Below are 60,948 nucleotides of genomic sequence, written 5' to 3'. Positions count from 1 at the left end.
TTATACACTGACCCCTTTTTGCAAATGCTCCAAGGTTTATCAAGATTTCATTACAGGTAGTCCTCAAATTACGGCAAGCATTGATGGCCCACAAACCAATTCTGCCCATTGTAAAATGTTGCCCCCTCTCTCCCTGTGACCACATTATGAGCACTTGGCCACCGGCTGGCTTGTATGTGATGTACCCGTGGTTCGCTCATGAGGCCAATGTTGAGAAAAGACACGGACACGAGCTTTCTCGGGATGGGGCAACCAAGATTGGGGTCTGGAAGCCCCTTTTATTGAGATAGGACAAAGGCAGGAGGAGCAATCAGCATGTGGTTTAAGACAGCCTGTCTAAACTACAATTGCTAATCTACTGCTCAGGGAAGTTCTGTCTATATATGGTCAAATCCTGGGTGTCGTTGGGTAGGGCACATCTAGAGTGAACTATCGGGATGTTATGTTATGAACTATCAGGATGTTATGGAGTTTGTCTTTTCCTGTGTGGTTCAGCGTGGCTGCGCATGCCCTGTTATGCACTGGGCCATGGGTGACCGCCACACCTACACAAGGAGTTATATGACAACACTTGTAGGAGAAAGTTTTGCTTTTATACTTAGGAATCCTTTTTACTTACTGACGACAAAGAATGTCATAAAATGGGATGCGGTCATATGGGTGCCAGAAGTACAACTGTTATCAACCTGTGACTGGGAATCTGTTCCTAATTGTGATTCTAACTGGAGGACTAGCTGTGCCCTGGAACATTTACAGGATTCTGGATTCTCAAGATTATATTTAAGGTGACTTGAGTAGGACAAACATTTTTCCCACACCAAACAATTGTAGGGTTTCCCTTCTCTCACCGTCTGAGGTTCTTGGTAAAAATAGAACAGAGTAGAGTAGAGTTAGAGTAGAACAGAACAGAACAGAATAGTTTATTGGCCAAGTGTGATTAGACACACAAGGAATTTGTCTTTGGTGCATATGCTCTCAATGTACTTAAAGAAAAATGAAATAGAATACATTCACCAAGAACCATAAGATCTAACAGTGATAGTCGTAGGTTACTAATAAGCAATAAGATGTGACTTTTGGGGAAAAAAATATTTCCTGCATTGTTCACAATGGAAGAGATTTATCTCTGCTATGGACTTTCTGATGCCTTTTTAGCTTTGATTTACAGTGAGGTTTCTCACACTCTGTGAGAAAGGCAATTGTGTGTGCGATCTCAGGTGTGCCTGCAAAATACTGAATGGTGGGTGGAGCATTTCTCACAATCTTTTTTCTACACTGTCCTGTATCTTGCTGAGGTGTCACAAGAGTACTTTTTTCAGAAAAGGTTTTGCACTCAGGCAGAGAATAAGTTCAGCAGCTCTGCTTTCTCTCTGCTGCCTGTTACTTCTTTGCAATTTTCTTTCTTTAGTGGACCGACTGTTGCCTTGATTTGGGGTACCCCCAATTCCGAAGTTCCAGGTGAACGCTCCCTTCCCCTCCCCCCCCCATCCAGACCCACAGATGCCGCCTCTAGGGCTGGGAGCATCTGTGTATTTCTCATCTCTCTTTGGGGGCGCTTGTGGGGCAGCATCCATGGGATGGAAACTGTGCACGGAGAGACTCAACCTGGGAATAAGGACGAACTTTCTGACAGTGAGAGCAATCAACCAATAGAACAGCTTTTGCCATCGGAGGTTGTGGGAGCTTCATCACTGGAGGCTTTCAAGAAGAGACCAGACTGCCATCTGTCAGAAATGGTGCAGGGTCTCCTGCTTGGGTGGGGGTTGGGCTAGATGATCTACAAGATCCCTTTCAAGTCTGTTAATCTGCATCTGTATATGGCTCTGGTGGGATCCTCCCCCCCATGCTGCTGGTGGGGGCACTAGCCCGGATCCCTGGAAGCGAAGGGGGGAAGGAGACCCCCAGTAAGGAGGGGGATCCTCTGGGGAAGAGGCGGAGCAGGGAGGGGCCCTCATTGCTCCTGGGGTAAGGAGGGGGGAGAAAGGGAATGGTATGTCAGTAGTGGGGAATAGGGTGGGGGGGGTAAGAGGTGGGAACCTGCAGGAGCCTCCCTCTTGCCCAATTTTCCCCGGCTGGACAACTTCCCTAGTAGCCTGGATGGGGAGGGGGTAGTGGAAAGGCAGCTGATGTGAGATAAGATGACCACACAAACACGCACACCAGTGGCTGTGAGCCCAAAGTTTCTTGCATCAAGAGAGGAAGGAGACGGAAAGGAAGAGGGAAAGAGGGAAACGCAGGCATTTTCTGGCCTGAATCCACAAATTGCACCAAAAGTATATATATTAAAAAAAGGATGGTTTTTTGGCAAGAGTGTTTCTGCAACTTCAGTTTTCCTTCTGAATCTCCATTTATTTCAGTGCGAGAAGCGCTGAGCTTTTATTCCCTTCTTGGGGGAAGAGCCTGAAATTGAGGAAGAGACCCAGAACCCCCCACCACATCATCCCCCATTGGTGATTCAGAACCTGGATGGGAAGTGGGAACTCAGGGAGAAAAATATTGGGGGGGGGTTGCTCCCCTAAATTGACTCCCCAAAACTATCCCTTTTGTGGAACTATCCCTTTGAGATGGCCCTGGGGGGGGGGGGCTGCAGGGGACAGAGAAGAGAGCTGAACCCCAAATTCATGCAAGGGCAGATAGTAACACTTTGGTTGTGGGGAGAAGAAAAGTTGGGTATAACCAGGGAATCTGGGGGTCCCCTTCTCCTCAGAACCCCCAGGACGCCCCTTCAGATATAGCAACCCCCCCCCCCCAGATAATCTTCCAGGCAGTCTCTGCCTCCCCCCCCCCCTTGGTTAACTTCTAAGAAAAGCTCAGGACCAGCTACTGCTGGGAACTTCCTCCCCCCCCCCCCCGACTGAGATGGAAGGAGCCCCAAAACTCTGCTTCTCTTCCCAAAGGTTCATTTCCCCCCAAAAGGCAAACTGGACTTTTTGGGGACCTGAAAATGTTTCGCTTCTCACCTAAGAAGCTTCTTCAGTTCTGGCTGACTGGGAGAGGGGGAGAAAGGAAGGATTTGTATGGCGTCTCAAAGGAGAAGCCCATCAGGAGGAGAGGTCCATCTGCTCCTGAAAAGCCCTGGGTGGCTCTTTCTGGGACAGCCACGTCCACCTTCTGGATGGAGAGGAGCCCTGGATGGAGAGAGGGGCCAAAGCGGCCATCTTTGCCAAAATGAGGAGCCCCCCCACAACAGAGGGAGGGTGGAAAGGAGCCCCCCCTCTCCTACGGTCTACAACAGGGTCCTTTCAGCAGCCTCAGGAAGGCTCCGCACCCCTTTGCACCCTGATTCAGAACCAAAGGACTGCAAGGAATATCAATTCTTCCATCCTCCACCACTCAGTCAGAACTGGAGAAGCTTCTGGGATGCAAAGGGAAATGTTTTTTTTTGGGGGGGGGGGAACCAAGAAAGTTTCCTTTTGGAAAAGCATCTTAGGGACAACCATGACCTGGAGGATGGAGGTTCTCCATAGAGACCCCTGACTCCACTTTCCCCTTCTGAAATCTCAGCACACACAGCCTGGACTGGTGGAGACCCTAAAAGACCTTAAGGGGCCATCTAGTCCACCCCTCCAGACACACAGAGAAAGGGAGATTCCAGTTGAGTCATTGGGGGGGGCACAAAAGGAAGCTCACACTGCCCTCTGGTTCTGGCATGAAGCAGCCCCCTGAATACCCCCCTGAAGCTGCAACCCCCTCCCAAAAAAACAGAAAACCTTCCTCTCTCACCTTCTCTGCTTGTTTTTTTTGGGAGGGGGCTCTGAGTTGTCCTTCCAAACTCCCCCTTTAGCAAAGGGTGGTAGGGTCCCTCCCTGTGAGATGGTCTTGGAGGGGGGAAGGCTATTTGGGAGGGGGACAGGAAAGAGGCCATGAAAACCATTCAAATAAAGCTAGTGGGGATGAAGATTTGGGGGGGGAGAAGTTTGGGGTATCCAGGGAAGTTGGGGACTGGGAGAGCTCAGGATTATGGGTGTAGGTATCCTTATTGTGGCCCCCTCCCCCACAAGGAAGAGGGAGAGAGAAGCAGGAATATTACTTTCCTTGCAGCCCAGAGAACTCCTAGGGGTCTCTTCCCTTCCCTCGTATTTCCTGCCACTTTTGGGGGGCAAAGAGGCCCCAGGGGGATCCAAGGTTCCCTCCAGAGCGTTAGGCGGACTGCTGGACCAGTTGAACGTCTGCCTGCCTTTTTCCACCCTGGGAAGATGGAGGAGGTCGATCAGGAAGCACCTCCCCTTCCCCTAATTTTCCTCCCCCTTCCAGACCCCCCCCCACACCAAAGGTGCACCCCTCTGGAACCGACACTTCCCCATCTCTCCTCTAGGGGGGCGTCTTCCAGTAGCCTCTTGCATCAGGTTTCTCGCCCCTCCTGAGAAGCGTGGCTCCACCTTCTAGTAGCTGCTGGGAACCATGGGCCCTGGACTCAGTGAAGGCCTTCCTCCTCCTCCTCCCTTCCGCCCATTTCCTCATCCAGTGAAGTCCGAGAAGTTCCTCAGCCCACTTTGGCTGCACAAATATCTCACAATCTGACTGCCATTTTGTGTGTTGCAACCCCTCCCAGTCCATCTCCTGAAAAAGGCCCTCTTGGTTATTTTGAACAATACTTTTATTAAGGATTATATGCACGGAAAGAAAGTTAATACAAATATTTGTGTGTGAATATAGGAAAAAGACAATGAAAAAAGCGAAAAAAATCCCTCCCAAAAAGATAATAGGAAAAAGTTTCCCTTTTCATCCTCAGCCAGCAGATTCAACAACAAAACTATTACCACTAAATAAACCACCAGATTCATTCCGCTCTTCACCCCATTTTCCCCTCTCTAAATTTTCAGTCCTCCCCATTGATCAACAAAGCCTAGTAAAAAATAATGGAAGTATCTGGTTCCTTGACTTACAACTGTAGCAACTTAAGATGTTAAGATGTGACTTAATGTTGGGGGGGAAAGTGTTCCCAACATTGTTCACAACTGAAGAGATTTATCTCTGCTATGGACTTTTTGGTGCTTTTTAAGCTTTCCTTTACTACGAAAAGCTTTCTCACACTCTGTGCACTTGTGAGGCTATTCTCTTGTGTGACTTCGGGTGTGGATGCGAAAGGTTGAAGAATGGGCAAAACATTTCCCACACTCCAGACATTTATATGGTTTTTCTCCAGTGTGGATTCGTTGATGCATCACAAGAGAATCTCTCCGAGCAAAACTATTATCACACTCTGAGCATTTGTAAGGTTTCTCTCCTGTATGGATTCGGCTATGACTTCTAAGGGAACATGAATGAGCAAATGCTTTCCCACAGTCTAAACATTTGTAGCTTTTTTCCCCTGTGTGAGTTTTCTCATGACTTTTAAGGGCTGATGAGGTACTATAAAATCTTCCACAGTCGTTGCATTGATATGGCTTCTCCCCTGTGTGGGTTTTGTGATGACCCAAAAGGCCTCGCTTCTCTGCAAAGCATTTTCCACATTCTTCACATCTGTAGGGCTTCTCTCCTGTGTGTAACCTTTGATGCGTTCCAAGGTGTTGTTTTTGAGAAAAGCATTTCCCACACTCCCCACATTTGAAGGGTTTCTCCCCCGTGTGGATTCTCTGATGAATCTGAACTTGGGATGGCGAAATAAAACTTTTCCCACACTCCCCACATTTATGGGGAAGGTCCCCTTGATGCCTCTTCTGGTGTGTCTGAAGTTGATAAGGATCCACAAATCGTTTCTCACATTCTGGGCATTCATAGGGTCTCTCTCCAGTGTGAAGTTTCTGATGTCGCTCCAGGCTTGATTTCAAGGTATAACATTTCCCACATTCGAGGCACTTTTCCTTTTTCTCCCTTCTGTGTGTTTTCACATGATTCCGAAGACCTGAACTCTGGGTGAAACCTTTTCCACAGTCAAAGCACTTGTAAGATTTTATCCCTGCGTGAGTTTTCTCATGGAGCCAAAGTTGTGAGTTCTGAGGAAAGCTCTTCCCACATTCCCAACACTTGTAAGGCTTCTCCCCTGTGTGGATTCTCTCGTGGTTTCTGAGTGTGGATTTTCTACGGAAACATTTCCCACATTCCAGACATTGATAAGCTTTCTGTCCAGTGTGGATTTCTTGATGACTCACAAGAGAATTTTTCTGTGAAAAACTTTTATCACACTCTGAGCATTTGTAAGGTTTCTCCCCTGTGTGGATTCGGCTGTGAACTCTAAGGGCAGATGACCCAGCAAATTGTCTCCCACAGTCTAAACATTTGTAGTTTTTTTCCCCTGTGTGAGTTTTCTCATGACTTCTAAGGGCTGATGAGGTAGGATAAAATCTTCCACAGTTGTTGCACTGATATGGCTTCTCCCCTGTGTGGGTTTTATGATGACTCAAAAGGCTTTTCTTGTCTGCAAAGCATTTTCCACATTCTTCGCATCTGTATGGCTTTTCTCCTGTGTGGAACATTTGATGCCTTCCAAGTGTGTTTTTTTGGGAAAAGCATTTCCCACACTCCCCACATTTGTACGGTTTCTCCCCTGTGTGGATTCTCCGATGAATCTGAACTTGGGCTGGTGAAATAAAACTTTTCCCACACTCCCCACATTTATGGGGAAGGTCCCCTTTATGCCTCTTCTGGTGTGTCTGAAGGTCATGAGAATCCACAAATCGTTTCTCACATTCTGGGCATTCATAGGATCTCTCTCCGGTGTGAAGTCTCTGATGTCGCACCAGGCTTGATTTCCAGCTAAAACACTTCCCACATTCAAGGCACTTTTCCTTTTTCTCCCCTCTGTGTGTTTTCACATGACTCCGAAGACCTGAACTCTGGATAAAACATTTTCCACACTCAAAGCACTTGTAAGACTTTATTCCTGCGTGAATCTTTTCATGGATCGTAAGATATGGCTTACGAGAAAAGCTCTTCCCACATTCCCGACACTTGTAAGGTTTCTCCCCTGTGTGGATTCTCTCTTTGGTGTCTTTTTCAGAGAAGGATTTCTCGGCCTCCAAACCTTGACTGGATCCACTTCCCACATGGACCTTCCTGTGGGTCAAAAGGAGGGACCTGCTAGCAAAGGATTCCCCACACTCTGAGCATTCATGGGTTCTTTTGGCCGTTTTTGAAGTGCTTCTTGTATCTGATGGGGGATCCAAGAGATTCCCACCCTCCATGCTTTCCTGGCGGTGGCTGCCTTGTGCTTGTTTTCTACTATCTGTTGACAGTTGTCTTGCAGGTGAAGCTTTGGTCACAGTTGTGTTCCTGCCAGTGGAACAAAAAAGAAGATGAGAACATTATTTCCTTTCGAGAAACATGGAAAATCACAAAATTGTTGAGGCTGACATTTGTAAACTGCTCAGAGACTGCTGTAAAGCACTATGTACAGTATCTAAGTCGAAGTGCCATTGCTAATAACAACCGCAACATTGAGTTTAGAATTGCAGTTCTTGAGCAAACAGTGATGTGACCTGTCAAGTAATTACTGCTTTGCTCAACCAGTGGGATTGCAATCCAGTTATAGTCATAAATCGAGGACTGCCTATAGGAAAGACAAATAATTAAGGCGAAAAACCTCACTGCCTTGTTGTTTTGTCCAATAAAAATAAAGCACAAATGAAGGTAAATATTCGTATCCCAGGATGAAATTGCAGGGTCCAATCTGGGCCGGTTGCTGGGACCAGAGGTTTTGTCTTCCGAGCTTTCGGACTCGTGCTGGAGCCCATCCTCAGGGAACTTCCCTCCGGCAGAGTGTGTGCTGTTCTGGGTGTGGTGCGGTTGTGTGTGTGGAGCACACACACACAACAGGACACACTCTGCTAGAGAGAACTTCACCGAAGATGGGCTCCAGCATGAGTCTGAAAGCTTGGAAGATAAAACCTCTGATCCTGGTGACCGACTCAAATTGGAACCATGAAAAATTGCTTATGTTCCGAAACAAGATTTAACCATGATTTTGATGAGCCAAAATGAAAAAAACAAAAACAAGCAAGATGGAAGCCCAAGAGGAACCAATGCACAGTTGCGAGTAGGAAAACTCAAAGGAAGACGAGAGAGACCAGAGGGGGAAGAGCATGAGTGAAAAAGACTGATCTCCTTCCATTCCCTCACCCCACAACTAAAGAGGTTTAGGCAAGGTCTCCAAGCAGTTTGGTATGAAGAGGGATGCCGGCTGATCTTGAAGCAGCATCTGGAGGAGATACTGCCCTTAGTTCTGTTCCTTCCCCCACCCCCAAGTATTCTGCCTCCCCCCACTCTTCATGCCAGTCCCTCAGGGAGTAGGAGGGAAGCAGAGGAGAGCACCGTTGCTTTGTAAAACATCCGCCATGAAAGGCCACATCACTGCCCCTTAGGGGCAAAAGAAGGAGAAAGTAAGGTTCTACACTTAAGCAAAAAAAACCCAAAACAAAACGCACAGGTACAGTATATGTGATCCCTTGCTCAATAGTAGTAACTGTGAGAGGGATCTTGGAATCCTAGTGGACAACCTTTCAAATATGAGCCGGCGGTGCTGCATAAAAAGAGGGATAGAATCAATTCAATTCATTTAATTCATTCCATTCTTCCCCCCGAACTTTCCCCTCCCCATTGCAATGAGGTCAATCTGTGCTAAGAGCACATTACAAACCTCAAGTTTTAAAGCTCCCTTTTCGCAACTGCACACGCGGGATTTCTTTGCTCGGAGACCTCGGACGGACCACAGAGAGACCTTCTGAAAGTAACTTACCCAAAGGTTCCTTCCCGGATCCAGCCGGAGAACCTTGGCCGGGGGAGGAGGGGGCAGATCCAGCCGAGGGAGGGAGCCCTCTTTGTCCCTCTGGAGGGAAGGAAGGGATCCGCTCCCTGCAGGCAACGCCAGATTCCGGATCTCCACGAGGAAAACCCGGCGAGCCGAAGAGCGGGATCCGCAGCTCCCTTCCTCCTGGCGGTGGGAGGATCTCCTGGGAGGAGGGGCAGCCTGGAGGCCGGAGGGCTCCCTCACTTGCCCCGAGTGGGATCCAGCGCCGATCCTCCGAGGAAGAAGCGGGAATCCCCGGAGGGAGCCGGATATGCAGCGAGGGGGAGGGGAGGGGCGTGTCCTTCCCCCTCCGCCCCTCCCCTCTAATCCCCCCTCCCTACAGGGACCACGTGCTCCGCAATCGGCTCTGTTCCTCCGGTGGGCATGGAGGGTGCCTCTGCCCATGTGAAGAGTGTCCCTCCCTGCAGGCTGGAAGCGGGGACCCCAAGACAGGAAAGAGGAATGTTTGGGGGAAGAACCCAGATCTCCTCCTTCTTCCCATGGAGGCAACGCCCTGCAAGGGGGAAACCATCAGCCAAGCCCCTGCAGAATGGAAATGCTTTTTATTTATTTATATCCACCTTTATTATTTTTACAAATAAGTCAAAGACAGTGAAGATATCCCACGGATCTTCCTTCACCTAGTTGCCTCACAACAACCCTGTGCGATGGTTTATGCTGAGAGGGAGGCTGGCCCAAGGTTGCCCATCAGCCTTTCATGGCCAAGGCAGGATTGGAACCCATGGCCTCAGGCTTTCCAACGCAGGGCCTTAACCACTAGGCTATACTGGATGTCCTGGGTGTTGGTTGGGAATGGTCATCTTTGAAGATGGGGGCACTTCAGCTCCCAGAATTCATGCTGCCTTAAAATAATTTTTATTTATTTACATCCTGCCTTCATTAGTTTTACCAATTACTCAAGGCAGCGAAGATATCTCACACACCTTCCTCTGCCTATTTTCATCACAACAACCCTGTGAGGTGGGTTAGGCTGAGAGGGTGACTGGCCTCAGGTCACCCAGGAGGCCCCCAAGGCCAAGGAGGGACTTGAATTCAGCCTCCAGCTTTCTAGCCCAGGGCTCTAACCACTAGGCCAGACTGGTTCTCCCAGATTAGATAAACGGAGTTGTTTGGGAGTAGATTTATTTATTTAAGGTTAAAAAGAGAACTGTACACAGGACAACCTCACAGTAACTGAATTTTGGGCCACACGAAACACAATGTGGTATCCATTTACAATTCACAGTAAATCGAATACTGCACAATATTGTCACATACACAATGCTGACTCTGCTAGAAACACCCAGGAGTCGAGAAGGATGTTTCTTCAAGCGTCCAGGAAACCTGCTTGCTCCCCTGTGGAAGCTTATGGAGAACGCTGGGAAAAGGAGAAGGGATTGAGCACTGCATTGTGCCCACTCTGAAGGGAACCTGGCTGAAGCCATCGTTGGCTGCCTCAGAGCTGCCACAAGCCCTGAGAGGGGGAAGGAAGGGGGGAAGTAGGTAGAGTGGCTGAGTCCTCAAAGCAAGTTTTCTTTTTATTTTCATTGGCAGATGATTCAGTATTTAGTTTAGAACCACCATTGGAAATGGGCCCCCCAAGTTAAGGGGAAAAAGAGAAGAATATGGGAAAGTTGCAGGACTGAAAAAAAAAAACAAAGACAAAACTAATATCTTAGCTAATAATCTTACAGAAAAACAGGTGAATTGACAAAGAATTTGCAGTTACAATAATGCCTTAGTTATTATGTCCACCTTTCCACTTTTTATACTTATCTTTTTTTGTCTTTCAATTTGTCAGAGAGTTCTTTATGCAGCCATGCTGGTTTCTTTTGGGAGGTGTTACTTTTCTTCTTCATTGGTATTGTGCTAGACTGGGCTTTTGTAATCTCATTTTTCAAAATTTCCACAAGCTTCTTGAGTTGTTTTCCCCTTGAGGATTCTCATCCATGGAATTTTTCCCAAGCTCTCTCTAAGTTTATTGAAATTAGCTCTCTTAAAGTCCAAGACTCTAGTTTGACTTTGTTCTACTACTTGTGTTTGCATAACGTTGAATTCCAATATTGCATGGTCACTTGCCCCCAAGGTTCCTGTGGCTTCAACACCTTCTATCATTTCCTCTCTGTTAGTGAGAATTAAGTCCAATATGGCTGATCCCCTTGCTCCCTTCTCTACTTTTTGTCTGCTAAGTTTGTTAGGAACCTGTTGGATCTTCCACTTGGTGCAGTGTTTGTTTCCCAGTTGATGTCAGGGTAGTTAAAATCCCCCACTACTATTGTGGTGTGCTTTCTACATACCTTAGTTAGCTGACTAGCAAAAAGTTCATCTACTTCCTCTGCTTGGTTGGGTGGCCTGTAGACCTATGGCAATGTCATTTCCCCCACAACCTTTAATATTGGCCCAAATTCTTTCAAGATAGTTCTCATCATTGTTGTGCTCTATTTCTGTAGAGATGTAGTTATTTCTTATATATAGTGCAACTCCACCTCCTCTTTTGTTTGGTCTATTTCTTTTAAATAATTTAAAGCCTTCTAGCTGTATGTTCCATTTGTCGGTTTCATCCCACCAAGTTTCTGTAATGGCAACAATATCGTATCTGCCCTCTTTTACTTGAATTTCTAATTCGCCCTGTTTATTCCTCATACTCTGTGCATTGGTGTATAGACATTTGAGTCCATTTTGACTGACCCTGTGTTTACTGTCTACATAACCTGTGTTATGCCTGACTGCCCCTATATTCTTGCCACTTGCATGATTCATGCACATGGTATGGCACTCACTATTAAATGCTTGGTTTTGCTTGACAGCGGGAGTGATAATCTTACCCGCACAAACATTTGTGTTACATGTACTGATAACCCTATGAATTTTAGATTGCTGGGGACAGAAATGTTCTGTATCAATTAATTCTCTGTCCCCGTTGTCCAGTTTAAATGTTTATCCAGAAAATCTGTGAATTTAATGCCAAGTAACTCAGTCTCTTTCTTGGATGGGTGCAAGCTATCTCTTTTGTACAGTTTTTCATTGGACCAGCTGCAGATATCATGACTAATAAAACCAAAGCCTTCCCTTTTACACCACTCCTTTGGCCACACTTTAAACTCTGCTACACACTGGCCCTTCCCTTTTTGTTCCTTTCAGAGGTAAAACCTCTGAAAAGATAAACCTACAACCTATATACTACTAAGTTCATACCCCAAGCTCTGGAAATCATACTTCACAGAAAGTACATCTTTTTGGGACAGATCAGAAATTAGATCTACAAATAGTTAAGAAAGTAAAATACTTGGGAATATATTTAACAGCAAGGTGTGTAACAATCAAAGAAGTTAATTGTACACGACCATTCCAACAAATCAAAGCGGACTTGGAAAAATGTAAAAATTTGCAGATATCAATGGTAGGAAGGATTGCAACTATACAAATGAAGATTTTGCCAAGGCTGCTTTTTCTATTCCAAACAATCCCCATAAAAATAGGGGGGGGGGGGGAGAAATACTTTGATGAGCTAAACACAATAATTCTGAAATATGTTTGGCAAGGGAAAAAAGCAAGAATAAGATTGAAAATGTTGCAAGAATATGATAAAAAGAAAACTCATAGCTATTTCCAAAGACATCAGATAAGAAATGCTCTGCTCCTAGTATGGGAAAAGGTGGAAGGAAACATTTACAGGGAAATACCAGTATGGCCCTCAACAATGGAAGCATTTATCCATCCAAATGTAGTAAATCTCTAACAAAAGTTAACATATAAATATATCGTGAATGTGGAAGGGAAACTTAAAAACCCAAGGAGAGCTACAGAATCAAGGTGTGGACCTACCATGGTGGCCACATATGCAAATACAATCGAGATATAAAGATATTAAGACTTATGGTTTCTATAAAGAACAAACAATATTTGACCAAATAATGTTAGCGGTAGATGAAAAGATAATAAAGAAAATATATATTTTTTGTTAAGCCTAAAATGGAAGATGAACAGATAAAAGAGACAATGATAGAATGGCAATGATAGAACTAGACAAATGGCAAAAACTGTGGGAAAGAAACTGTAAGTTGACAATGGGAACTACTTATAAGGGAAATCTATATAAAATGTTTATGTATGACTGTGTGGGAATATACAGCATGTAAGTATGTGCACATATGACAAAGACAATGTGATAAAAGGAAAAATAACCTTCCCCAAAAGATAGTAAAAAATAATCTTTTCTTCTTCATCCCGAGCCAGCATATTCAACATCAATGATTTATCACTAAATAAGACACCAGATGCATCTTCACTCCAGCCCTTACCCCATTTTCTCCTTTCTAAATCTTCAATTCTCTTCATTGATCAACAAAGGTCTAGTAAAAGATAAAAATGGGTGTCTTGATTTATGACTATTAATAACTTACAACCAGAAATCCATTTCCAGTTGTGGTCATAAGTTGGGAATTACCAGTCCTCTGCAAAACATTATATATAGACACGAACTGATAACTCTTTTGTGTAATCAATCTGGTGACTAATGCTGCTTTGTGAGCCAAATATCCTCACACTCCCCATACCTACGCCCTCTTGCCTCCTTGTGTACTCTCTAATGGGATTTGAGGTTGCTTAACTAGGAAAAACATTTACCCACACCAAAAAAAATGTAGGATTTCCCTTCTGACACTGTGTGAAGTTCCTAGTAAATGTTAAGGTGTGACTGTTGAAAAAAAGTGTTCCCAACATTGTTCACAGCTGAAGAGATTTAAATCTGCTATGGACTTTCTGATGTATTTTTAAGCTATGATCTACTAGGAAAAGATTTCTCACACATTGGACATTCGTGGGGCGGCTCTCCTCTAAGATTTCGGGTGTGCGTGCAAAGTTTCAGAGCAAAACATCCTCACATTCCCAATATTTATGGCCTTTTTCCTCATTGTGTAATTCTCAGAGAATTTGAGGTTGTTTCCCTAGCAAAAACATTTTCCCCAGGCCAAACATTCATAGGAATTTCCTTCTATCTCTGTGTGAAGTTCCGGCTGAATTATAAGATGGGCCTTTAAAAAAAAGTTTCCAACATTGTTTACTGCTGAAGAGATTTATCTGCTATGGACTTTCTAATGTATTTTTAGCTTTGATTTGCTGTGAAAAGGTTTCTCACACTTTGGACATTTGTGAGGCTGCTCTCCTCTATGATTTTGGGTGTCCGTGCAAAGTGTTGAAGGTTGGGCAAAACATTTCGCACACTCCAGACATTTATATGGTTTTTCTCCAGTGTGGATTCGCTGATGCTTTAAGAGAGTACGTTTCCGAGAAAAACATTTATCGCACTCTTGAGCATTTATAGGGCTTCTCTCCTGTATGGATTTGGCTGTGTCTTCTAAGGTGAGATAATTGAGCAAATGCTTTCCCACACTCCAAACATTTGCAGTTTTTTTCCCCCGTGTGAGTTTTCACATGACGTCTAAGGGCTGATGAGGTACGATAAAATCTTCCACAGTCATTGCATGGATGCGGCTTCTCCCCTGTGTGGGTTTTATGATGTGTCCAAAGAGTTCCCTGGTGCCTAAAATATTTTCCACATTCTATGCATCTGTAGGGCTTCTCTCCTGTGTGGAGCCTCTGATGGCTTACAAGGTTTTGTTTTTGGGAGAAGCATTTCCCACACTCCGCACATTTGTAGGGTTTCTCCCCTGTGTGGATTCTCTCATGAACCTGAAGCTCTTTTCGTGTAACAAAACTGTTCACACACTCCCCACATTGATAGGGTTTCTCCTCTTTGTGCCTCTTCTGGTGTCTCTTAAGTTCAGAAGAATACATAAATCGGATCTCACATTCTGGGCATTCATAGGGTCTCTCTCCAGTGTGACGTCTCTGATGTTGCACCAGAGTTGATTTCAAGGTAAAACATTTCCCACATTCGAGGCACTTTTCGTTTTTCTCCCCTCTGTGTGTTTTCTCATGTTTCCGAAGACCTGAACTCTGGGTGAAACATTTCCCACACTCATAGCATTTGTAGGATTTGATTCCTGCATGAATCTGCCCATGGGCCCAAAGACCTCCGATCTGAGAAAAGCTCTTCCCGCATTCCCAACACTTGTAAGGTTTTGTGTGGATTCTCTCGTGTTTTCTGAGACTGGCTTTTCCACAGCAAAATTCCCCGCATTCCAGACATTGGTAAGATTTCTCTCCAGTGTGGATTTTCTGATGAATAAGAAGGTCTGACTCTTGAGCAAAGCATAAGTCACATTCCTCACACTTATAGGGTTTTAATCTGGAGGAGCTTCTGAGTCCTTTTGTTTCTTTTCCAGACTTGGATTTCTCACCCTCCAAACCTTCATTGGATCCACTTTCCACATGGACCTTCCTGTGGGTCAAAAGGAGGGACCTGCGATCAAAGGATTTCCCACACTCTGAGCATTCACAGGTTCTTTGGGAGTTTTTCAGAGTGCTGCTTGTGTCTGTCGGGGGATCCAAGAGTTTCCCATGCTCCATGCTTTATTCCAGCTTCTGCCTTATTATCTGTTGATCGTTGGCATGCAGGTAAATCTTTGGTCACAATCTTTTATCTGCTGTTAGAAGGAGAAAGAAGTGAAGAATTATATTTCCTTTTGAGACACGCAGAGGGTAACAATATCTTAGCCTTGGCAGGGACCTTGGGGGTCTTCTAGTCTGACCCTCTGCCTAAGCTAGGATCCTCAGTGCACCTGAGTCAAAGTGAAGGAGCCTTTACACCTCTAAGAGAGATGTTGTCAGCTTCTGCTTTGCTGTCGCTTCAGCTGCCATGAAACGGGGAGGGAGGGCATGGTATTTGGGAGGGGTTACTCATTGTGCTGGAGGAAGGTTCTGGAGTTCACCGACTGATCGGGCTACCCATGCGTGGGTGTTTCCCGCCAGGACTAACGGCACCGACATTCCATCTTCGTGATGCCTTTTGAAGTTATCTCACACCTGACACTTGAAAGAATTATGATTGGACTGGGACTATGATGCCAAGGGGTGGGGAATGGGCTATTCTATATATCAATCGCTTTCGCGCCTAAATAATCAGACTTCGCTACGCTTTGCCTTTAACCATTCTTAATTAGTAAAAGTACACTTGATTTCTACACATGGAGTCTCGTGGTCTTTCTTTCCTAATTAATTAATGGAGAGGAGCTGACAGATGTCCTCAACGTATGACCATGATTGGGAGTGGAACCTCAGTCGTTCTGTGAGGCAGTGCTTAGGTGAGGGGTCGCACCAGCATTTCAGTCCACAGCCACCATCCCACACTTCTGGTTGCAATCATTAAATGATCTTGGAGGTCCTTAAGCGGGGGGAGGTGCAGGGAATGGTCGTGGGGCCTTCTGTGGAGTGGGGGAGGACAGCGACATGCCACCCATAAATTGGGAAGCTACTAAAGTGGGATGCAAAGCTGCAGCCGGCCCTGGAAGCCTGAGCCCAGCCATGCAAAGCAGCTCTGACAGGCAGCAATGGTAGGCTGGGCCTGGGCCTTAAGGGGAGGCCTGGGGCCTTCAGCACTCTCAGCCATGATCTCGCCAACAGGAGTCCGGCAGATCGCAACTTCTGAGCTCATCAGCAGCTATGCCATAAAGGACATTTCTAGAATTAGGGATCAAGAGGGGAAAACATCACTTCCAAAGTAAAACATCTTGGAAAACGTGCTGCGTTCAGCCGGGGAGGAGACACCATTTCATGGAAGATAGAGGAGGACGTTAGAATTAACCAGGGTTTAAGTTGTTAAGGGAGGTCTTGATTAGTGCCGTTAATAAATCCCCCAACAATCTCTCATTACATTCATACTATCTGAAGTGATATTTCTATGGAAAACCGAAGTAATTGGTGGAGAAATTGAGAAAAAATTGGGAAGAAGTATATTTAATATAATGTGGTATGTGACATATCAAAATAAAGAACACATATCCTTACAAGAATTTACATTTACAATTAAAACAGGTGAATTGGGTTTGGAAAAGGCAAGAAAAATGTTTAACATGATATATAAAGAATAATGAAACATCACAGTAAAGAACAAGAATATACATTTATGGTTAAAGTCACAACTGAATGCACAGTACCCTTAATTGCATACACAAGAGCCTCAGATGAATTGAATTTGGGGTCACATGAAACCCAACCTGGTGTTCACAAATTATGGTTAAACTAATATTGGTTTAGCTGAGGGGTGTGTAAGTTCTGAGCTGAAGACTGATATCGGCCTTGGATGAGTCCAGGTAGCCCTCAACTTACGGTTCCACCACAAAACCGCGGTAGACTAAAGCGCGCTCGACGAAAGCACGTACGTGATGTCATCACAGCGCGACGAAAACAGCACGCTGTGAGCGGTAAACTTAAAATTAACGCGTAAATCTAAACCTAACCCCACCAAACCTAACCTTAAACCTAACCCTAAGCCTAACCCTTAACCTAACCCTAAACCTAACCCTATTTCTAACCCTTAACCTAACCCTAAACCTAACCCTAATGCTTAACGTAACCCTAACCCTAACCCTTAACCCTAACCCTAACCCTTACCTTTATGTGAATCGGCTTGCTTTAAAAGCACTTTTTAAAGTGCCCTTTTTTCTCCACGGTCGTATTTGTCGCGCTGCTGATGACGTCAGGTACGCGCTTTAATCGGGCGTGCTTTAGTGGACCGCGGTTTTGACGGGTCACGCAACTTACAACATTTAGTAACCATTCAAAGTTACAACGGCACTGAAAAAAGTGACATGAGGGTTTTTCACCCCAACGTTTCCGCATCCCCCAATGGTTGCATGATCCAAATTCTGACGCTTGGCCACTGACTCGTATTTACGACTGTTGCAGTGTCCTGGGGTCGCGTGATCCCCTTTTTTATAGATTTTTTTAATAGATTTTATTAACATTTGTAGGCCGCCCTTTTCCCTGAGGGGACTCAGGGCAGCTCACATAAAATCAGGGAGGGGGAATACAAACAATGACGTAGACACATATAATAAAAGTAATAAGCAACATACATTCATCATTCGGGAGGGGCGGCTATCCTTGTCCCCAGGCCTGACGGGCTAGCCAGTTCTTAAGGGCTATGCGGAAGGCCTGGACGGTGGAGAGGGTACGAATCTCCACGGGGAGCTCGTTCCAAAGGGTCGGGGCTACTACTGAGAAGGCCAGAATTCCCTGACAAGGGAGGAGGAAGGCCATCCGTGGAGGAGGCCCCACCCCACAAGATCCGCCCACGCTGTTCTCTCCCAGCCCTCTTTGCTGGCGGCAACAGCAAATGTAGTGCGATGAAGGCGGAAAGCTGTTGCTGTGGAAAGGGGAGTTCAGGGGCGCTTCACTCCCGCACCAAGACTGGGACTATGCCACTGCCAAGACAAGACAATGGCTCTTCCATCCCTTTGCCAGGAGAGGGTGGCCGGGAGCCGCAACAGAGGGCCCAGAGCCGCATGTGGCTCCAGAGCCAAAGTTTGCCAACCCCCGTCCTAATGGTTGTCTTATCTCTGCTTAAGAACCTCCAGCATTGGAGAATTTTGTAACGTCTGGAGAAAGGTTGTTCCACTGATTAATTATTCTATCTGTCAGGAAATTTCTCCTTAGTTCTGGGTTGCTCCTCTCCTTGATTAGTTTCCCTCCATTGCAGTCATTTGCTTGAAAGGTCAAGGAAATGCTTGCCAGCATTATCTTGGGCTAAGCACCTGTCAGTCTGGCCGAGCAGCCCAGGCAGGTGAGGGAGGCAAGTGGGCAACAGAGGAAAACGGGTGAAGAGCATCCGTGGAGATGAAGGCGAAGGAGGCAGGCGGGCAAGGGAGAGAAACTGGCAGAGAGAAGCTGGGCCACTGGGATGAGGACGAGCACAAAAGCAGGCGAGGGAGGGAAATGGGCAGAGAGCTGAGACACGGGTGTGAGGATGAGCAGGAAGGCGGGTGAGAGAGGGAAGCAGGCGGGGGAGAACTGGGGAGGCGCAGATAGGCCTTGTGCCTGAGGATGAGCACAAAAGCAGCTGAGGCACGAAAGGGAGGGGCTGGGAGGGGAGGGGGCAGCCAGTGGGGGGATCAGCAGGTGTGCCAAACTGCCCCAAAAGTTAGCTACCTGTTAAGTCCTTTTGCCTCACTGTTTACTCTCTGATGGGATTTCAATAGAAAAAAAATATTTTTCCCAAACCAACATTTTTTAGAATTTCCCTTCTGTCACTGTGAGATGTTTCTAGTGACATAAGTGACATTGAAAAAAACATGTTTTCACATTGTCAATAACTACACAGGTTTCTCTCTGGTCTAGATTTTCTGGTGCATTTTTAATGTTGATTTGCAATGAAAAGGTTTCTCACTTTCTGTTCTTGTGAGGCCTCTCTCCTGTGTGACTTTGGGTGTGGATGCAAAATGCTGAAGGTTGGGCAAAACATTTTCCACATTCCACACATTTCTATAGTTTTTCTCCAGTGTGGATTCGCTGATGCCTCACGAGAGAATCTTTCCGTGGAAAACATTTATCACACTCTGAGCATTTATGGGGCTTTTCTCCTGTATGGATTCGGCTGTGACTTTTAAAGTGAGATGACTGAGAAAATTCTCTCCCACAGTCTAAACATTTGTAGTTTTTTTCCCCCGTGTGAATTTTCACATGACATCTAAGGGCTGATGAGGTACGATAAAATCTTCCACATTCGTTGCACTGATGTGGCTTCTCCCCCGTGTGGGTTTTATGGTGTCTCCAAAAGGCTCCCTTTACAGCAAAAGATTTCCCACATTCTACGCATCTGTATGGTTTCTCTCCGGTGTGGACCCTCTGATGGGTTCCAAGGTTTTGTCTTTGGGAGAAGCACATCCCGCACTCCCCACATTTGAATGGCTTCTCCCCTGTGTGGATTCTCTCATGAACCTGAAGGTCTCTTTGTTTAGCAAAACTTTTCCCACACTCCCCACATTCATAGGGTTTCTCCTCTTTGTGCCATTCCTGGTGTCTCTGAAGTTCAGAAGAATTTACAAATCGTTTCTCACATTCTGGGCATTCATAGGGTTTCTCTCCAGTGTGAATTCTCTGATGTATAAGGGTTGACTTGTGACCAAAGCATAAGTCACATTCCTCACATTTATGGAGTTTTAGTGTTGGGGGACTCCTGAGATCTTTGGAGTTTTTCCCAGAGAAGGATTTCTCACCCTCCAAACCTTCACTGGATCCACTTCCCACATGGACCTTCCTGTGGGTCAAAGGGAGGGAATGGAGAGCAAAGGATTTCCCACACTCGGAACATTCATGGGTTCTTTGGTGGTTTTTCAGAGTGTTGCTTGTATCTGATTGGGGATTCCAGATTTTCCCAGGCTCCATGCTTTGTGGCGGCTCCTGCCTTAGGCTGAATTTCTACTATCTGTTGCCAGTTGTCTTGCAAGTAAACATTTGGTCACAATCTTTTATCCTCTGTTAGAAGGAGAAGGAGAAAAAAGTATTTCCTTTTCAGAAATGTAGAGAGCCACAAAATCCCCAATAAAGGATCCACAATAATTGAGTTTAAATAGAGGTTTAAGGACAAGGGATAAGCACTTCAGCTTACTAAACTGTACCCTCAAGTGCATTATGGGACAAGGCACAAACAGCCTGCACGGATCATGGCTAAAAAAGTATCCCTGGAGCAAGACGCAGTTTGGGCTGAGAGAACATTTCCCCATGGAGGGACAGGATGAAGGCTGGACAGGGGAAGCCCCACCCCAAGCGTAGTCCCCAGGAAGCCTCTTTCGGCTTCAAGGGTGCATCCACCCAGCCGTTGCAACTCCCCCACTCTGTGGCCTTCCCTCCAGGGTCCACCTCCAACTAGACCAAGAGTGGCTTCTTACAACAAGTATCAATTAAAGAAATTACACCCTCAATTCACTGCATCACTCTCTTGTCAAATTAAGATTAAAATAATTAACATGCTTATTCTCCAGACCAAGATTTAGCCAAGATTTGTTTACTCACCATTAAAGTTATAACCAAGAGGTCACTTGTTACCCCTCTGAGTCAAGGCCAGGGATGACCCTCACTGCCGACCAGTTTCATTTCTCCTTAGTCGATTGGCTCTTTGTGCAGGAAGCTGCTTCTCCATCCGGGCCATGATTTCAAAATTTTCTAGAATGGAGTCCCAGCCAAAGGTTGGTGGATCCTGATCCAAGATCTTCCCTTTCTCCTCTGTGGGGTTCACAGCCAGATCCTCACTGGTCCCCTGCAAGGAGAAAGGAAAAAGGCTCAGATGCCGACAGTAATTCTGCACTTAATCTCTAAATGACCTGGAAGAGGAAGCAGAAGGTGGAATTATTTGTTAATGGTAGAAATAAAGGAGAGAGAATTGGGATTCAAGGAGATCTTGATGAGCCAAAATGGAGAGAAACTACCAAGGTGGAAGTCCAATCGGGGCCATTGCATAGTTGTGAGTAGGAAGACTCAATGGAAGAAGAGAGAGAGAGAGAGATCAGATGGGCAAAAGAGCATGTGTGAAAAGGGCTGCTCTCTTTGGAAGTTGAAGGATTCCAGGTAGGCGGTTCAAAAAAATAGAGAGAGTGTTATTGAAGTGAGCCTTCTGGCCATCAGCTTCTCCTAGGAGCTGCTCACAAGACCAGCCTCAAAACTTCCATAGAATTGGTGGGTTCCAAAACATCCACCCAGGAGGGGCTGCCCCATCCCAGCCTCTTCTGGGCAAAAGGAGGAAAATACAAAGCTTAGAAATTAAAACAAAGGATTTAATTTTTGGACTTTTAGGTGGAGCTCAAAGAAAAATGATCTTTTGTGGGTTAAGACAACATGAACTCCATTCAATTCATTTAAAGCCTTTTTTCTTTCCCCCAAACTCCCCTCCCCATTGCAATGAGGCCAATCTGTGTTAAGAGCACATTACAAACCTCAACAAGGTTTTTAAAGCTCCATTTTTGCAACTGCACGTGCGGGACATCCAGGCTCAGAGATCTCGTGCTCTGAGGGACCACACAGGGACCTTCTGAAGCAACTTCCCTAAAAGCTCCTTCCCGGATCCACCCGGAGCCCCGCGGGGAGCCTTGGCCGGGCAAGGAGGGGACAGATCCAGCCGAGGGACGGGGACCCCTTTGGCCCCCTAGAGGGAAGGGAATGATCTGCTCCCTGCAGGCAACGCCAGTGCCGGATCTCCACGAGGGAAACCCTGCGAGCCGAACAGAAAATTGCTTCCGAAATCTTTCTTTAGGATGATAGATGAAGTAAATCTAAAAGATATATGGAGAGAAAGAAATGCCAAAAAAGAACAATATACTTTCTATTCAAATAGACATTCATCATTCTCTAGAATTGATATGATATGGGCTTCAGCAGCATTGATCTGCAACGTACAAGAAGTTGAGATTGGCTCAAGCACTTGGGCGGACCCCAACCCAATCTCAATTAAATGGAAAGGCCAAAGGACAAGATCTAGATGGACATTAAATAATACTATATTGAAAGAAAAAGACTTTGTACAAAAAATGGAAAAAGAACTAGCCCTTTTCTTTAAAGAAAATAGGAAAGAAGATACATCAATGCAGAATCTTTGGGATACAATGAAGGCTGTTACTAGGGGTCTGATAAAAGACTATATAAGTGTGGGAAGTTATCATCCAGCCCTCGCCCAGAAAACTGAAATATCCTAGGAAATATTGAAAAGGCAGAATATTTCTCTGGATGTGAAAAGAAAAAAAGAGTTTTAAATTAAGACAGAATAGTTGCTGGTAGCTTCCTGCCCATCCCCACTGGGCCATTGAGAAGGCCGGCTAGTCCCTTTTACATAATAAAGACTTCTCCACTGCAGCTGCAGGGGGAAGGAATGTTGGAACTTTACTCAACTGATCACATGGCATCTGAGAACTCATCCATACTTGGGTTCAAAACACAGCCTAGAGAGTAGCCCCTGCATGGCCCCATGGGAGTCTGACAACCAATCAGAATACATTTCTTACACAGGAACAGGAAACAGAGAGGTGGGACTAAACAGGTATAAAAAGCCTAGCAAGCCTTCAGCCCTTCTCTTCTTCTCACCAACATTGAAGCATGTGATCACCTTTTCTGTTCAGGGCTCAAGCCATGTGGCCCTGTCCAACAATAAACCATCTTTCCAAGCAGCCTCCATGTCTCCAGTGTCTTTTTCCCCACTTGGAGCTGAACCCAGAAGGACATTTCTTTCAACACAAGGAAGAGAAACTTAAAGAAAAGACAAATGCATAAAGCTTTCGATAATGATTACAAACTACTTGAAAGAGAATTACAGAGATCGCCACAAAAAAAAGATGTTAAGATAAAAATGGATATAATTAAACATAAAATGGATCTACTGGAAAAGGAAGAACTGGCACAAAAAATTAAGAGGCGTTAAACAGAATTACTTTGAAAATGCAAATAAACCAGGCAGATGGTTGGCATATAAGCTGAAAAGAGAGAGAGAAGCAAAGAAAATATTTCAATTAAGAGATGAACAAGGACAAATTCAGTATGGAAATACTGAGAAAAAATATATACAAGATTACTATGCTAAGCTCTACGAACAAGAAAAGGTGGAGGAGAGAGAGGAGTCAAAAAGTATTTACGGGATGCTAATGTCCCCCAGATATCAGATGAAACTAGAACAATGCTGGAAAGTAAAATAACAATGGTGGAGCTAACGGAAGCACTTAAAAAACAAAATAATGGAAAAGCCCCAGGTCTGGATGGAATACCTGTGGAATTCTACAGAATATTTGAAGAAATCTTGATTCTCCTACTCTTACAAGTCATGAATGAAGTGATATCTGAGAGTAGAATACCGAAGTCATGGTCAGAAGCATACATTGCATTGCTACCCAAGGAGGAGACCGATTTAACACAAACTAAGAACTATAGACCAATTTCTTTATTAAATTCAGATTATAAGCTATTTGCATCTATACTAGCAGAGAGTCTTAAAATTTTTTTAAATAGCTTCATCCACTCAGACCAAAATGGTTTTTTACCTAAGAGACAAGTTAAAGACAATATGAGAATGATTTTGAATACTTTGGAATACTATGAGGCCCACCCCGAAAAACAAATGGCTTTGATGTTTCGATGCACAGAAGGCCTTTGACAACATGAACTGGCAATTTATGTTTCTACAACTGGAGCAGATGAACTTTGGTAAGAAATTTATTCAAACCATACAAATGATATATCATAAACAGCAAAGATAATGGTAAATGGAGAATTGACAGATCCTATTGAAATAAAGAGAGGTACGAGACAAGGTTGCCCATTATCACCATTACTCTTTGTCTTAACATTAGAAGTACTAAACAGAAAGATCAGAGAAGAAGAAGAAATAAGAGGAATGAAAATTAAAAAAGAAGAATATAAGCACTCAAATTGTTAGAAAGAATAGAGGAATATGGAAAAGTAGCAGGTTTGAAAAGACTGACAAAGAATATACCAACAAGACAAAAGGAAGAGTTGTCAGAAGCTTTGCAGATTCAAATTACAAGTAAGATTAAATATTTGGGGATATATTTATCACCTAGATGCAGTACTCTTAAGGAGGACAATTATACTAGACTAAAACAACAATTTTTTTTGTTTTAAAAAGGATAAGGATAACAATGATTTTATGTATACTTGATAGAGGATTGGTGATATAATGTATAACTCTAAGAATATATTACAATGATATTATATTGTTTATAAATAATTTTAATAAGGGAATAATTAAAAATTGGTATATATATATATATGTAGTGACTATTTAGAATATTTTGCTGAAAAATGAAGGAATAAGATTTCTGTTTGAATGTATGATGTACAAGGATAATAATGAACGATAGTTGATTGGTGGAATTATGCATAATTGAAAATAGTGACATACAAATATAAATGGTTGGTAATTCTTTTTTTCACATTGGGATTTTTGATTATATAAAGGTATACTGTTACCAAATAGACAACCAAGAATGTAAGGGAATTAGGTTTATTGAAAAAAAAACAATAATACTAATTGTAACTGAACATATACTGTACAATGAAACTGAGGTATTTAGTTATACTAGATGAAAAATCTGTGATGGTAAATGTTATTTGAGAATATGGATGTAAAAACACTTGTAATCAAACGACATGCTGTATGTGATGATGCTTTTTTTGGTCTTTTTTGTTGTGTGTGTGTGTTCTGTTTAATAAAAATAACAAATTATATTTAAAGAAAAACTTCCATAGAATTGGTGGGTTTTAAAACATCCACCCAGGAGGGGCTGCCCCATCCCAGCCTCTTCTGGGCAAAAGAAGGAAAATACAAAGCTTAGAAATTCTACCCATGTTTTTAAAGCAGAAGGAAAGTAAAGATTAGCCTTAGAAGAAAGGATTTCATTGTTGGCCTTTTAGGTGGAGCTCAAAGAAAAAGGATCTCTTGGGGGTTAAGACAACATGAACTCCATTCAATTCATTTAAAGCCTTTTTTCTTTCCTCCAAACTCCCCCCCCCCACATTGCAATGAGATCATCGTGCTCTGACGGATCACAGAGAGACCTTCTGAAGGTACTGACCCGAAAGCTGCTTCCCGGATCCACCCCGTGTCCCGTCCCCCCCGGGATCCTTGGCCGGGCGAGGAGGGGGAAGATCCAGTCGAGGGACGGAGCCCCCTTTGCCTCCCTGGAGGAAAGGGAGGGATCCGCTCTCTGCAGGCAACGCCAGAGCCCGGATCTCCCCGAGCCGAACAGCAGGATCCGCAGCTCCCTTCCTCCTGGCTGGGGGAAGATCTCCAGGCTGGAGGGGCGGCATGGTGGCCGGAGAGAGAGCAGCCCCACCTGTCTCGAGCGGAATCCAGGAGCCTCTCCCGGGGAATCCAGCGCCGATCATCCGAGGAAGAAGCGGAAGAGGCGGAGGGAAGCGGAGATGTAGCGGGGGTGGAGGTGTTTCTCCTCTCGGACTCCGCCCCCGCGCTGCAGCCCCGCCCCTTGGCCGCCACTCCCCCTTGGTCCCTCCGCCTTTCACCCCCAATCTCGCCTCCCAGCCAGGACCACGTGCCCCGAAGTTTCCTCTGATCCTCGCGTGGGTGTCCGTGTCCAGCGTTCCTCTGACCATGGGCAGAGTGTCCCGTTCTGCACGCTGGAAGCGGGGCTGCCTCTACTCCTTCGGTGTGTTTCTGCGTTGTTTTAATGAGCCCAAACACTTCCCTCCCCGCCCATTTTTTTCCTCTTCGGGAACTCCGCTCAAAGTCCCAGTAACTTCTAGCAGCAACACAGAGTTGGCTTTTTCCTGCCTGCCGAAAGACTTTATGGCTGTTTCCTCCTAAGTGGATAAGAAAACTTTCATTTTCCTCCCAGGAGCTTTTCATTCAGTGACCGTCACATCTTACAGTCATCTGCAACAGCCGCTGGGGCAGAGGTTACGGGGTGACCTTCCATCCTGAGAACTTAAATGGGGGAGGGGTCTCTGAGTGAGGGGGGGTTTCTGCAGAGACTCACATTCTTGGGTGGGTCAGCTGCCAATCACCAGAGTCCTGGGGGGGGGGGCAGGAAAGAGGAGAGTTTGGGGGAGCAGCCAAGGTCTCAAGCTTCTTCCCAAGGAGGCAACAGAACAGGGAAAGAAGCCTGAAAATGCTGCTCAGCCCCTGTAAAATGGGAATGGTTTTATTTATTTTTATTTATATCCGCCTTTCTTATTTTTACAAATAACTTGCTCAACTTTTGCAAGAAGCCGCTGAAGAACGGGAGACAAACCACTCTAAAAGTTATAATTAACCCAGATTGTGATGGTTACAATCTGCCAGGAAGTGGGACCCCGGAAGTGGGACTTGTCTGGAGCAGGCCCTGCCCTGGGAAGACCCTTTCCCGGGGGATCCTGCAGGCCCCCCCACCCTTCTGGCCTTCCGGGAAAGATGGAGGGCAGTGATGGCTGACCTTTTTTGGCTCGGGTGTTGAAAGCGTTCAGTGCCCCCTATGCCCCTCACGCATGGCCACCCCCGTGAATGCATGCATGACACCTGTCCCCCCATTTTGGGCCTAACAGGCCTCACTGAAGTCTCCGGAGGCCAGAAACGGCCCATAGATAGGTCTGGTAGACCCATTTTTTGCCTGGAGGCTTTCCTGGAGCTTGGGAAGGTCAAAAATGGTGTCCCCTGGCCCTTTGGAGGCCGAAAATCAGCCGGCCAGTGGACGCATGCGTGCTGGAGCTGACCTAGCGTAACAGCTCATGCGCCCACAGAGATTGCTCTACATGCCACCTATGACATGCGTGCCATCATGGCTGCAGGGGCTGTTTTGCCCTCAGTTTCTGGGACAGGGTAAAGCTGGGACTGCAGGATTAGAGACTGCGGGGTCTGTGTTTCAGGTTTTTTGCTTCTCTTAATGTTGGTTTTATTTTTGTTGTGAGCCCCCACCCACCCCACTGTGTTTCACAAGAGAGGCGGACATAGAATGAAACGGATGTCTTCTCAGGAAGGCAAATCATTCACTCTGCTGTTTGATATTGATGGTTCCTAAATGTGATAATAAATAAAAATCAATACAAACAGGTGATCCTCAACTTATGGTCGTCTGCCCATTATGGACCTCCGTCATAAAGGACCCTTTTGTGTGGGGGGGGCTCTCTTGTACTTTCAAATGGTCATAAGGTGATGGCTGCCTGTGGTGAACCCCCATGGCTGCCTCTGCCCTCCAGTTGTGCCTGATGGGCTCTGGGCTGAAAGGGGGGACCAACCCAAACTCAGCCCCTCCCACTTGAGCTGAGAAGGGAAGATGGCAGAATCCCCCCCCCTCCCCCAGAAAGGGCCACAAGTAATAAAACTCTGGCTTCTTTCCCCAAAGGTGCATTCCCCCCCTCCCCCCAAAGGCAAACTGGACTTTCTTGGGTAGTTTTTTCCCTTGAAAACATTTCGCTTCTGTTGGGGGGAAAAACTTGGAAATGAAAAATGTTTTACTTATGTTCTAGCTGAAGGAGCTAAATGATAATACAATTATGCAGTAAAATAGATTAACAACAATACAATGAAAAACAGATATATGAATTGAATACTTTATAACTTTTTGTTTTAAAATGGATAAGGATAACAATGATTTTATGTATATCTGATAAAGGATTTGGTGATATAATGTATAACCCTAAGAATATATTACAAAGATATCTTGCTGTTGATAAATAATTTTAATAAGGAAGTAATTAAAAATTGGCATATATTGAATGTATGATATACAAGGACAATAATGAACATAAGCATATCCGATAGTTGATTGGTGGAGTTATGTATAATTGAAAACAGTGATATACAAATATAAATGGTTGGTAAATCTTTTTCATATTGAGATTTGTGATTATATAAAGGTATACTGTTATTAAACAGACAATCAAGAATGTAAGGGAATGAGGTTTATTAAAAAAAGATAACAATACAAATTGTAATTGAATATACATTGTACAATGAAAGTGAGGTATTTAGTTATATTAGATGAAAAATCTGTGATTGTAAATGCTATTTGAGAATATGGATGCAAAAACACTTGTAACCAAACGACATGCTGTATGTGATTATGATTGTGTGTGTGTATGTGTGTGTGTGTTGTTTGTTTAATAAAAATAAAAATTTCTTGTAAAAAAAAACATTTCGCTTCTTACCTAAGAAGCTTCTTCAGTTCTGACTGACTGGGAGGGGGAGAAAGGAAGGATTTATATAGCGTCTCAAAGGAGAAGCCCATCAGGAGGAGAGGTCCATCTGCTCCTGAAAAGACCTGGGTGGCTCTTTCTGGGACAGCCACGTCCACCTTCTGGACGGAGAGGAGCCCTGGATGGAGAGAGGGGCCAAAGTGGCCATCTTTGCCAAAATGAGGAGCCCCCCCACAACAGAGGGGAGGGGAAAGGACCCCCCCACCTCCGGTCTACAACATGGTCCTTTCAGCAGCCTCAGAAAGGCTCTGCACCCCTCTGCACCCTGATTCAGAACTAAATGACTGCAAGGAATATCAATTCTTCCATCCTCCACCACTCAGTCAGAACTGGAGAAGCTTCTGGGATGAGAAGGGAAACGTTTTCAGGGGGAAAAAATCCCAAGGAAAAAAACAAAAACCTAAAAGCATCTTAGGGACAACCATGACCTGGAGGATGGAGGCTCTCCATACAAACTCCTGGCTCCACTTTCCCCTTTTGAAATCTCAGCAGACACAGCCTGGACTGAAGGGGACCTTAAAAGACCTTAAGTGGGCATCTAATCCACCCCTCCAGACACACAAAGAAATGGAGATTCAGGTTGAGACACATGGGGGAGGGGCTAGGCAGACTGCTGCCTTTTTCCACCATGGGAAGGTGGAGGAGGTCCATCAGGAAGCGCCTCCCCTTCCCCTCATTTTCCTCCCCCCTCCAGACCCCTTATGAAGAGTGGATCTCACAGGCACCAACAGTTCTTCATCTCTCCTTTACGGGGCGTCTTCCGGTAGCCTCTTGCATCAGGTTTCCCACCCTTCCTCTGAGAAGCGTGGCTCCACCCTCTAGTAGCTGCTGGGAACCATGGGCTCTGGACTCAGTGAAGACCTCCTCCTCCTCCTCCCCACAGCCCATTTCCTGAGCCAGCAGTGGGCAGCAGCTGCCAAAAAAGCCAACACAGTTCTAGGCTGCATAAACAGAAGGATAGAATCAAGATCACCTGAAGTGTTAATACCACTTTATAAGGCCTTGGGAAGGCCACACTTGGAATACTGCATCCAGTTTTGGTTGCCATGACGTAAAAAAAGATCTGGAGACTCTAGAGAGAGTGCAGAGAAGAGCAACAAAGATGATCAGGGGACTGGAGACTAAAACATATGAAGAACAGTTGCAGGAACTGGGTATGTCTAGTTTAATGAAATGAAGGATTAGGGGAGACATGATAGCAGTGTTCCAATATCTCAGGGGCTGCCACAAAAAAAGAGGGAGTCAAGCTATTCTCCAAAGCACCTGAGGGCAGGACAAGAAACAATGGATGGAAATTAATCAAGGAGAGAAGCAACTTAGAACTGAGGAGAAATTTCCTGACAGTTAGAACAATTAATCAGTGGAACAACTTGCCTCCAGAAGTTGTGAATGCTCCAACACTGGAAGTTTTTAAGAAGATGTTGGACAATCATTTGTCTGAAGTGGTTTAGGGTTTCCTGCCTAAGCAGGAGGTTGGACTAGAAGACCTCCAAGGTCCCTTCCAACTCTGTTGTTCTGTCCTGTCCTACCCTACTGTCCTACTATCCTATCATATTCAGACCTGGAAAAAAACCAGAAAAATTGGTGGGGGAGAAACAGGATCCCCCCCACTGTTTTTTCAAAGCTTTTCAATCCCCCCCCCTCTATCTTTTTCTCAATTTTTCCAGGCCTCCCCATCTCTAGGACTCCCTCAGCTTCTGACAGAGTCACCCCATGCTCTACCTAACAACCCACACATTCATTTAACGAATGCCTTGGGGAAAGCAGGGACAAGGAAGTCATTCGTTAGGTGCTTCATATAATGTAGTCCTTGACTTCCAACGTGTATGACTGTGGGAATATGCAGCACGGATGTGTCTGCACATATGACAAACACAATGTGATAAAGGGGGAAAAAAACCTTCTCCAAAAGATAGTAAAAAGCAACTTTTCTTCTTCGTCCTGAGCCAGCATATTCAACATCAATGATTTATCACTAAATAAGACACCAGATGCATCTTCACTCCACCCCTCACCCCATTTTCTCCTCCCTCAATCTTCAGTTCTCTTCATTGATCAACAAAGGTCTAGTAAAAGATAAAAATAATAGCTGGGTGTCTTGATTTATGACTATTAACAACTTACAACCAGAAATCTATTTCCAGTTGTGGTCATAAGCTGAGAATTACCTGTACTCTGCAAAACATTATATATAGTCATGAACTTTTGTGTAATCACTCTGGTAAATGACTAATGCTGCTTTGTGAGCCAAACATTCTCACACTCTCCGTACCTATGCCCTCTTGTCTCATTGTGTACTCTCTAATGGGATTTGAGGTTCCTTAACAACATTGTTCACAGCTGAAGGGATTTATCTCCTCTGGACTTTCTGATGTATTTTTAGCTTTGAATTGCTGTGAAAAGGTTTCTCACACTCTGCACACCTGTGAGGTGACTCTCCTGTGTGACTTTGGGTGTGTGTTCCAAGCGCTGAAGGGCTGAAGGTTGGGCAAAGCATTTCCCACATTCCAGACATTTCTATGGTTTTTCTCCAGTGTGGATTCGCTGATGCTTTAAGAGAGTACGTTTCTGAGAAAAACGTTTATCGCACTCTGAGCATTTATGGGGCTTCTCTCCTGTATAGCAATAGCAATAGCAGTAGACTTATATACCGCTTCATAGGCCTTTCAGGCCTCTCTAAGCGGTTTACAGAGAGTCAGCATATTGCCCCCAACAATCTGGGTCCTCATTTTACCCACCTCGGAAGGATGGAAGGCTGAGTCAACCCTGAGCCGGTGGGATTTGAACCGCTGACCTGCTGATCTAGCAGTAGCCTGCAGTGCTGCTTTTAACCACTGCGCCACCTTGGCTCATGGATTCGGCTGTGTCTTCTAAGGTGAGACGATCGAGCAAATGCTTTCCCACAGTCCAAACATTTGTAGTTTTTTTCCCCTGTGTGAGTTTTCACATGGCGTCTAAGGGCTGATGAGGTACGATAAAATCTTCCACATTCGTTGCACTGATATGGCTTCTCCCCAGTGTGCGTTCTATGATGTGTCCAAAAGTTTGCAGATTGAGCAAAATACTTTCCACATTCTAAGCATCTGTATGGCTTCTCTCCTGTGTGGACCCTCTGATGCCTTCCAAGGTGTTGTTTTTGGGTAAAGGATTTCCCACACTTCTCACAGTCGTACGGCTTCTCCCCTGTGTGGATTCTCTGATGAACCTGGAGCTCTGTTCGTGTAACAAAACTTTTCCCACACTCCCCACATTCATAGGGTTTCTCCTCTTTGTGCCTCTTCTGGTGTGTCCGAAGTTCAGTAGAATTTACAAATCGTTTCTCACATTCTGGACATTCATAGGGTGTCTCTCCAGTGTGAAGTCTCTGATGTCGCACCAAAGTTGATTTCAAGGTAAAATACTTCCCACACCCACATTTAAGGCGCTTTTCGTTTTTCTCCCCCGTGTGTGTTTTCCAATGACTCCGAAGAGTTGAACTCTGGGTGAAACATTTTCCACACTCAAAGCATTTGTAAGGTTTGACTCCTGCGTGAATCTTCTCATGGATCCAAAGATGAGCTTTCTGAGAAAAGCTCTTCCCACACTCCCAACACTTGTAAGGTTTCTCCCCTGTGTGGATCGTCTCGTGCTTTTTGAGAGTGTCTTTTTTACGGAAAAACTTCCCACATTCCAGACACTGATAAGGTTTCTCTCCAGTGTGGGTTTTCTGATGTATAAGAAGGTGTGACCTTCGTCCAAAGCATAAGTCACATTCCACACATTTATAGGGTTTTAGTGTTGGGGGGCTCCTGAGATCTTTGGAGTTTTTCCCAGAGAAGGATTTCTCACCCTCCAAACCTTCACTGGATCCACTTCCCACATGGACCTTCCTGTGGGTCAAAAGGAGGGACCTGCAAGCAAAGGATTTCCCACACTCTGAGCATTCATGAGGTTTTTTGTGTTTTTTTGGAGTGCTTCTTGTGTCTGATGGGGGATCCAGGACTTTCCCACAGTCCATCCTTCCTCTTGGCTGCTGCCTTGTGCTGATTTTCTACTGTCTGTTGATAGATGCCTTGCGGGTGAATCTTTGATTACAATCTTTTACTCACTGTGAGATGAGGGGGGGAAAGCGGAGAAGTAGATTTCCTTTTGAGAAATGTAGAGAATCACAAAAGCTTTCCCTTGGAAGGGATCATGAAGGTCTTCCAGCCTGACCCTCTGCCCAGCGCAGGAGTCCACAATACACGCTACACAAAATCTCTAATGATGAAGTCTCCACATCTCTAAGAGGCAAACTCTTCTGCTGTTCATTGACTCTATCTTTTCCCCCTTGGTTCTTGTCCTAGGACAAGGTGGAAAAGAAACGTTTAAATTAGATCTAGTCTTTGATGATCATAAGCAGGACTGGAATTTCGGTTGAAGCAAGTGAAGGGTCACCCAACCACTTTGCTCAGCAACAGAAATCCCACACTCCTAATAGCAGGCATCAAGAATTTGAGGCTCCTTAAGTGGAGGGTTGGAGCAGACAAGAGCCCTGGGGGGGGTGCTTTGGGGTAGGGGAGGTTCTGGAGAGCTAGCACAAGACATCCATGAATGAGGGGATGTTGAAGTGGGGTGCAATGCTTCTGCCATCCCCAGAAGCCTCAGTTGGGCCTGGTAATGCGGCAGAAATGGCAGTCAGGGCAGTGCCTTAAGTGGAGGCCTGAGGCCTTCAGCCAGTGGTCGCTGACCCCAGGCCTGGACTTCAGCCCAGTTCCCCGCTGCCATTGAGCAATGCAGCCTTCATCCCCACACCGGAGGACTTTGCAACCAAGCACCATTTTCCATACCGCGTGTTCCACACCGTTTCCAAGCAACGTGTCCCAAAGCATCTCTAAGTCTCTCCAGGACCCCCTCAAGTCAAACATGGCCTGTACCAGGACTCACAGGGCTTCTCCTGTTGGCAAATCCAGGCTTCTTACCTGGCACTCCACCCACTTAACGACCAGTGAAATCGCTTTACAACCCACAGAATTACAATTCCTGAGCAAAGCAGTCAAGTGGCGTCTCACATAATGACCGCTTTGCTCAACGAGCAAGATGCCAACCCCAATTTTAGGCACAAGGCAAGGACTGCCCGTAGGAAATGGCAAAAATTATGGGATCATTACAAGCAAGAGAAGGAAAGAGAGTTGGGTTTAGTTTAATCACCCCATTTCTTATCCCCTTTTCTCGCTTTTTCTGATTTTTCCACTTATGAGCTCCATCCCATAATGACTAGTTGATCCTGGCTTCCTGGAGGCCCATTGCCTCTCCCTTCATGGGTCCCTTTCACAGCTCAGCCTCCTCCTCTTGATAGGACCATACTTCCTTTTGTGCCATTCATTTATTTCTTAAATTTATTTGCCATCCATCTTGCCAAGGAGCAACAGTAAAAATGGAGACATGAAAGTAAGTGTCAGAAGAATAAAACGATCAAGAGAAACGATGGGATAAACAATTAAGGTACAATAATGCCAAAATTACAAAGGGGGGGGGAGGGAGAAGCAGGGAGTGCAGAGAGCAGGTGGGTTTCCCCATCAGTCGCATAGCCCCCTCCAGTGTGGTACCTCATTACACTCTTTGGGGGGTTAACCCAATGAAAGGGAGGCTGATGGCATCCTTTGGCTCCCCCCACCTGCCCAGGTGAGAGTTTGGGCTCCGTCCTTGGAACTGCATCCAATTTTGGTCACCAGAATGTAAAAAAAGACGTGGAGACTCCCGAAAGAGTGAAGAGCGGAGAGACAAAGATGAGTCGGGGGCTGGAAGCTAAAAGATAGGAATATCTACGGAGATTCTGAGTCATCCAGGTCATGGTTGCCCCAAAGGTGCTTTTGCCCACGAGGCAACTGAGAGAGAGCTGAAGATGCTTCTTGGATGAGAAGCGAAACGCCTTCAAAGGAAAAGCAGAAAAAAGCCTCTTGAAAAATAGCATCTTTGGGATAAAGCTCTTGCAGGAACTGGGCTTATCTAGTCTAGTGAGAAGAAGGAGTAGGGGAGACATGATGGCAGTAATCCAATATTGGAGGGGCTGCCACAGAGAAGAAGGGAAACCACCAGAAGGCAGGAGAAGCAGCAATGGATGGAAACTAATCAGGGAGAGAAGCAACCCAGAACTAAGGAGAAACTTCCTAACAGTGAGAAGATTTAATCAGAGGAAGAGCTTGCCTCCAGACGTTGTGGGTTCTCCATCACTGGAGGTGTTTGAGAGAAGACTGGAGAGCCCCTTGCCTGGAATGGCGGAGGAACTCCTGCTTGAGCAGTGGGGTTGGACTAGAAGACCTCCCAGGTCCCTTCCAACTCTGGTTCACTTTCTCTTGGCTTTAGGTGTTGCATCCATCCAACCACCTGACTGATTCCCCCAAGGGCCTTAGCCCTCATTTCTGCAGGTGAGCTCCACAAGTTACGGTTAAAACTAATCGTGGTTTAGCTGAGGGCTGTGTAAGTTCTGAGCTGAAGACTGACACTGGCCTTGGATGAGTACAGGTAGTCCTCAACTTACAACACTTCATTTAGTAACCGTTCAAAGTTACAACGGCACTGAAAAAAGTGACTTGAAGATTTTTCACCCCGTTGCAGCATCCCCCAATGGTCCCATGATCCAAATTCTGACGCTTGGCCACTGACTCATATTTACGACTGCAGCAGTTCCCTGGGGTCGCGTGATCCCCTTTTTATGACCTTCTGTCAAACAAAGCCAATGGGAAAAATCGGATTCACTTAACAACCGTGGGACTAACTTAACTACACTTATTCACTTAACAACTGTGGCAAGGAAGGTCACAAAATGGGACAAAACTCACTTAACAAATGCTTCCCTTAGCAACAGACATTTGGGGCTCCAAGGTGGTCGTAAGTCGAGGACTACCTGAATGATATGGGCAAAGTTGAAATTATTTCCCCTTCAGTGGCGTGAAATGCTGGAGGTCTCTGAGGGTTCCTGAATCTCCTCTTCCTTTTCTCCCTCTTTCCTCCCTTCTCTCATTCCCAGCTCAATTGGCTTTTCCTCCCCTTCCTTTCCCCTCCCCACATTTCCCTTTCCCTCCTCCTGCAGCTTCCTAACAAGACCAGCCTCCAGTGTCCAAAGGACTCCCAAAGGGGTCCTGTGTGAACCTCCACATCACAGCCTCTTTGGCACAAAAGGAAACAATAATAAAAAAAAATAACCGGATTTTTAAAGATTTTGTTCGGCAAACAAAGAACATTCCCTTGTCCTCTTTTATAAAGACTAAGAACAAAGAAAAAAGGAACTTTTCCAGGGTTGGGAGATCCTGAGCTCAGTTCTGTGGAAAGTTATCACCCAGCCCTCTCCCAGAAAAATGAAATATCCTAGGAAATATTGAAAAGGCAGAATATTATATTTCTCTGGATATGAAAAGGAAGAAAAAGGTTTTATAAAGAGAGAATAGCTCCCTGCAGCTTCCTGCCCCTACCCACTTTGTCAATGGGCCATTAAGAAGGCCAAGACAGTCCCTTTACATAATAAAGAGTTCTCCCCCTTCAGCTCCAAGGTGGTGGGATTAAGGCATGATAATATTGGCCCTTTAACAAACTCCCCACATGGCATCTGAGAGCTGAACCAAACCTGGATTCAAAATGCAGCCTAGAGAGTTGCCCCTGCATGGCTCCATGGGAATCTGACAACCAATCAGAATACAAGATCAAGATCAAAGGCCAGACAGGGCATAAAACCAGGGACTCTGCTTCTCTTCCTGGCTTCTCTTCTCTTTTCTCCACCAACATTGAAGCATGTAACCACCTTTTCCTTCAGGACTCAAGCCATGTGGTCCTGTCCACCAATAAACCATCTTTCCAAGCAGCCTCCATGTCTCCAGTGTCTTTTTCCCCACAAGCCGAACTCAAAAGGACTTTTCTTTCAACAGTTCAAAGCAACTTAACTCCCCCCCTTAAAGAACCCCCCAAACTGAACGGGGGAGGCGAGGAGCCTCCCTGGGGGTTTCCCTTCCATCCCCCCCATAATCCTTAGGGGAAAAGCTCCGTCTGTAGGGAGCCTTCCCTCTGTTCCCAGAGACGCCCAGTCCCAGCCCTCCCATCCCGGGATCCTCGCAGGCTCAGGGATCCTCCGGGGAAGAGGGGCCACTCCAGCTACCTTTCTCCTGCGAAGGAAAAGCCCTCCTGGCAGGAAGGGACCGCAGCGGAAGGAGCCCCAACTGTTCAAGGCGAGGCCGAGGAAAGCCCGGGGATGAACGGGCAGGCTCAGACGGAGACGGGAAGGCCGGGGCGGGGCTTCTGCTCTCCCTTCGGGCTCCGCCTTCTGCAAGTAACCACGCCCCTTGCTCTCAGGAATCCGAACAGAAGGGACCCTGGAGGTCTTCTAGTCCAGCCCCCTCCTCAAGCAGGAGATCCTATCCCATTCCTCACAAGGGACCGTCCAGCCTCTTCTTAAAAGCCTCCAGTGGTGAAGAACCCAAAACCTCTGAAGGCAAAGCTCTTCCACTGGTGAATTGTTCTCTTAGGAAGCAGTTTCTTCTCCTGCCCTCTGGGACTTTTTAGAATTACTCACTCACTCACTCACACACACACACACACACACACACACACAAACAAACACACAGACATATACACAAATAGACACGTTTTCTTTGTTGGCAGCCTCTCAAATAGTTCTCCCTCCCTCCCCCCTCCCCATCCATTCAGAGATGAAGAAGCTTCTTGGATGAGAAGCAAAACGTCTTCAAAGGAAAACAAGAAAGTCCAGTTGCCTCTTGAAAAAGCCCCTTTGGGACAGGCGTCTCTCTTTTTCTTCCTGGGATCTTTGGCCCCCGGGGAGTGGGGGAAGCTTGAATCCTGTTTAATCAGAGCTGCGGGGGGCCTTTCAAGGGCGGTAGCTCACATCTGGAGGTCCCACTGGGATAACCGGCCCAGGCCTCTCCGCCATCCAACTCGCCAATGGGGACGTTTCTGCCAGGCCATGTCCCCCCTCCCCACTGGGCTGTTGTGCTCAATGCTCCGAGGGGGAGGGGAGCGCTTCCCAACATCTCCCCCTTCATTCCGGTATCTTCAAGTCTTAAACTGCTCTGGAACAGCCACTGGGGCAGAATTCACATGATGACCCTCCATCTGAGAATTAAAATTGGGTGGGGGTCTCTGAGCAAGGAGGGGTCTTCTCACATTCCTTTGTTTCCTAATCCCCAGAGACCCCGAGACAGGAAAGAGAGTTTGGAAGAGCAGATCAGATCTCCTGTTGTTCCCAACTAAACGCAACAGGGAAACAAGGCTGAAAATGTTGCCCAGCCACTGCAGAATAGAAATGATTTGATTTTTCCCCTCACTTATATCCGGATTTATTATTTTTACAATACCTCAAAGGCAGTGAACATATCCCACCCGCCTTCCTTCCCATCTCTGGAGGGACCTGAAAATGGCTCTCCATGGACGGTCACCATCCAACCTGACTGAGCTGGAGAGGATTTGCAAGGAAGGGCAGAAAATCCCCTGATCCAGATGTGCAAAGCTTGTCACGTTATATACAAAAAGACTGGAGGCTGTAACTGCTGCCAAAGGTGCTTCAACAAAGTAACTGAGTGAAGGGTCTGAATATTTATGCCAATGTCTCATTTCAGTTTCTTTCTTTTTTAATTCATTTGCAGACATTTCTAAAATTCTGTTCTCATGTCTCATTATGGAGCACCCAGTGTAGATTTAATGAGGGGCGTTACGACGTCCAGTCCCAGCCCTCCCATCCTGGCATCCTCGCAGGCTCAGGGACCCTCTGGGGAACTGGGGCCACTCCAGCTACCTTTCTCCTGCCGAGGAAAAGCCCTCCTGGCAGGAAGGGACTGCAGCAGAAGGAGCCCCAACTGCCCCACCCTCTCCGGAGGACTCCAGAGCCCATACTGAGCAGCGGAGGAAAGCCCGGGGATGAACGCGCAGGCTTTGACGGAGACAGGGACGCTGGGGCGGGGCTTCTGCTCTCCCTTCGGGCTCCGCCTTCTGCAAGTAACCACGCCCCTTGCTCTCAGGAATCAGAATAGAGCTGGAAGGGACCCTGGAGGTCTTCTAGTCCAGCCCTCTCAAGCAGGAGATCCTATCCCATTCCTCACAAGGGACCGTCCAGCGTCTTCTTAAAAGCCTCCGGTGATGAAGAACCCAAAACCTCTGAAGGCAAAGCTCTTCCACTGGTGAATTGTCCTCTTAGGAAGCGTCTCTTTAACTCCAGGTTGCTTCGCTCCTTGATTACTTTCCATCCATTGTTTCTCCTCCTGCCCTCTGGGGCTTTGTAGAATAATTACTCACTCACACACACACTAACACACAAACACACAAACAATCTTTTTTTTTGTTGGCAGCCTCTCAAATAGTTCTCCCTCCCCCCTCCCCATCCATTCAGAGATGAAGAAGCTTCTTGGATGAGAAGCAAAATGTCTTCAAAGGAAAACAAGAAAGTCCAGTTGCCTCTTGAAAAAGCCCCTTTGGGACAGGCGTCTCTCTTTTTCTTCCTGGCATCTTTGGGGGAGGGGGGGAGTTGAACCCTATTTAATCAGAGCCGGGAGGGACCTTGGAGGTCTTCTAGTCCAACCCTCTACTCAAGCAGGGGGGAGTAGGCCTGATGCCTCTGCTCTCCCCCCCCTCCCGATGGCCTCAGCATCTCTGCCCAGGGAAGGCACAGGAAAAGAAAGGGAGCAGAGACATAGCTCTCACTGGGGCAAAGGAGCTAAGATCGGGGAAGGCACAGGCAACGGAAACGGGTGCCTTTCAAAGGCGGTAGCTCACATCTGGAGGTCCCACTGGGATAACCGGCCCAGGCCTCTCTGCCATCCAACTCACCAATGGGGAGGCTTCTGCCAGGCCATCTCCCCCCTCCCCACTGGGCTGTTGTGCTCAATGCTCCGAGGGGGAGGGGAGCGCTTCTCAACATCTCCCCCTTCTTTCCCTTGGCCCCCCTGACAAGGGAGGAGGAAGGCCATCCGTGGAGGAGGCCCCACCCCACAAGATCCGCCCACGCTGTTCTCTCCCAGCCCTCTTTGCTGGCGGCAACAGCAAATGTAGTGCGATGAAGGCGGAAAGCTGTTGCTGTGGAAAGGGGAGTTCAGGGGCGCTTCACTCCCGCACCAAGACTGGGACTATGCCACTGCCAAGACAAGACAATGGCTCTTCCATCCCTTTGCCAGGAGAGGGTGGCCGGGAGCCGCAACAGAGGGCCCAGAGCCGCATGTGGCTCCAGAGCCAAAGGTTGCCAACCCCCGTCCTAATGGTTGTCTTATCTCTGCTTAAGAACCTCCAGCATTGGAGAATTTTGTAACGTCTGGAGAAAGGTTGTTCCACTGATTAATTATTCTATCTGTCAGGAAATTTCTCCTTAGTTCTAGGTTGCTCCTCTCCTTGATTAGTTTCCCTCCATTGCAGTCATTTGCTTGAAAGGTCAAGGAAATGCTTGCCAGCATTATCTTGGGCTAAGCACCTGTCAGTCTGGCCAAGCAGCCCAGGCAGGCGAGGGAGGCAAGTGGGCAACAGAGGAAAACGGGTGAAGAGCATCCGTGGAGATGAAGGCGAAGGAGGCAGGCGGGCAAGGGAGAGAAACTGGCAGAGAGAAGCTGGGCCACTGGGATGAGGAGGAGCACAAAAGCGGGCGAGGGAGGGAAATGGGCAAAGAGCTGAGAGACGGGTGTGAGGATGAGCAGGAAGGCGGGCGAGAGAGGGAAGCAGGCGGGGGAGAACTGGGGAGGAGCAGATAGGCCTTGTGCCTGAGGATGAGCACAAAGGCAGCTGAGGCACGAAAGGGAGGGGCTGGGAGGGGAGGGGGCAGCCAGTGGAGGGATCAGCAGGTGTGCCAAACTGCCCCAAAAGTTAGCTACCTGTTAAGTCCTTTTGCCTCACTGTTTACTCTCTGATGGGATTTCAATAGAAAAAAAAATATTTTTCCACACCAACATTTTTTAGAATTTCCCTTCTGTCACTGGGTGATGTTTCTAGTGACTTAAGCGACATTGAAAAAAACATGTTTTCACATTGTCAATGACTACACAGGTTTCTCTCTGGTATAGACTTTCTGGTGCATTTTTAATGTTAGTCGACACTCTGCACACTTGTGAGGCCGCTCTCCTGTGTGACTTTGGGTGTGGATGCAAAATGCTGAAGGTTGGGCAAAACATTTTCCACATTCCACACATTTCTATAGTTTCTCTCCAGTGTGGATTCGCTGATGCCTCACAAGAGAATCTTTCCGTGGAAAACATTTATCACACTCTGAGCATTTATGGGGCTTCTCTCCTGTATGGATTCGGCTGTGACTTTTAAAGTGAGATGACTGAGAAAATTCTCTCCCACAGTCTAAACATTTGTAGTTTTTTTCCCCTGTGTGAATTTTCACATGACATCTAAGGGCTGATGAGGTACGATAAAATCTTCCACATTCGTTGCACTGATGTGGCTTCTCCCCCGTGTGGGTTTTATGGTGTCTCCAAAAGGCTCCCTTTACAGCAAAAGATTTCCCACATTCTACGCATCTGTATGGTTTCTCTCCGGTGTGGACCCTCTGATGGGTTCCAAGGTTTTGTCTTTGGGAGAAGCACATCCCGCACTCCCCACATTTGAATGGCTTCTCCCCTGTGTGGATTCTCTCATGAACCTGAAGGTCTCTTTGTTTAGCAAAACTTTTCCCACACTCCCCACATTCATAGGGTTTCTCCTCTTTGTGCCATTCCTGGTGTCTCTGAAGTTCAGAAGAATTTACAAATCGTTTCTCACATTCTGGGCATTCATAGGGTCTTGCTCCAGTGTGAATTCTCTGATGTATAAGAAGGGTTGACTTGTGACCAAAGCATAAGTCACATTCCTCACATTTATGGAGTTTTAGTGTTGGGGGACTCCTGAGATCTTTGGAGTTTTTCCCAGAGAAGGATTTCTCACCCTCCAAACCTTCACTGGATCCACTTCCCACATGGACCTTCCTGTGGGTCAAAAGGAGGGAGTGGAGAGCAAAGGATTTCCCACACTCGGAACATTCATGGGTTCTTTGGTGGTTTTTCAGAGTGTTGCTTGTATCTGATTGGGGATTCCAGATTTTCCCAGGCTCCATGCTTTGTGGCGGCTCCTGCCTTAGGCTGAATTTCTACTATCTATTGGCGGTTGTCTTGCAAGTAAACATTTGGTCACAATCTTTTATCCTCTGTTAGAAGGAGAAGGAGAAAAAAAGTATTTCCTTTTCAGAAATGTAGAGAGCCACAAAATCCCCAATAAAGGATCCACAATAATTGAGTTTAAATAGAGGTTTAAGGACAAGGCACAAGCACTTCAGCTTACTAAACTGTACCCCCAAGTGCATTATGGGACAAGGCACAAACAGCCTGCACGGATCATGGCTAAAAATGTATCCCTGGAACAAAGAGCAGTTTGGGCTGAGAGAACATTTCCCCATGGAGGGACAGGATGAAGGCTGGACAGGGGCAGCCCCACCCCAAGCTGAGTCCCCAGGAAGCCTCTTTCGGCTTCAAGGGTGCATCCACCCAGCCATTGCAACTCCCCCACTCTGTGGCCTTCCCTCCAGGGTCCACCTCCAACTAGACCAAGGGTGGCTTCTTACAACAAGTATCAATTAAAGAAATTACGCCCTCAATTCACTGCATCACTCTCTTGTCAAATTAAGATTAAAATAATTAACATGCTTATTCTCCAGACCAAGATTTAACCAAGATTTGTTTACTCACCTTTAAAGTTACAACCAAGAGGTCACTTGTTACCCCTCTGAGTCAAGGCCAGGGATGACCCTCACTGCTGACCAATTTTATTTCTCCTTAGTCGATTGGCTCTTTGTGCAGGAAGCTGCTTCTCCATCCGGGCCATGATTTCCAAATTTTCTAGAATGGAGTCCCAGCCCAAGCTTGGTGGATCCTGATCCAAGAACTCCCTGTTCTCCTCTGTGTGGTTCACGGCCAGATCCTCACTGGTCCCCTGCAAGGAGAAAGGAAAAAGGCTCAGATGCCAACAGTAATTCTGCACTTAATCTCTAAATGACCTGGAAGAGGAAGCAGAAGGTGGAATTATTTGTTAATGGTAGAAATTAAGGAGAGAGAATCAGGATTCAAGGAGATCTTGATGAGTCAAAATGGAGAGAAACTACCAAGGTGGAAGTCCAATCGAGGCCATTTCATAGTTGTGAGTAGGAAGACTCAATGGAAGAAGAGAGAGAGATCAGATGGGCAAAAGAGCATGTGTGAAAAGGGCTGCTCTCTTTGGAAGTTGAAGGATTCCAGGTAGGCGGTTCAAAAAAATACAGAGAGTGTTATTGAAGTGAGCCTTCTGGCCATCAGCTTCTCCTAGGAGCTGCTCACAAGACCAGCCTCAAAACTTCCATAGAATTGGTGGGTTCCAAAACATCCACCCAGGAGGGGCTGCCCCACCCCAGCCTCTTCTGGGCCAAAGGAGGAAAATACAAAGCTTAGAAATTAAAACAAAGGATTTAATTGTTGGCCTTTTAGGTGGAGCTCAAAGAAAAGGATCTTTTGTGGGTTAAGACAACATGAACTCCATTCAATTCATTTAAAGCCTTTTTTCTTTCCCCCAAACTCCCCTCCCCATTGCAATGAGGCCAATCTGTGTTAAGAGCACATTACAAACCTCAACAAAGGTTTTTAAAGCTCCATTTTTGCAACTGCACGTGCGGGACATCCAGGCTCAGAGATCTCGTGCTCTGACGGACCACACAGGGACCTTCTGAAGCAACTTCCCTAAAAGCTCCTTCCCGGATCCACCAGGAGCCCCGCGGGGAGCCTTGGCCGGGCGAGGAGGGGACAGATCCAGCCGAGGGATGGAGCCCCCTTTGGCCCCCTAGAGGGAAGGGAATGATCCGGTCCTTGCAGGCAACGCCAGTGCCGGATCACCAGGAGGGAAACCCTGTGAACTGAACAGAAAATTGCTTCTGAAATCTTTCTTTAGGATGATAGATGAAATAAATCTAAAAGATATATGGAGAGAAAGAAATGCCAAAAAAGAACAATATACTTTCTATTCAAATAGACATTCATCATTCTCTAGAATTGATATGATATGGGCTTCAGCAGAATTGATCTGCAATGTACAAGAAGTTGAGATTGGCTCAAGCACTTGGGCGGACCCCAACCCAATCTCAATTAAATGGAAAGGCCAAAGGACAAGATCTAGATGGACATTAAATAATACTATATTGAAAGAAAAAGACTTTGTACAAAAAATGGAAAAAGAACTAGCCCTTTTCTCTAAAGAAAATAGGAAAGAAGATACATCAATGCAGAATCTTTGGGATACAATGAAGGCTGTTACTAGGGGTCTGATAAAAGACTATACAAGTGTGGGAAGTTATCATCCAGCCCTCGCCCAGAAAACTGAAATATCCTAGGAAATATTGAAAAGGCAGAATATTTCTCTGGATGTGAAAAGAAAAAAAGAGTTTTAAAAGACAGAATAGTTGCTGGTAGCTTCCTGCCCATCCCCACTGGGCCATTGAGAAGGCCGGCTAGTCCCTTTTACATAATAAAGACTTCTCCACTGCAGCTGCAGGGGGAAGGAATGTTGGAACTTTACTCAACTGATCACATGGCATCTGAGAACTCATCCATACTTGGATTCAAAACACAGCCTAGAGAGTAGCCCCTGCATGGCCCCATGGGAGTCTGACAACCAATCAGAATACATTTCTTACACAGGAACAGGAAACAGAGAGGTGGGACTAAACAGGGTATAAAAAGCCTAGCAAGCCTTCAGCCCTTCTCTTCTTCTCCACCAACATTGAAGCATGTGATCACCTTTTCTGTTCAGGGCTCAAGCCATGTGGCCCTGTCCAACAATAAACCATCTTTCCAAGCAGCCTCCATGTCTCCAGTGTCTGTTTCCCCACTTGGAGCTGAACCCAGAAGGACATTTCTTTCAACACAAGGAAGAGAAACTTAAAGAAAAGACAAATGCATAAAGCTTTCGATAATGATTACAAACTACTTGAAAGAGAATTACAGAGATCGCCACAAAAAAAAGATGTCAAGATAAAAATGGATATAATTAAACATAAAATGGATCTACTGGAAAAGGAAGAACTGGCACAAAAAATTAGAGGCGTTAAACAGAATTACTTTGAAAATGCAAATAAACAAGGCAGATGGTTGGCATATAAGCTGAAAAAAGAGAGAGAAGCAAAGGAAATATTTCAATTAAGAGATGAACAAGGACAAATTCAGTATGGAAATACTGAGAAAAATATATATACAAGATTACTATGCTAAGCTCTACAAACTAGAAAAGGTGGAGGAGGGAAGAGTCAAAAAGTATTTACAGGATGCTAATCTCTCCCAGATATCAGATGAAACTAGAACAATGCTGGAAAGTAAAATAACAATGATGGAGCTAACGGAAGCACTTAAAAAACAAAATAATGGAAAAGCCCCAGGTCCGGATGGACTACCTGTGGAATTCTACAGAATATTTGAAGAAATCTTGATTCTCCCACTCTTACAAGTCATGAATGAAGTGATATCTGAGAGTAGAATACCGAAGTCATGGTCAGAAGCATACATTGCATTGCTACCCAAGAAGGAGACCGATTTAACACAAACTAAGAACTATAGACCAATTTCTTTATTAAATTCAGATTATAAGCTATTTGCATCTATACTAGCAGAGAGACTTAAAAAATATTTAAATAGCTTCATCCACTCAGACCAAAATGGTTTTTTACCTAAGAGGCAAATTAAAGACAATATGAGAATGATTTTGAATACTTTGGAATACTATGAGGCCCACCCTGAAAAACAAATGGATTTGATGTTTCGATGCACAGAAGGCCTTTGACAACGTGAACTGGCAATTTATGTTTCTACAACTGGAGCAGATGAACTTTGGTAAGAAATTTATTCAAACCATACAAATGATATATCATAAACAAACAGCAAAGATAATGGTAAATGGAGAATTGACAGATCCTATTGAAATAAAGAGAGGTACGAGACAAGGTTGCCCATTATCACCGTTACTCTTTGTCTTAACATTAGAAGTACTAAATAGAAAGATCAGAGAAGAAGAAATAAGAGGAATGAAAATTAAAAAAGAAGAATATAAGCTACAAGCATTTGCGGATGATTTAGTTTTTATTCTTGAAGATCCATTAGACATAGCACTCAAATTGTTAAAAAGAATAGAAGAATATGGAAAAGTAGCAGGTTTGAAAAGACTATGACAAAGAATATACCAGCAAGACAAAAGGAAGAGTTGTCAGAAGCTTTGCAGATTCAAATTACAAGTAAGATTAAATATTTGGGGATATATTTATCACCTAGATGCAGTACTCTTAAGGAGGACAATTATACTAGACTAAAACAACATTTTTTTTGTTTTAAAAAGGATAAGGATAACAATGATTTTATGTATACTTGATAGAAGATTGGTGATATAATGTATAACCCTAAGAATATATTACAATGATATCTTGTTGTTGATAAATAATTTTAATAAGGGAATAATTAAAAATTGGTATATATGTATGTATGTATGTATGTATGTATGTATGTATGTATGTATGTATGTATGTAGTGACTATTTAGAATATTTTGTTGAAAAATGAAGGAATAAGATTTCTGTTTGAATGTATGATGTACAAGGATAATAATGAACATAAGCATACCCGATAGTTGATTGGTGGAATTATGCATAATTGAAAATAGTGACAAATATAAATAGTTGGTAATTCTTTTTTTCACATTGGGATTTGTGATTATATAAAGGTATACTGTTACCAAATAGACAATCAAGAATGTAAGGGAATTAGGTTTATTGGAAAAAAAACAATAATACTAATTGTAACTGAACATATACTGTACAATGAAACTGAGGTATTTAGCTATACTAGATGAAAAATCTGTGATGGTAAATGTTATTCGAGAATATGGATGTAAAAACACTTGTAATCAAACGACATGCTGTATATGATGATGCTTTTTTTTGGTCTTTTTTTTGTGTGTGTGTTGTCTGTTTAATAAAAATAAAAATTTATATTAAAAAAAAAACTTCCATAGAATTGGTGGGTTTTAAAACATCCACCCAGGAGGGGCTGCCCCATCCCAGCCTCTTCTGGGCAAAAGAAGGAAAATACAAAGCTTAGAAATTCTACCCATGTTTTTAAAGCAGAAGGAAAGTAAAGATTAGCCTTAGAAGAAAGGATTTAATTGTTGGCCTTTTAGGTGGAGCTCAAAGAAAAAGGATCTCTTGGGGGTTAAGACAACATGAACTCCATTCAATTCATTTAAAGCCTTTTTTCTTTCCCCCACTCTCCCCTCCCCATTGCAATGAGGTCATCCTGCTCTGACGGATCACAGAGAGACCTTCTGAAGGAACTGATCCGAAAGCTCCTTCCCGGATCCACCCCATGCCCCGCCCGGGAGCCTTGGCCGGGCGAGGAGGGGGAAGATCCAGTCGAGGGACGGAGCCCCCTTTGCCCCCCCTGGAGGGAAGGGAGGGATCCGCTCCCTGCAGGCAACGCCAGAGCCCGGATCTCCCCGAGCCGAAGAGCAGGATCCGCAGCTCCCTTCCTCCTGGCTGGGGGAAGATCTCCAGGCTGGAGGGGCGGCATGGTGGCCGGAGAGAGAGCAGCCCCACCTGTCTCGAGCGGAATCCAGGAGCCTCTCCCAGGGAATCCAGCGCCGATCGTCCGAGGAAGAAGCGGAAGAGGTGGAGGGAAACGGAGATGTAGCGGCGGAGGGGTGTTTCTCCTGTCGGGCTCCGCCCCCGCCCTGCAGCCCCGCCCCTTAGGCGCCTCTCCTCCTTTCCCCCTCCGCCCTTCACCCCCAATCTCGCCTCCCAGCCAGGACCACGTGCTCCGAAGTTTCCTCTGATCCTCTAGTGGGTGTCGGTTCCTCTGACCATGGGCAGAATGTCCCGTTCTGCACGCTGGAAGCGGGGCTGCCTCTCCTCCTTCGGTGTGTTTGTGTGTTGTTTTAATGAGCCCAAACACTTCCCCCCCCCCCGCCCATTTTTTCCCCTTCGGGAACTCCGCTCAAAGTTCCAGTAACTTCTAGCAGCAACACAGAGTTGGCTTTTTCCTGCCTGCCGAAAGACTTTATGGCTGTTTCCTCCTAAGTGGAAAAGAAATCTTTCATTTTCCTCCCAGGAGCTTTTCATTCAGTGACCGTCACATCTTACAGTCATCTGCAACAGCCGCTGGGGCAGAGGTTACGGGATGACCCTCCCTCCTGAGAACTTAAATTGGGGGATGTGTCTCTGAGCGAGGGGGGTTTCTGCAGAGACTCACATTCTTGGGTGGGTCAGCTGCCAATCACCAGAGTCCTGGGGGGGGGGGGGCAGGAAAGAGGAGAGTTTGGGGGAGCAGCCAAGGTCTCAAGCTTCTTCCCAAGGAGGCAACAGAACAGGGAAAGAAGCCTGAACATACTGATCAGCCCCTGCAAAATGGGAATGGTTTTATTTATTTTTATTTATATCCGCCTTTCTTATTTTTACAAATAACTTGCTCAACTTTTGCAAGAAGCCGCTGAAGAACGGGAGACAAACCACTATAAAAGTTATAATTAACCCAAATTGTGATGGTTACAATCTGCCAGGAAGTGGGACCCCAGAAGTGGGACTTTCCGGGAGCAGGCCCTGCCCTGCCCCGGGAAGACCCTTTCCCGGGGGATCCTGCAGCCCCCCCCCCCGGCCTTCTGGCCTTCTGGGAAAGATGGAGGGCAGTGATGGCTGACCTTTTTTGGCTCGGGTGTTGAAAGCGTTCAATGCCCCCTGTGCCCCTCACGCATGGCCACCCCCGTGAATGCGTGCGTGACACCCGTCCCCCCATTTTGGGCCTAACAGGCCTCACCGAAGCCTCCGGAGGCCAGAAACGGCCCATAGATAGGTCTGGTAGACCCATTTTTCACCTGGAGGCTTTCCTGGAGCTTGGGAAGGTCAAAAATGGCGTCCCCTGGCCCTTTGGAGGCCGAAAATCAGCTGGCCAGTGGACGCATGCGTGCTGGAGCTGACCTAGCGTAACAGCTCGTGTGCCCGCAGAGATTGCTCTACATGCCACCTATGACATGAGTGCCATCACGGCTGCAGGGGCTGTTTTGCCCCCAGTTTCTAGGACAGGGTAAAGCTGGGACTGCAGGATTAGAGACTGCGGCGTCTGTGTTTCAGGTTTTTTGCTTCTCTTGATGTTGGTTTTATTTTCGTTGTGAGCCCCCACCCACCCCACTGTGTTTCACAAGAGAGGCGGACATAGAATGAAACGGATGTCTTCCCAGGAAGGCAAATCATTCACTCTGCTGGGTGATATTGGTGGTTCCTAAATGTGATAATAAATAAAAATCAATACATACAGGTGATCCTCAACTTATGGTCGTCTGCGCATTATGGACCTCCGTCATAAAGGACCCTTTTGTGGGGGGGGGGGGCTCTCTTGTACTTTCAAATGGTCTTAAGGGGATGGCTGCCTGAGATGAACCCCCATGGCTGCCTCTGCTCTCCAGCTGTGCCTGATGGTCTCTGGGCTGAAAGGGGGGACCGACCCAAACTCAGCCTCTCCCACTTGAGCTCAGAAGGGAAGGAAGGACAGAGAATCCCACACAGGAGGGGCCACAAGCAATAAAACTATGACTTCTTTTCCCAAAGGTGCATTTCCTCCCCCCTCCCAAAGGCAAACTAGACTTTCTTGGGTATTTTTTCCCTTGAAAATGTTTCGCTTCTCCCCTAAGAAGCTTCTTCAGTTCTGACTGACTGGGAGGGGGGGGGGGGAGAAAGGAAGGATTTGTATTGCGTCTCAAAGGAGAAGCCCATCAGGAGGAGAGGTCCATCTGCTCCTGAAAAGACCTGGGTGGCTCTTTCTGGTTCAGCCACGTCCACCTTCTGGACAGAGAGGAGCCCTGGATGGAGAGAAGGGCCAAAGCGGCCATCTTTGCCAAAATGAGGAGCCCCCCCACAACAGAGGGAGGGTGGAAAGGAGCCTCCCCCCCTCCTACGGTCTACAACAGGGTCCTTTCAGCAGCCTCAGAAAGGCTCTGCACCCCTCTGCACCCTGATTCAGAACCAAAGGACTGCAAGGAATATCAATCCTTCCATCCTCCACCACTCAGTCAGAACTGGGGAAGCTTCCTGGATGAGAAGGGAAACGTTTTCAGGGGGGGAAATCCCAAGAAAAAAACAACAACCTAAAAGCATCTTAGGGACCAACCATGACCTGGAGGATGGAGGCTCTCCATACAGACTCCTGGCTCCACTTTCCCCTTTTGAAATCTCAGCAGACACAGCCTGGACTGAAGGGGACCTTAAAAGACCTTAAGGGGCCATTTAGTCCACCCCTCCAGACACAAAGAAATGGAGATTCAGGTTGAGACACATGGGGAGGGGGCTAGGCAGACTGCTGCCTTTTTCCACCATGGGAAGGTGGAGGAGGTCCATCAGGAAGCGCCTCCCCTTCCCCTCATTTTCCTCCCCCCTCCAGACCCCTTATGAAGAGTGGATCTCACAGGCACCAACAGTTCTTCATCTCTCCTTTACGGGGGGGGGGGGGGGTCTTCTGGTAGCCTCTTGCATCAGGTTTCCCACCCTTCCTCTGAGAAGCGTGGCTCCATCCTCTAGAAGCTGCTGGGAACCATGGGCTCTGGACTCAGTGAAGACCTCCTCCTCCTCCTCCCCACAGCCCATTTCCTGAGCCAGCAGTGGGCAGCAGCTGCCCAAAAAACCCCACAGTTCTAGGCTGCATAAACAGAGGGATAGAATCAAGATCACCTGAAGTGTTAATACCACTTTATAATGCCTTGGTAAGGCCACACTTAGAATACTGCATTCAGTTTTGGTTGCCATGAAGTAAAAAAAGATCTGGAGACTCTAGAAAGAGTGCAGAGAAGAGCAACAAAGATGATGAGGGGACTGGAGACTAAAACATATGAAGAACGGTTGCAGGAACTGGGTATGTCTAGTTTAATAGAAAGGAAGACTAGGGGAGACATGATAGCAGTGTTCCAATATCTCAGGGGCTGCCACAAAAAAAGAGGGAGTCAAGCTATTCTCCAAAGCAGCTGAGGGCAGGACAAGAAACAATGGATGGAAATTAATCAAGGAGAGAAGCAACTTAGAACTGAGGAGAAATTTCCTGACAGTTAGAACAATTAATCAGTGGAACAACTTGCCTCCAGAAGTTGTGAATGCTCCAACACTGGAAGTTTTTAAGAAGATGTTGGACAATCATTTGTCTGAAGTGGTTTAGGATTGCCTGCCTAAGCAGGAGGTTGGACTAGAAGACCTCCAAGGTCCCTTCCAACTCTGTTGTTCTATTCTGTTCTGTCCTGTGCTGTCCTATCCTACCCTACTGTCCTACTATCCTATCATATTCAGGCCTGGAAAAAAACCAGAAAAATTGATGGGGGAGAAAGAGGATTCCCCCCCGCCGTTTTTCCAAAGCTTTTCAAACCCCCCCCCCTATCTTTTTCTCAATCTTTCCAGGCCTTCCCATCTCTAGGACTCCCTCGGCTTCTGACAGCGTCACCCCATGCTCTACCTAATAACCCACACATTCATTTAACGAATGCCTTGGGGAAAGCAGGGACAAGGAAGTCATTCGTTAGGTGCTTCATATAATGTAGTCCTTGATATCCAACATGTATGACTGTGGGAATATACAGCATGGATGTGTTTGCACATATGACAAACACAATGTGATAAAGGGGAAAAAAAAACCTTCCCCAACAGATAGTAAAAAGCAACTTTTCTTCTTCGTCCTGAGCCAGCATATTCAACATCAATGATTTATCACTAAATAAGACACCAGATGCATCTTCACTCCACCCCTCACCCCATTTTCTCCTCTCTCAATCTTCAGTTCTCTTCATTGATCAACAAAGGTCTAGTAAAAGATAAAAATAATAGCTGGGTGTCGTGATTTATGACTATTAACAACTTACAACCAGAAATCCATTTCCAGTTGTGGTCGTAAGCTGAGAATTACCTGTACTCTACAAAACATTATATATAGTCACGAACTTTTGTGTAATCACTCTGGTAAGTGACTAATGCTGCTTTGTGAGGCAAACATCCTCACACTCCCCGTACCTATGCCCTCTTGTCTCATTGTGTACTCTCTAATGGGATTTGAGGTTGCCTAACAACATTGTTCACAGCTGAAGGGATTTATCTCCTATGGACATTCTGATGTATTTTTAGCTTTGAATTGCTGTGAAAAGGTTTCTCACACTCTGCACAGCTGTGAGCTGACTCTCCTGTGTGACTTTGGGTGTGTGTTCCAAGCGCTGAAGGGCTGAAGGTTGGGCAAAGCATTTCCCACATTCCAGACATTTCTATGGTTTTTCTCCAGTGTGGATTCGCTGATGCTTTAAGAGAGTACGTTTCTGAGAAAAACGTTTATCGCACTCTGAGCATTTATGGGGCTTCTCTCCTGTATGGATTCGGCTGTGACTTCTAAGGGAAGATGAATCAGCAAATGCTTTCCCACAGTCAAAACATTTGTAGTGTTTTTCCCCCGTGTGAGTTTTCACATGGCGTCTAAGGGCTGATGAGGTACGATAAAATCTTCCACATTCGTTGCACTGATATGGCTTCTCCCCAGTGTGCGTTCTATGATGTGTCCAAAAGTTTGCAGATTGAGCAAAATACTTCCCACATTCTAAGCATCTGTATGGCTTCTCTCCCGTGTGGACCCTCTGATGCCTTCCAAGGTGTTGTTTTTGGGTAAAGGATTTCCCACACTTCTCACAGTCGTACGGCTTCTCCCCTGTGTGGATTCTCTGATGAACCTGGAGCTCTGTTCGTGTAACAAAACTTTTCCCGCACTCCCCACATTCATAGGGTTTCTCCTCTTTGTGCCTCTTCTGGTGCGTCCGAAGTTCAGTAGAATTTACAAATCGTTTCTCACATTCTGGACATTCATAGGGTGTCTCTCCAGTGTGAAGTCTCTGATGTCGCGCCAAAGTTGATTTCAAGGTAAAATGCTTCCCACACCCACATTTAAGGCGCTTTTCGTTTTTCTCCCCTGTGTGTGTTTTCCAATGACTCCGAAGAGTTGAACTCTGGGTGAAACATTTTCCACACTCAAAGCATTTGTAAGGTTTGACTCCTGCGTGAATCTTCTCATGGATGCAAAGATGAGCTTTCTGAGAAAAGCTCTTCCCACACTCCCAACACTTGTAAGGTTTCTCCCCTGTGTGGATCGTCTCGTGCTTTCTGAGAGTGTCTTTTTTACGGAAAAACTTCCCACATTCCAGACACTGATAAGGTTTCTCTCCAGTGTGGATTTTCTGATGTATAAGAAGGTGTGACCTTCGTCCAAAGCATAAGGCACATTCCACACATTTATAGGCTTTTAGTGTTGGGGGGCTGCTGAGATCTTTGGAGTTTTTCCCAAAGGAAGATTTCTCGCCCTCCAAACCTTCACTGGATCCACTTCCCACATGGACCTTCCTGTGGGTCAAAAGGAGGGACCTGTGAGCAAAGGATTTCCCACACTCTGAGCATTCATGAGGTTTTTTGTGTTTTTTTGGAGTGCTTCTTGTGTCTGATGGGGGATCCAGGACTTTCCCACAGTCCATCCTTCCTCTTGGCTGCTGCCTTGTGCTGATTTTCTACTGTCTGTTGATAGATGCCTTGCAGGTGAATCTTTGATTACAATCTTTTACTCTCTGTGAGATGAGGGGGGAAAGCGGAGAAGTAGATTTCCTTTTGAGAAATGTAGAGAATCACAAAAGCTTTCCCTTGGAAGGGATCATGAAGGTCTTCCAGCCTGCCCAGCGCAGGAGTCCACAATACACGCTACACAAAATCTCTAATGATGAAGTCTCCACATCTCTAAGAGGCAAACTCTTCTGCTGTTCATTGACTCTATCTTTTCCCCCTTGGTTCTTGTCCTAGGGCAAGGTGGAAAAGAAAGGTTTAAACTAGAGCTAATCTTTGATGATCATAAGCAGGACTGGAATTTTGGTTGAAGCAAGTGAAGGGTCACACAATCACTTTGCTCAGCAACAGAAATCCCACACTCCTAACAGCAGGCATCAAGAATTTGAGGCTCCTTAAGTGGAGGGTTGGCGCAGACAAGAGCCCTGGGGGGGTGCTTTGGGGTAGGGGAGGTTCTGGAGAGCTAGCACAAGACATCCATGAATGAGGGGATGTTGAAGTGGGGTGCAATGCTTCTGCCGCCCCCAGAAGCCTCAGTTGGGCCTGGTAATGCAGCAGAAATGGCAGTCCCTTAAGTGGAGGCCTGAGGCCTTCAGCCAGTGGTCACTGACCCCAGGCCTGGACTTCAGCCCAGTGTCCCCGCTGCCATTGAGAAATGCAGCCTTCATCCCCACACCGGAGGACTTTGCAACCTAGCGCCATTTTCCATACCGCGTGTTCCACACCGTTTCCAAGCAACGTGTCCCAAAGCATCTCTAAGTCTCTCCAGGACCCCCTCAAGTCAAACATGGCCTGTACCAGGACTCACAGGGCCTCTCCTGTTGGCAAATCCAGGCTTCTTACCTGGCACTCCACCCACTTAACGACCAGTGAAATCGCTTTACAACCCACAGAATTACAATTCCTGAGCAAAGCAGTCAAGTGGCGTCTCACATAATGACCGCTTTGCTCAACGAGCAAGATGCCAACCCCAATTTTAGTCACAAGGCGAGGACTGCCTGTAGGAAATGCCAAAAATTATGGGATCATTACAAGCAAGAGAAGGAAAGAGAGTTGGGTTTAGTTTAATCACCCCATTTCTTATCCCCTTTTCTCGCTTTTTCTGATTTTTCCACTTATGAGCTCCATCCCATAATGACTAGTTGATCCTGGCTTCCTGGAGGCCCATTGCCTCTCCCTTCATGGGTCCCTTTCACAGCTCAGCCTCCTCCTCTTGATAGGACCATACTTCCTTTTGTGCCATTCATTTATTTCTTAAATTTATTTGCCATCCATCTTGCCAAGGAGCAACAGTAAAAATGGAGACATGAAAGTAAGTGTCAGAAGAATAAAACGATCAAGAGAAACGATGGGATAAACAATTAAGGTACAATAATGCCAAAATTACAAAGGGGGGGGGAGGGAGAAGCAGGGAGTGCAGAGAGCAGGTGGGTTTCCCCATCAGTCTCATAGCCCCCTCCAGTGTGGTACCTCATTACACTCTTTTGGGGGTTAACCCAATGAAAGGGAGGCTGATGGCATCCTTTGGCTCCTCCCACCTGCCCAGGTGAGAGTTTGGGCTCCGTCCTTGGAACTGCATCCAATTTTGGTCACCAGAATGTAAAAAAAGACGTGGAGACTCCCGAAAGAGTGAAGAGCGGAGAGACAAAGATGAGTCGGGGGCTGGAAGCTAAAAGATAGGAATATCTACGGAGATTCTGAGTCATCCAGGTCATGGTTGCCCCAAAGGGGCTTTTGCCCACGAGGCAACTGAGAGGGAGCTGAAGATGCTTCTTGGATGAGAAGCGAAACGTCTTCAAAGGAAAAGCAGAAAAAAGCCTCTTGAAAAAAAGCACATTTAGGATAAAGCTCTTGCAGGAACTGGGCTTATCTAGTCCAGTGAGAGGAAGGAGTAGGGGAGACATGATGGCAGTAATCCAATACTGGAGGGGCTGCCACAGAGAAGAGGGGAAACCACCAGAAGGCAGGAGGAGAAGCAATGGATGGAAACTAATCAGGGAGAGAAGCAACCCAGAACTAAGGAGAAACTTCCTAACAGTGAGAAGATTTAATCGGAGGAAGAGCTTGCCTCCAGACGTTGTGGGTTCTCCATCACTGGAGGTGTTTGAGAGAAGACTGGAGAGCCCCTTGCCTGGAATGGCGGAGGAACTCCTGCTTGAGCAGTGGGGTTGGACTAGAAGACCTCCCAGGTCCCTTCCAACTCTGGTTCACTTTCTCTTGGCTTTAGGTGTTGCATCCATCCAACCACCTGACTGATTCCCCCAAGGGCCTTAGCCCTCATTTCTGCAGGTGAGCTCCACAAGTTACGGTTAAAACTAATCGTGGTTTAGCTGAGGGCTGTGTAAGTTCTGAGCTGAAGACTGACACTGGCCTTGGATGAGTACAGGTAGTCCTCAACTTACAACACTTCATTTAGTAACCGTTCAAAGTTACAACGGCACTGAAAAAAGTGACTTGAAGATTTTTCACCCCGTTGCAGCATCCCCCAATGGTCCCATGATCCAAATTCTGACGCTTGGCCACTGACTCATATTTACGACTGCAGCAGTTCCCTGGGGTCGCGTGATCCCCTTTTTATGACCTTCTGTCAAACAAAGCCAATGGGAAAAATTGGATTCACTTAACAACCGTGGGACTAACTTAACTACACTTATTCACTTAACAACTGTGGCAAGGAAGGTCACAAAATGGGACAAAACTCACTTAACAAATGCTTCCCTTAGCAACAGACATTTGGGGCTCCAAGGTGGTCGTAAGTCGAGGACTACCTGAATGATATGGGCAAAGTTGAAATTATTTCCCCTTCAGTGGCGTGAAATGCTGGAGGTCTCTGAGGGTTCCTGAATCTCCTCTTCCTTTTCTCCCTCTTTCCTCCCTTCTCTCATTCCCAGCTCAATTGGCTTTTCCTCCCCTTCCTTTCCCCTCCCCACATTTCCCTTTCCCTCCTCCTGCAGCTTCCTAACAAGACCAGCCTCCAGTGTCCAAAGGACTCCCAAAGGGGTCCTGTGTGAACCTCCACATCACAGCCTCTTTGGCACAAAAGGAAACAATAATAAAAAAAAATAACCGGATTTTTAAAGATTTTGTTCGGCAAACAAAGAACATTCCCTTGTCCTCTTTTATAAAGACTAAGAACAAAGAAAAAAGGAACTTTTCCAGGGTTGGGAGATCCTGAGCTCAGTTCTGTGGAAAGTTATCACCCAGCCCTCTCCCAGAAAAATGAAATATCCTAGGAAATATTGAAAAGGCAGAATATTATATTTCTCTGGATATGAAAAGGAAGAAAAAGGTTTTATAAAGAGAGAATAGCTCCCTGCAGCTTCCTGCTCCCACCCACTTTGTCAATGGGCCATTAAGAAGGCCAAGACAGTCCCTTTACATAATAAAGAGTTCTCCCCCTTCAGGTCCAAGGTGATGGGATTAAGGCATGATAAAATTGGCCCTTTAACAAACTCCCCACATGGCATCTGAGAGCTGAACCAAACCTGGATTCAAAACGCAGCCTAGAGAGTTTCCCCTGCATGGCTCCATGGGAGTCTGACAACCAATCAGAATACAAGATCAAGATCAAAGGCCAGAGAGGGAATAAAACCAGGGACTCAGCTTCTCTTCCTGGCTTCTCTTCTCTTTTCTCCACCAACATTGAAGCATGTAACCAACTTTTCCTTCAGGACTCAAGCCATGTGGTCCTGTCCACCAATAAACCATATTTCCAAGCAGCCTCCATGTCTCCAGTGTCTTTTTCCCCACAAGCCGAACTCAAAAGGACTTTTCTTTCAACAGTTCAAAGCAACTTAACTCCCCCCCCTTAAAGAACCCCCCAAACTGAACGGGGGAGGCGAGGAGCCTCTCTGGGGGTTTCCCTTCCATCCCCCCCATAATCCTTCGGGGAAAAGCTCCGTCTGTAGGGAGCCTTCCCTCCGTTCCCAGAGACGCCCAGTCCCAGCCCTCCCATCCCGGGATCCTCGCAGGCTCAGGGACCCTCCGGGGAAGAGGGGCCACTCCAGCTACCTTTCTCCTGCGAAGAACAAGCCCTCCTGGCAGGAAGCGACCGCAGCGGAAGGAGCCCCAATTGCCCGACCCTCTCCGGTGGACTCCAGAGCCCATGCTGAGCGCAGAACAGCTAAGGGATGAACGCGCAGGCTCAGGCGGAGACGGGGAGGGCGGGGCGGGGCTTCTGCTCTCCCTTCGGGCTCCGCCTTCTGCAAGTAACCACGCCCCTTGCTCTCAGGAATCCGAACAGAAGGGACCCTGGAGGTCTTCTAGTCCAGCCCTCTCCTCAAGCAGGAGATCCTATCCCATTCCTCACAAGGGACCGTCCAGCCTCTTCTTAAAAGCCTCCAGTGGTGAAGAACCCAAAACCTCTGAAGGCAAAGCTCTTCCATTGGTGAATTGTTCTCTTAGGAAGCAGTTTCTTCTCCTGCCCTCTGGGACTTTTTAGAATTACTCACACACACACACACACACACACACACACACACACACACACACACACAAACAAACAAACAAACACACAGACATATACACAAATAGACACGTTTTCTTTGTTGGCAGCCTCTCAAATAGTTCTCCCTCCCCCCTCCCCCCTCCCCATCCATTCAGAGATGAAGAAGCTTCTTGGATGAGAAGCAAAACGTCTTCAAAGGAAAACAAGAAAGTCCAGTTGCCTCTTGAAAAAGCCCCTTTGGGACAGGCGTCTCTCTTTTTCTTCCTGGGATCTTTGGCCCCTGGGGAGTGGGGGAAGCTTGAATCCTGTTTAATCGGAGCTGCGGGGGGCCTTTCAAGGGCGGTAGCTCACATCTGGAGGTCCCACTGGGATAACCGGCCCAGGCCTCTCCGCCATCCAACTCACCAATGGGGACGTTTCTGCCAGGCCATGTCCCCCCTCCCCACTGGGCTGTTCTGCTCAATGCTCCGAGGGGGAGGGGAGGGCTTCCCAACATCTCTCCCTTCATTCAGGTATCTTCAATGTTGGAATTCATTCTGGGTGTTTGTGTGCAGGGCAGTTTCTGCTGTCTGAAACACACATACACAGGGATGCAAAAACATCGCACCAGAAACATCTTTCTGGTCTAACGGTCATAACTCACTATGCAGCCTCATGTAACAAGAACTATGTGAGCCAGCTACTCCCACACATGCCCTTTCTCCCCACCTATGCTGTGCTATAACTTTCTATTCCCCCTCTCCCCCTCCCAATGCCATGCGGCTTGTAACCTTCTGCTCCCCCTTTGCCATGATGTGATTTTCTATTGGTTTATTTGTAGAATACTGTGAACTTTTCATTAGTTTACTTGTACCATGTGTGATTATATATGCCTTTTGATACGCTCCTTTTTGATGACGCTGTAACTAACTTTTTTCTAATAAAAGAGCCCTTCGATGATCATTCGAGGCTTTAGCTCATCCCAAGGAATTTCGTCTGGTGTTTTCCTTTTGATTAGGCAAGGACACATGAGCAGCCCATCAGTGTGGTGAAAACGCCGCATTTCAAGTCTTAAACTGATCTGGAACAGCCACTGGGGCAGAATTCACATGATGACCCTCCATCTGAGAATTAAAATTGGGTAGGGGTCTCTGGGCATGGAGGGGTCTTCTCACATTCCTTTGTTTCCTAATCCCCAGAGACCCCGAGACAGGAAAGAAGAGAGTTTGGGGGAGCAGCTCAGATCTCCTGCTTGTTCCCAACACAATGCAACAGGGAAACAAGGCTGAAAATGTTGCCCAGCCACTGTGGAATAGAAATGATTTGGTTTTTTTCCTCACTTATATCCGGCTTTATTATTTTTAACAATAACTCAAAGGCAGTGAACATATCCCACCCGCCTTCCTTCCCGTCTCTGGAGGCACCTGAAAATGACTCTCCATCGACGGTCACCATCCGACATGACTGAGCTGCAGAGGATTTGCAAGAAGGGCAGAAAATCCCCTGATCCAGATGTGCAAATCTTGTCACTTTATATACAAAAAGACTGGAGGCTGTAAATGCTGCCAAAGGTGCTTCAACAAAGTAACTGAGTGAAGGGTCTGAATACTTATGCCAATGTCTCATTTCAGTTTTTTTTTCTTTTTTAATACATTTGCAAACATTTCTTAAATTCTGTTCTCATTTCTCATTAGGGGGCACTGAGTGTAGATTTAATGAGGGGCAAAATGAATTTCAACAACTGCACAATCAGGCTGCAGCATAACAAAATGGGCAAAAGCCAAGTGGGCCTGAATGTCGTAAGTGAGGTGGGGTCCCATTAATCCCGAGCGTGTCAGGCAATAGCAATAGCAGTAGACTTATATACCGCTTCATAGGCCTTTCAGGCCTCTCTAAGCGGTTTACAGAGAGTCAGCATATTGCCCCCAACAATCTGGGTCCTCATTTTACCCACCTCGGAAGGATGGAAGGCTGAGTCAACCCTGAGCCGGTGAGATTTGAACCGCTGACCTGCTGATCTAGCAGTAGCCTGCAGTGCTGCATTTAACCACTGCGCCACCTTGGCTCACCCATCATCTGCCCTTAAGAGCAGGGGCTGCATCCGAATTGCCAAGAGAGTTTTCCTAAAGTGAATGGAAAATCTGCTCCTTTTCATTCAATCCCAAAGTCGGAAGTATCCAGAGAGAGAGGAGGGAGCCAAAAGAACCAAGATGGCGGCTGTTTTAAAGGGAAACACACATAAAGCTAGAAAGCAGCAAGACTTTTACTGCAGAGCATGGCACCATCTGACTGCCTTCTCGAGTCTTTTGACCATCCAGTCTGTGCTCTAAAAAACACTCTTTGTTATCTTGAATAATAATTTTATTAATAAATTATATACGCCAATCAAAAAAAGACCTTCAATACAACAGTGTACTAGTATGATTGTGAATATACTGTATGTATGTGCGTGAACGTATGAAAAAACAATGTGGAAAAAAAATCCCTCCCAAAAAGATAGTAGGAAAAATAAATGTTTCCTCTTCATCCTCAGCCAGCATATTCAACAACAACCCTTTATCACTAAATAAAATAATAAGATGCATCTTCATTCCACCCTCAACCCATTTTTCTCCTCTCTAAATCTTCAGTTCTCCCTATTCATTAACAAGGGCTAGTAAAAAATAACAAGGATATCAGGGTACAGGTTATGACTGTAGCAACTTATGATCAAACATCCATTCTCATTTATGGTCAGAAATAAAAGACTTCCCGTTCTCTGCCAACACACATATAACTCAGTTCCTGCTAAATTATAACATGTGACGTTAAAAAGAAATTCTACATTGTTCACGACTAAACAGGTTTCTCTCTGTTATGGACTTTCTGGTGCAATTTTACCTTTGATTTGCAAAGAAATGGTTTCTCACACTCTGCACACTTGTAAGATCACTCTCCTGTGTGATTTCGGGTGTGCATGTGAAGTGCTGAAGGTTGGGCAAAACATTTTTCACACTCCAGACATTTATATGGTTTTTCTCCAGAGTGGATTCGTTGATGTACTACAAGAGTCCTTTTGTGAGAAAAACATTTATTGCACTCTGAGCATTTATAGGGCTTTTCTCCTGTATGGATTCGGCTGTGACTTCTATAGTGAGATGAATGAGCAAATGCTTTCCCACAGTCCAAACATTTGTAGTTTTTTTCTCCTGTGTGTGTTTTCACATGACTTCTAAGGGCTGATGAGGTACGATAAAAACTTCCGCATTCATTGCACTGATATGGCTTCTCCCCTGTGTGGGTTTTATGGTGGCTGCAAAGGGTTCTCTTGTCAGCAAAGCATTTCCCACATTCTATGCATCTGTATGGCTTCTCTCCTGTGTGGAGCCTCTGATGCCTTCCAAGACTGTTTTTTCTGGAGAAGCATTTCCCACACTCTCCACACTTGTACGGCTTCTCCCCTGTGTGGACCCTCTGATGCCTTCCAAGACTGTTTTTTCTGGAGAAGCATTTCCCACACTCCCCACACTTGTACGGCTTCTCCCCTGTGTGGATTCTCTGATGAATCTGAAGGTCTCTTCGTGTAACAAAACTTTTCCCACAGTCCCTACATTCATAGGGTTTCTCCTTTTTGTGTCCCTTCTGG

At 46.0% G+C, this 60,948-nt stretch overlaps 3 protein-coding genes, 1 long non-coding RNA gene and 3 pseudogenes across 4 annotated transcripts in view; 1 reads left to right on the top strand and 6 right to left on the bottom strand.

The window, feature by feature from the left end:
* Nucleotides 1-4,579: 4,579 nt before the first annotated feature.
* Nucleotides 4,580-7,454, bottom strand: LOC148046973 (uncharacterized). Its single transcript, XM_087708298.1, has one exon. It carries the CDS (start codon nucleotides 7,122-7,124, stop codon nucleotides 5,052-5,054), a length of 2,073 nt encoding a protein of 690 aa, XP_087564424.1. The 5' UTR covers nucleotides 7,125-7,454; the 3' UTR covers nucleotides 4,580-5,051.
* LOC148046972 (uncharacterized) lies at nucleotides 7,264-10,283 on the top strand (annotated as a pseudogene).
* A 3,343-nt stretch (nucleotides 10,284-13,626) lies between these two features.
* Nucleotides 13,627-19,729, bottom strand: LOC106553939 (uncharacterized; annotated as a pseudogene).
* A 4-nt stretch (nucleotides 19,730-19,733) lies between these two features.
* Nucleotides 19,734-25,533, bottom strand: LOC148046971 (uncharacterized). The gene is made up of 3 exons (XR_015696104.1): nucleotides 25,459-25,533; nucleotides 20,639-20,882; nucleotides 19,734-20,101 (listed from the first exon to the last, which is right to left on the bottom strand). It is a non-coding gene; the product is annotated as an uncharacterized LOC148046971 (long non-coding RNA).
* A 5,606-nt stretch (nucleotides 25,534-31,139) lies between these two features.
* LOC106553942 (uncharacterized) lies at nucleotides 31,140-42,216 on the bottom strand. Its single transcript, XM_087711775.1, is given in 4 exon segments — nucleotides 31,140-31,701; nucleotides 31,792-32,342; nucleotides 40,317-41,438; nucleotides 41,977-42,216. Coding segments are annotated over 3 exon segments (2,145 nt in total). The 5' UTR covers nucleotides 41,349-41,438; nucleotides 41,977-42,216.
* Nucleotides 42,217-51,384: 9,168 nt separating this feature from the next.
* LOC148046970 (uncharacterized) lies at nucleotides 51,385-52,881 on the bottom strand (annotated as a pseudogene).
* Nucleotides 52,882-60,158: 7,277 nt separating this feature from the next.
* LOC148046969 (uncharacterized) overlaps nucleotides 60,159-60,948 on the bottom strand; it is a 14,910-nt gene continuing 14,120 nt past the window's right edge. The window contains 1 exon segment of the mRNA XM_087711774.1: nucleotides 60,159-60,948. This exon segment is cut by the window's right edge and continues 740 nt beyond it. Coding sequence (XP_087567900.1) covers nucleotides 60,159-60,948 — 790 coding nt within the window.

Source organism: Thamnophis sirtalis, unplaced genomic scaffold (genome assembly GCF_051295495.1).
Source record: "Thamnophis sirtalis isolate CommonGarterSnake01/CBP01778 unplaced genomic scaffold, rThaSir2_p1.2 scaffold_3, whole genome shotgun sequence".
Taxonomy (NCBI): Eukaryota; Metazoa; Chordata; class Lepidosauria; order Squamata; family Natricidae; genus Thamnophis; species Thamnophis sirtalis.
The sequence above is the reverse complement of the archived record's forward strand: the minus strand, read 5'-3'. Positions and strand labels throughout refer to the sequence as shown.

Bases quoted from the DNA above. Each gene is read 5' to 3' on its own strand.
- LOC148046973 (XM_087708298.1), bottom strand. From the start codon at position 7,124: ATGGAGGGTGGGAATCTCTTGGATCCCCCATCAGATACAAGAAGCACT.